General features: G+C 35.2%; 5 protein-coding genes and 1 non-coding gene across 14 annotated transcripts in view; 2 read left to right on the forward strand and 4 right to left on the reverse strand.

The window, feature by feature from the left end:
* Window positions 1-455: 455 nt before the first annotated feature.
* On the forward strand, window positions 456-3076 carry LOC107789874 (putative receptor-like protein kinase At1g11050). The gene has a single exon (XM_016611746.2). The coding sequence runs from the start codon at window positions 472-474 to the stop codon at window positions 2329-2331; it is 1860 nt and encodes a 619-aa protein (XP_016467232.2). The 5' UTR covers window positions 456-471; the 3' UTR covers window positions 2332-3076.
* Window positions 3077-6041: 2965 nt separating this feature from the next.
* LOC107789876 (uncharacterized) lies at window positions 6042-11285 on the reverse strand. Its single transcript, XM_016611748.2, has 5 exons — window positions 11146-11285; window positions 9053-9211; window positions 8432-8483; window positions 8026-8092; window positions 6042-6377 (listed from the first exon to the last, which is right to left on the reverse strand). Exons 2-5 carry the CDS (start codon window positions 9206-9208, stop codon window positions 6287-6289), a joined length of 366 nt encoding a protein of 121 aa, XP_016467234.1. The 5' UTR covers window positions 9209-9211; window positions 11146-11285; the 3' UTR covers window positions 6042-6286.
* Window positions 11286-12080: 795 nt separating this feature from the next.
* LOC107789877 (protein translocase subunit SECA2, chloroplastic) lies at window positions 12081-30682 on the reverse strand. 9 transcript variants are annotated; one of them, XR_012700092.1, is made up of 33 exons: window positions 30451-30682; window positions 30205-30339; window positions 30042-30111; window positions 29836-29900; window positions 29443-29563; window positions 29017-29108; window positions 28722-28787; window positions 28465-28529; window positions 28308-28395; window positions 27773-27838; window positions 27570-27685; window positions 27398-27488; window positions 25545-25628; window positions 25358-25450; window positions 25094-25189; window positions 24901-24986; window positions 20723-20801; window positions 20479-20592; window positions 20292-20387; window positions 20148-20211; window positions 19705-19994; window positions 18543-18598; window positions 17818-17935; window positions 17530-17610; window positions 17258-17337; window positions 14612-14666; window positions 14449-14518; window positions 14181-14370; window positions 13971-14094; window positions 13300-13374; window positions 13040-13211; window positions 12680-12832; window positions 12081-12595 (listed from the first exon to the last, which is right to left on the reverse strand). XR_012700092.1 is itself a non-coding variant. In XM_075232930.1 (32 exons), the coding sequence occupies exons 1-31, from the start codon at window positions 30649-30651 to the stop codon at window positions 13050-13052; spliced, it is 3189 nt and encodes a 1062-aa protein (XP_075089031.1). In that variant the 5' UTR covers window positions 30652-30682; the 3' UTR covers window positions 12081-12832; window positions 13040-13049. The 9 variants fall into 9 exon arrangements, 7 of the variants coding, with proteins under 7 accessions (XP_075089031.1, XP_075089030.1, XP_075089035.1 ...); XR_012700091.1 differs by having other exon boundaries at window positions 13025-13211; XM_075232930.1 differs by having other exon boundaries at window positions 12081-12832.
* A 28574-nt stretch (window positions 30683-59256) lies between these two features.
* Window positions 59257-64486, reverse strand: LOC107791759 (uncharacterized). The gene is made up of 7 exons (XM_016613894.2): window positions 62035-64486; window positions 61623-61678; window positions 60903-61175; window positions 60579-60815; window positions 60279-60398; window positions 59989-60117; window positions 59257-59881 (listed from the first exon to the last, which is right to left on the reverse strand). Exons 1-7 carry the CDS (start codon window positions 63776-63778, stop codon window positions 59858-59860), a joined length of 2583 nt encoding a protein of 860 aa, XP_016469380.1. The 5' UTR covers window positions 63779-64486; the 3' UTR covers window positions 59257-59857.
* Window positions 64487-70575: 6089 nt separating this feature from the next.
* Window positions 70576-70655, forward strand: TRNAL-UAG (transfer RNA leucine (anticodon UAG)). The gene has a single exon. It is a non-coding gene; the product is annotated as a tRNA-Leu (tRNA).
* Window positions 70656-70808: 153 nt separating this feature from the next.
* LOC107791758 (putative complex I intermediate-associated protein 30) overlaps window positions 70809-72089 on the reverse strand; it is a 10373-nt gene continuing 9092 nt past the window's right edge. Inside the window, exons 7-8 of the mRNA XM_016613893.2 lie at window positions 71553-71651; window positions 70809-71426 (exon numbers count right to left, since the gene is read on the reverse strand). Of these exons, the coding sequence (XP_016469379.1) occupies window positions 71238-71426; window positions 71553-71651 (288 nt within the window). The 3' untranslated portion in view covers window positions 70809-71237. The remainder of the gene's footprint in view (window positions 71427-71552; window positions 71652-72089) is intronic.

The following is a 72089-nucleotide window of genomic DNA, read 5'->3' on the forward strand; positions in this document are numbered from 1 at the left end:
AGATCAAGAAGTTGGCATTACGCATGAAAGTAACTATTAATACGAGTAACATTAAAATAAAATAAAAAAGAAAAAAAAAGAAAGAGAGAGAGAGTAAAGATTAAACGAGGGAATCAAATTAGTTATACTTAAAATAAAGAAAGCATACCTGAGTTGATATGCAAACATCGAAAAGACTAAAGTAATTAAAATTGCAAAGAGATATTAGTCAAACTTCCAGATCTAGTTATGTTATTTATTACGTAATTCGATCGGGCTTCCCCTTAATCTAGAACTAGAACAGAGAGAAGCACTAGTGACATTTTCTTGACTATGACCAAATCAAAATCAAGATTAAAAGTCCACCTAAAACTCTTTCACTTAAAACGTGCAAAATTGACCACATGAGCCAACCATTTTTGATCTCCTTTACTATATAACCCAAACTATAATTGGATAAAGGAACTCTTTGAGACAAATAAATATATAGCCATGAAACTCAACTCCAAATTTCTCTCTTACATGCTCTTCTTCATCTCATTTTCTTTTCCTTTCTCCTATGCTTTGAATTCTTCTTCATGTCCAATCAACTTTGATTACATAGAAACCTGTAAATGGGACACTTCTTTATGCACAGAAATGTCTTTAGAAAAGAGCTGTTGCCAAACTCTCCGTAGTCTCTTTGGAATAGGACTCGCTCAACACCTCAAAGAAACATCCATGTTTTATCTCCCAAACGAAAATGTTGTCGTTTCGTGCGTTTCAGACTTCAAAGCCAAGCTTTCTTCCATGTCCATTTCTCAATCTTTTGTCTCTCAATGCATGAATGAGACTAATGAATTCATCGTTAAGCCTTCGAGTTGTGGAGGGATTGTCACAATCAAAGATTGGATGGAAAAAGTTGGTCCGAATAGCCTACTTGACTCATCTTGTACTGGTGATCTTGGAGGGCTTACTAGGTGCAGTTTGTGTGTTGATGCTGGTTTGAAGATAAACAGTTATTTAGTATCATTGAATCCGAATTCGACTACGACTAATAGGTGCTTCTATTTCACTGTCCTTTATGCTGCTGCTATGGTTAATGAATTTGGACCTAAGGATCCAAGAACTGCTAGTTGTGTTCTTGCTTTGCCTTTGGCTAACAAGGCAAGGGGATCGCGCAATCTTAGTAGAGACACTCTGTTAAAATTGGTTTTCGGGTTTTTGGGTGCTTTCTTTGGGATTTTGGGTGCTATAAGTATTACTATTATTTACAAAAAATGGGATAAAAAGAGAACGCAAGATGCATTGCATCAAGGGTATGTGACTAGTGTTAGATCCCAAATTTTGCCTAACACTGGTGCTAAATGGTTTCAAGTAGGAGAGCTTGAACAAGCCACAAATGGATTCTCCCAAAGGAATATGATAGGCCAAGGAGGAAGTGGAACTGTCTATAAAGGGACCCTTTCTGATGGTACATTAATTGCTGTGAAGAAAATTATTGATATGGATTGTAAGGGTGATGAGGAGTTTATTAATGAAGCAGAGATTATAAGCAAGATTAGGCATAGAAATCTTCTTCCTTTAAGAGGTTTTTGTGTCACAAGTGATAATTTGAATGGCAAAGGGAGATATTTGGTGTATGATTTCATGCCAAATGGTAGCTTAGATGATCATCTATTCAATGCTGGAATGAAACGATTATCTTGGCCTCAACGAAAGAACATAATTATCGATGTGGCTAAAGGGCTTGCTTATTTGCATTATGGAATCAAACCTTCAATTTACCATCGCGATATAAAAGCCACGAATATACTCGTGGACATGGATATGAAGGCAAGAGTTGCAGATTTCGGATTAGCTAAGCAAAGCAAAGAAGGACAAACTCATCTTACAACAAGGGTGGCTGGCACATATGGATATCTAGCACCTGAATATGCGCTATATGGGCAGTTGACAGAGAAGAGCGATGTTTATAGCTTTGGCATCGTGATCCTCGAGATCATGAGTGGAAGGAGGGTTCTTGATGCGTCGAATTCTTCTGCATTGTTGATCACTGATTGGGCATGGACAATGGTCAAATCAAGAAATGCAGAAGGTGTTTTCGACGTGTCAATAAGGGAGGAAGGGCCAAAGAGAGTAATGGAGAGATTTGTTCATGTTGGTATACTTTGTGCTCATGTTATGGTAGCTCTAAGACCAACAATTGAAGATGCTTTGAAAATGCTTGAGGGTGACATTGACATTCCAAGATTACCTGATAGGCCACTGCCCCTTGGCTTTCAGTCATTTGAATCATATTCCTTACATAGTTATAGATTCAGAGATAGTTCAATTAGCAGCAGCAGTAACAGCTTATCAATACATACATAGAAAACTTATTTTTGACCGTATTGCTACCATGTGACCAGGAGGTCACGGTTCAAGCCGTGGAAACAGCCTCTTGCAGAAATGTAGTATAATGTTGCATACAATACACCTTTATGATCCGTCCCTTTCTCGGACCATACGCATAGGGGAGCTTAGTGCACCGGCCTGTCCTTTATTGACGCAAGGAAAGTTCAATTGTAAGGGCTTTTGAAAGGTCAGAAAAATTGCACATATGCCAGACACAAGTTAAAAAATCAATTTTGCCCTTTTCTTGTCTTGGTCTTATTTTGACCTTTTCTTCCCCTCAATCCTCTTGTTTACTAGAATTATTTTCTTGTAAAAATTTGTACACAAATTAAAGCTAGAAAGGATTTGGTGGGCATTCTTTTGTGGGTTTCGTCTGCAAATAAGGTATTTAATCAGCGTTTGTGAAATTGAGAACAAAATTCCAACTTAAACTTGGAACTACCAGTTTTGTCCGCCGAACAATAATAACCACCCAGTATTATCCCACAAGTGGGGTATGAGGATGATAGGTGTACGCAACTTTACCCTTACCCTGGAGGGCAGAGAGACTGTTTCCGATATACCCTCCGCCAAATATTATCAATATTAGCCAAACGCTACCCATATTAGCCAATTAGCTATTTGTAGCAACAACAAAAAAGATAAATTTTTGCTTTCTTTTGAGTCAGTGTTATTGGAATATATTGGGTATATCTTAAGGAGTTTGAATCTTAGTTTTGGAATGATTTGACGGAGTTTTGGGGTGGTTTGATTGTTTGAATTGATAATTCGAAGTAGAAACTATGGAAAAAGATGAAGTGTATCACACTTTATATCATTTGTGTATCACATATGTATTGTATTTGTATCAAATGTGTATAATATGTATATCCATGTATACTTGTGTGTGAAATACATGTGTAGTAGAAGAATTTTTTAAACTCGATTTTAACTATGAATTTTGATACCAAACCAGTCCGAATCACCTCAAATCTTGTAAATTTCCTTATCTATATATTTTCAACGAATTCCAACGATACACATTGAAACAAATCTTTTTTTGCCTAATTTATTTTAATATTGTATATCTTGATAATGAATACGGACTCCAAACTAGTCTAGTTCATCTTCAAACTTCCTTACATTTTGTATATTGTTTAATCTATATGATTTCAACGAACCGCAGCAATAGCCATGTTACACCCTACACATAAAATAAAGTTGGAAAGTGTGGGTCAAGGTTTGAAGCTAGGAGGTACACGTTTCGTAAGCATGTGACAAGTGTCCCATCGGGCACTGTGATCGCGGAGGGACGACCCATTTTGCATGTAGACCCGACGGAGTCTCCTATGCACCCTCAGTCATATATATATCATGTACTTGATCAAGAAACTTTCTTCTCTACATTTATCAGCGTATCATTTTCGTTCTTTAGAATAGACACCTCCATTTTAAGATTTATGTCCAACTTTGGGGTTTCTTGCTCTCCTTTCATATATGTTATCCCTGGTAATAAAATTTCTTTAATTACCAATAAATTGAAGTTTTGTGAAATAGATGGTTGTAGATGATTGCAAAGAATAAATTTCATTTTAACTTTGGCTTAAAGCACTAATTACAATGGGTGTAGGCAACGCATAATCCATCCTTTGAAGAATAGAGACCAAGAAATAGAACACATAAACTCCATCTAACTTCATTAGAATGTATATTTGGATAGATTAAATTTGGATAGAACATATTAATAGATCTAATTTTTTTTATTTTTTAACCCGTTTAAATTTGAATTTTTTTTATTAATTACTATACGGGGGGGAGGGGGGGGGGAATGGGAGAGGAGATTACAAGTCGGGAAAAAAGCTACCGTGAAGTTGAGGTCAGACAAGTTTAGATGGTAATTTATGTATTTTTCCTTTAAGTTTCTTTACTTTAATTCAACTTACAGGGCTGCTTATCGGGCGAATCAGGGCTGCTTATCGGGCGAATCAGTTGGACATTTACACTTAACAATTTGACTTATCAGTTATCAATTTTTAAATGTGCTGGACATTTACACTTAACAATTTGACTTATCAATTATCAATTTTTAAATGTGCTAATCTACTAGTCAACTGATAAAATATCAGTTTATTCGATATCAGTTTAGAGGTTATCAGCCGGTTATCGATCAAATAAATATTACAAGCAGGTGAAGACTAGTCCAGTCATCACTTATGAAACAAAAACAAAGATCAAAGACTAGCTTTTTAATGTCACAAATCTATTGGTTGAGTTTTAACTTAGGCCAGGTTGATGTACATTCTTCCCCTTGCATATAAAGCAAAGAAGTTAAACACCAGAAAATTATCTGAAAGCCAAAAGACCAACGTATTCATATTTTCAACCATGCAAAGGTCAACAAGAGAGCTAAACAAGAGGAAACATCTTCAATCAACCATCTAATTTTACAACCAAAATTCACAGATGAACATGAGTTTTCTATCATGGTTGCTGCTTTTAAAAAAATATCATAACAAGTGATACAACTCAAGAATTTCAATATGCATAGAAGTAGATTACTTGAGTTTGGGATTTCTAAAAGATACTCTGAAATATATGTGTAATAATTCTTAATGATTAAACCGATAATAAAAATACTACCTCGTATCGATAAACTGTTAACTACTAAATTTTAATATGTTCACTAATAGTAATAACCCGTGTCATAAATTTTTATTGTGTTTAAGGAGTTTGTTTGGACGTGAATATTTTTTACAATGAGAAAAGGGATTGGATTTCGTTACCCAAAAGTGTAGGAAGGGGGGGGTGGAATGTATTTCTTAGTTGGTCGAAGTTCAGAACATGTCTTTGACTAGTCCAGCTATAATGAACAACATGTTGATTCTTCTCCAGCTGCGACACCAGTCACCCCATGTGCAACCTTTGGCGGTGGCAAATCAAATGTTGGTGCTGGGGCGTACATTCACCGGAACTCTACACAAAGATCTCGCACACGCCATTTAATTTAGTTTCTCTTTTAAGCGAAGAACAGCACTTGTATTCTACTCATAAAAATGAAACTCTAGACCTACAATTTTTTCTTTTTTGTTAGAATAATGTGGGATCCGGTATGGGCGAGGCAAAAAGGGGCCCAATGCGATGTTACTTCCCTCTATTTCATTTTTTTTATAGGATCGACTCTCTTACATATTAGTCTATCGGAAACAACCTCCCTATCTTTATAAGGTAGTGGTAAGGTCTACGCACACACTACCCTCCCCAGACTCCTTTTATGGGAATACAGTGGGTTCGTTGTTGTTGTTGTTCTCTTACAGACCAAAAAAACAAGTTATAGGGTAAATGTGTAGAATAGTATTGAGTAAATGTTTGATCATTTAAAAGTTGCGTGAAGCTTAAAAGTGTTTTGATGTTTGATTTGTATGAATGGTAAAAGCATGACGAAACTTTAATATAATAGTAAAAGTTGCCAAGTTTTGAAACATTTAAAAGAGTTGACATAAATTTAGAAAGTGAGGGAGTAACGAATTGCTTTATTTTATAAAGCTATATGTGTTTTATAACAGATTTGCATTTTGCTTAATGTAATTGAGGGCCAGTTGCTCTCTTTTTCTTCATTCAATGTATTCTCTTTCAATTGCGTGTGAGGTTTCTTTATCATTGAGTGAGACTGAAATTGGATACCGTGTAAACACCACTACATTGGGGAATTTCACCACAAAACTCATCATGTCAACTTTTAAGTTGCTCAACAAAACTACTAAAATAATCAAGTCCAGTAAACCTACAAATTACCAAGATTGCAGTGAATAGAAAATCCTCATGATTTCGTTTAAAGTATTATTCTGCAAGTTCTCGTATAATTTGTCTCACTTCTTATAACATAATAACTATGAAAAGTGCAACCGTAAGCAAATGGCTCCAACCATCCAGGTCTTGGAGGCCAAAAATTACATTAGTACCTTTTGCCTCTAGATTCACTTCTAGAGACCATCAACCCTGAGAGTTTGTTCACCTCATAAAGCAATGCGGCTGAGAACAAGAAGCTGCATTAAGATCCAAAAACACCCAATCAGACCACGCAGTCAGTCCTGTATACATGTTCATGACAAGATGTGACATAACGAACCAATCAATGATCCAAATTCGCCACACCAAAATATTTGGCTCGTTAAAGTTACTACTCTAACAAAAATATATATATATTAAGAGTAATAAACTGACAATAACATGTTCACAATTTATTACTGACTTTCCTATTAGATGCAAGAGTCTGCTTGGTGATTCTCTACCATCTTTTATAACCAATCAAGTAGGCAAGCAGTAGAACCTGAGCTCTCCCTCTTAGAACAAATCTAAAGAAACAAAACTGCAAGATGCTTTGGTACACGGTTTATCAAGGAACCACTTACCCATGCTAAGCAGAGGCGGATGTAGTGTGTTAGTTATGGGTTCAATTGAACCCATAACTTTCGACGCGGAGTAGAAATTTATGTGTAAAAATTCATTAAAATTGCAAAAATAATAGATTTGAACCCATAACTTTAAAAATATAATGGGTTCAATGTTAAAAATCTTAAAAGTTGAACCCATAGAGTTTAAATCATGGATCCGCCTCTGATGCTAAGGAGGGATAGAGGGAAAAAAAGGAAAAAGAAAGAACCAATGGACAGACAGTGCAGCAGCAATTGACAGATCTATATGCAATGATAACATTCTTCTTTAATTCTTCAACAGGAAACTCAGGTTTTGATAATATAAAATGCGAACAACTGCCTTGAACCAGCAGAGGGTTTTGCTCAAGTTTTTAAACATAATGCAAATTTCTGTTTCCTTGTTAGGACTAAGCCGATAGGATTTGATTCCTTCCTTGTACTTTCTTGATTCCTCATTAAGAAAAGAGGTTTGTTTCCAGCTAATTAAAACAAATTGATAAGTACTTTCACAGCTAAGTTATTTACAGGAAGACAAGTAAGGTCAAAGTTCTCCAACCTTCCACCTCATTTTATATGAGTTTCTTTGGTTTGGGAGAAAAGCTTGGGGCTTGTTCGCCAGTATTTAAGCACGATTTGAAATTGCATATGCAATTAGAGATGGCAAGATGGGTAATCGGCTAAATAAATACTCCCTCCGCCCCAATTTATGTGGCAGTATTTGACTCGGCACAAAGTTTAAGAAAGAAAGGAAGACTTTTGAAACTCGTGGTCCAAAACAAGCCATAGATATTTGTGGTTGTAAATCATCTTATTAAGGGTTAAAGTAGGAAATTTAAAGTTAAACTGTTTCTAAATAAGGAAGTATACCATTCTTTTTGGGATAGACAAAAAAGGAAACTATGACACGTAAAATGGGACAGAGGGAGTAGTTGTGCATGTGGAATTGAATGACTAGCTTAACAACCCACTTATTACCCATATATTACGGTGATGGAATGCCAATTGATAGATTGGACATTTGTTCAGAAAGGAAGTCAAGCTTGACTCCGCTCATTAACCAATATACAAGCCTAAATTCTTTTGGATCAGCTGTTGATGAGAATGGCAGTCTGACATATGAAAGAAGAGAAGAGTAAAGAGAAAGGAAGGTGGAGATGATAGGTTAGCATCAAAACAGCAATACTGTAAGATCATTGAGGAATAGTAAACATAAATCTCTTTAATAGTGGTAACTAGATGGTAGCTTTTAGTTCATTACCATGTCGTGATGCAGACTCGATGAACAGTGCTAGCAGCAATAAGAGCAACTACCTCTGCAAGTATAACTGCAATGAAACAGACAAATAGAACAGATTAAAAAATTAATTCACCCATACAGCTGCTGTATCTCTTTACTAATGCAGGATATATGCTCCAGAAAACTTAGCATTAATCAGTTAACAAGTGACTTATACATATGGGATTGAATATTAAAATAAAGATGCTAAGGAAAATGTACAATAACTCCAATTCTACATCTAAGAAACTAAAATCTATTTTTACTTGAGCTTAGAATATCAAAGCACATGACAGCATAAGCAAGATGGATGTCAGAAAGTTATTTAGATCTTTAACAGAATTGATCGAAATATGACAATGGATAATTCAAAACATATCCCACTCACCAGCACCCCATCCACTCCTTACACCACATGTTTCTTGATAGTTTCCAATGAACTGCAGAGTAACACCAAGTCAAGCTCAATATCAGAATAGCTTGGTATAAACTGTTCTAGCAAAGCAACATGTGATACTTCAGTATGTGCAGCCATAAAATGCATGACAATCATGAGACTATGTAAAAAACGGTGAAGACTACGGTGGATCTAACAGCAAAATGATACAACAGGAAAGTGAATTGATCTCTAAAACGAAGATTTCTTCCACAAGATGTCAGGGAGGAAAGGTTACTTCTTAATTTCTTCCCTTCAAGTTTGGTCTCCCAACAGCTGAAAACAGAGAGCACATTGAAAATGTGTGCCATCAAGCTCACAGTCACAGTTTAGTATAAAGCTTGTATTTATATTCATAGCTTGTATCTGGTTAACTTGCTGGTGGAGAAAAAAGTAAGCTCCACATACATTTGCAAATGAATAGAACAATTTATACAAGAAGAGCACACATCAAAATGCATACAGCTATATTGTAGAGGAATACAGACATCGTAAATTTTAAGAATTTGATAGACTGGTAATAGTTTAATTGATAACACAGCACTTCTTAATACGAGGAGTAATTTTTCTCACCGTTAGCAGCAAAATGAAGATGAGAGAACTAGTGAACCCTCCAAGAATGGTATACAATTCTGAAGATGCTAATTTCCCTCTATACACTTCTTGCAAAGAGAGTGTTGCGATGAACAGAAGAAAAGAATACAGCATCGAACTACCAGGTCCAGCCATGGACTTCAGGTGCACAAAAGAAAAAAACAATCAGACTGATGAATTGTTTGAAGGAAACACGTCAAAAGAAAAGAAAGAGGTAAGGGTAGCAGTGCTGTAGGAATCCAAAAATAAGCTCCAATTCATTTTTAACTTTCAAGGTATTATCAGGAAAGATTGACATCATGCGAGCTAGAAGCAACCTTAGAGAAAAGCATTGAATAGCACGACTCATTACATTAAACGATTAAAAATATAACAGACAACAATGTACATTAATCCTTATGTTTAAACTAACTTTTATGCTATGTTGCGCGGACTCTCCAAAATGCTACCACACCCGTGTCGGATCCTCCAAAAGTACACTACTTTTGGAGGATCCGGCACGCACCCAGAGATATTTTCTGAGAATCCGAGCAACACGGCTTTTATGGAATTAGTATACTAAGGAAATAGTCAACACAGGAGATGAACTGGTACTGGGTTATGTTCTCCACCCACAAGCAATGTCGTTGAAGTGCATATAATATATTGAAGCTGGGTGATATATTTGATTATCAGTAATTGGGTGATAATATTTGATTATCAGTAATTGAAAAGCTGTATACTGTTAAATACAAAAATGCACGGGAAAAACCACTTAGATGAAAAAGCTCTATCCCGCATTTGCATTTCCTTCACATCCAGCATTTTTGTCGATCATAAGCTTAGCACATTAATGACTACTTTGTGTACTCTCTTTGATTCTTAGTATGTGAGTAGAAGATAAAAGTTCACTAATTACTACACAAAATTAGTTTAGCGAGTAACCTGTAAACTATTATTCAACGTGAATAATTCTGATCAACAGAACATATACTAAAAAGAACAGTTACCGATCAAAATAACAAAAGAGCATTTTGAATGGTTTCTAACAAATTGAAGCATCCCTCTCCTCAGAATTATATTTCTTTAGTTTTAACAATGATTGCGGTCTGGGCTAATGTGCACACACTTCGACAAAACCATCAGGTACTTGCACCTCCCACCAACACAAGTTTCGAATAACTCTGCCTATCAAAGCTTAGGTAGATGGAAAGAATTTACTCAGTGTCGCCTCTGCTGGGATTCGAACCTTTGTTAAAGACATAAAACTTTTTGTCACTTCAACTCTTCGCTAGGTCATCCCCTCGGGGTTACCATCTCTTCACAATTCCGCTTAATTTTAGCCATATTAAATACCAAAGTAGAAAAAATTTCTAACATTGTCACTGATCAAGAAACAAAGTTCCAGCAAAAGGTGAAAACTGAAAAGCATAGAAAGGTGCCAACATTGTTGCAGCTTTAGTGAAGAAAGTGCGGCTAAACACCAAGCATAAAGTAACCCAACTTCAGGGCTTAAGGCGAACCTCAAGCAAGCCTATAACAAAGCTGATTTGTCCACATTAGAGATACCCATATCATTTGCCACCAACCATTTTGTAACAAAACCATGTTAAAACCAGTTTTATGACATTAACTATCTCTGCCCCGTTCACATTTCAGCAATGCATTATACTGTATCATTGATCTTTAAACTTACTCTCTAAATGAACACAAATTTAACAACCAAAAAACTAGCCAAAACTGCTTCTAGGAAACAGAAACGACCATTTTCATAAACATCTTCACTACACTAAGATATAAGAATTATAAAGAACATCACTTTATCCAGTTTAGAGATAACCACTTTGTTTCCACAAAATCTTTTTCCCAAAACAGCATGACAAAGCACTAACTTCTTGAAATAAACCCTTACATGATCCAATTCAATGCTTGAACCCAGATACCAAACAACAATTACAAAGAGCTAGTAAAATTAAAAAGAAAGCCAGTTTTTCCTTTTCCTAGGTACATTGTAATACCTAATTAATTCAAAAATCATCCTGTAAAACTATAAAAAGGAACTGTAAGAGGATAAAGGGGTTTTGAGAGCTCACCAGAATGTAATTTGAGACTTGGGTTGTGAAACGAAGAGAGCACGCACAAAGTCGGATCGAGATTCGACCGGTTTAAGGAGAGGAGATTGGTAAGTGGAACTGAGCGATTTGTTGGGGGTGAATAAAAGGAAAAGAAGCAGCTCAACGGCGTCGTAAAGTGCTATAATTGTGAATAAATGAGGTACTCCGAAAATAAATTACATAAACTTTGGGTGAATTACTGAATTTTTTCTTAGTTTTGTACCATTTATGCCAAATACTTGAAGTGTAAATCTCTATTAAGTTTATAAGTTTAGGATATTATACAAACTTAATTCAACCTCAACTTATTTGGGACTTAAGCAATTGTTATTGCATACAAACTTAATTCAACAATTCTTAAATTATTCGTTATTGCTTATTTCTCGTATATTTGATTTCTTTTATCCCTAGTCTCTACCTTCAAATAAATATTACTTACATAGATTTTTAATTTAACTGATATAAATAAGTGAAACTAACCTGGATTATCATAACGCTAAATTCAATTGAGGGGAGGAGCATCATTTCCTCTTTTCCCCTTTTCTTTTGAATTTAGTTGTCTTTTTTTATGTTACAGTTTATCTCAAAAGTCAACCTCGATTACACCTGGAACTATTCATATTTAAACTTCTTATTATCTAACTTTATCTTCAAACATGTAGATCGTATTTTAATTCACTCTAAAAATAAGTGAATTTAGAAGGGGGGGGGGTCCCTTTTCTATTTTCCACTGAGTTTTGTTTGTATTTTAGCTGAAAGATCATTCATACGCTAAATAATTAGGTGGATACTGTCTCTTAATATGCTCATTCTCGCCAATAAAAATCGAGTATGCAATTTTTTCCAGGTTAAAGTGACATTGTAACAACAGATAACTGTATTCTGAGCCTATTTTCGTAAACTAGACAGTAAGGTAAATAACCTATTATAATATGTTAAAATACAATAATAGTGTAAATGTTATTTACAATGTCTTGTGTATATAAGTTAAGTCATTACATTATTCCAATGTTACAAACATCTTCTGCGGCATATTTGAAGAGTAAGACCTGTCTCACTAATCATTTGTACTCAAATAAACAAAGAGGTTGAGCTCCAGGATCAACATCCAGCATTTCTACATTTCAGATAAGCAACTCGAGCAATTAAAGCCCTGCGACTTATTGTTGCAATGACTCAGAATGATGCATAGTGTGACCATTTGTGATGGCTCATCCCTACTGCCTTCGGACGAACTGAAAGGCCTCTCTCTTCAACTCCCTCTACCCAATACAATTTTAGCAAAGCCAACGCTGTGCCAAAAAAATGAATCTCCGTAGTTTTTTATTCTGAATCTCCGTGGTCACATTTCTACAGTCCTAGCCTGTGCAGGTTGCTCAACATCCCTTATCTAAGCCGACTGATGTCATGTACTCAGGTGGTCCTCAAACTATTCAAGGTGCAAATTCAGATTATCCCTACTTCAAAAGACACAGTAACTTGAGACAAGGTTCGGGTATCACACAAATGCTACCTTAGCTACTTAGAAGAGTTGACAGTCATATCAGCACATCAGCTTATGCCTCCACAAATCATGCCATTTGTACATCTTAGGTTGAGCTGAGCTGGAATAAGACGCGAAAATTCATCCCTCGGACTGGGAGGTGAATAATGAGAATCCAAGATCCTGTAGAGAAGTCATAACGCACATACCAATTAGCAACACAACCAACAATAAGCATGTCAACTCAGAAAACTAATTCTTGCCATCCCCGTTCTCCCAACCAGCTTTGCAGAAAAATAAGAGTATAGTAACAACAATATGAGGAGTGTCCCAGCCAAGCCGAGGAGCAAAGGGAGAGAAAACATGATAACCTACAATGAATAGAAACACCTGGACATAATTAAACATATAACTCGTGACTCTCCATTGGAGATGACCAATAGCACAGGAGGGACTCCACGGTAAGCCTCCTAGTTGCACTAAGCATTGAGATGAAAAATCTGCAACCATCGATCTTATACTCCTCGAGTGGATTTCTGTGCCCAAAACTCCTTACATTCACCTGTTCCAGAAACCCAGAGGGAGAATCAATATACGACTTCCAATCAAAGGAAAGCATAGTTTTTCAAACAGATAGGCAAATACCATACCGCTGAACTTAGTCGGTTCATGTTTATAAGATGATCCCTCCAGAAGCAATCCAATGTTTTCAGAAGTACTGCCCTCTAAATCCAAATAACATAAGGAATCAATTAAGAAAATAAGATTCTTTTTGAACTTAATGCATATGCACAAACTACACACCCAAACCCTCTATCATAATCTAATCCTATATGAAAGGTAATTATTATGCAATAAAAGATGGCATAAAATGATATCATAACCTAGTAAAAAGCAAAAGGATTTCAGGTCACTGGTATGGTCTTATTTAAATTTTAAACATTGAAAGGATTTAAATATCACCAACACCAAAGTTTGCTTCCTTTTTCCTCTTTTTCCCGATGATGACCGAGAAATCCCAGCGGGCTAGTGGAGCAAGGTTCAAAATTCGGTGGATAGTGGGGCCACCCCTTACCCTTCTCTACTTAAATACCAGGCAAAGCCTCCGGTAGGGTTCGAACCTGTGACGTGCGCTAAAACCACACATCACGGGTTGCACTCTTACCACTAGCCCTGGGGGCATTCCTTTTTCCTCTTTCTTTTAATGAAAAAGAACATACAATTGGATAATGACAAATCTGGCGTGCAAACTTGATATGATGGCATACCAATGATGAGGAATGCGCTTAGTAGCATGAGCAAATTGAAGAAAAACGATTACCTCTATTTCCTTCACGTACACAGCATCATATCCAGATTCTTGTATTACATCTAAATAGCTGGCAATGAGGAAATCTCCCAGGTACTTTCGAAGGAAATTAACCATCTCTCTGTACTTCCCATACCTAGCACAGAAATCAGACATATATAATTAGAAGATTGAAATAAAGAAGTTTAAATCATTGAACTCATTGATGTAGATTGTCCATACTTCATTGAGTCATCGGAGCATATAGCCAACCAGCGTCTGAAAGAAGAGGTCTTTCCACGTACACCTCTAAAAGAATTTGGAGTTGAAGGCAAATTTGGAAGGGAAAAGTTGTCAATGGATACTGATTTCACCTTCTGAAGTTGTACAAGAGAATCTACTAATGCTTCCTCAGTAATCCCAGCAAATGAATCTACACATAATTTCACTGTCAACTTTATGATGCAAACTTGCAAAATTCATTACTGGTTATACCATAATCCACTCTTACCATTCAATATCTCGCCTGCTACGTCTTTGAACTCCTTTAAGATTTTGTCCAAGCACCAGTTACTTGGGTGCTATGACATTTAGCAAAATAACATCAGTGAGAAAAAGAAAAACAATGCAACGCATCATAAAACTTGTCTACTTCAGAGAAGAAATCTAGCTACCTTTTGCGGATTAACATTCTTAAAGATAACATCATCCACCACTGCTTGCATGTATCTACATAGAATTGTAATGGTGGTGAGAAAATCTTGATCCTCGAAAGTATATGGGCTTAGCTGAAAAAACTTAATCCAGAACAACATGTGCACATGCAAAGAAATGAGTTTGCATCATGAATAAAACGATCTCTTATTAAAAGCCAAGTACACTGGTCACAGTGGACTAACAGAGGGATATAGGCTAGAACATATGATGTTTTCAACCGCTTCACCGTGTACAGATCCCAGAAATAATGGTCAAAAAATAAACCCACAGTATAAACCCACATTATAAAGACAAACTGCCAGAACCATCTGAAGCAGGATCCGAGACTGATTTTACTGGGACCTTTTGAACCAATCAAAGTAGTCGATGCATCATATTCACATAAATAATGTTTCAAGATACTGAGGAATTTCACCTCAAAATAGCAGAGTACATTTGGATAGTATATTGCATACACCAAGTTAAACATGGAATTAAAAGTCAAAAATGACTGAGGGAAGAGGATTTCATTTTATTACGTGGCTTTTCACTTTGTAAAAGAATTATAACTAAAATTAGTTTTGGATAACCAACTCTGAAAGGACAAGTGATTAAAATCCCTGAGCAATATCAAAGAGCATTTATCCTTCAGATGAGAGTGAAATTGTTACCAGCATAAAGTAGTTATGATGCACAGGAAAGCAGGGTGGGCCATGCTGGATCCCATGACCAATATCTAACTTACTTTGCAGGTCACTTAAGGAAAATATTGTGCTTGATTATATAACAGAATTAATCAGAAAAGAGATGAGAGGAATCTAGAATATTGGGGAAAAAGAAACCAGAAAACAAAATATTAGAAAGGAGAAAAAAGAGCTCCTGAAGATAGAAATTTTGAAGTTACTTTAGATTTTTATAAAGTATTTATTCAACAATATCTTCAGCGATAAACGAACTGACGCAAGGTAAAAAAAATAGAATATTAAAATAAATAAGAAGAGAAAAAGGGGAATAAATAACTAATCACATCTCTGTCCACATTTACATTGTATTATTTCAGTTTTCAGCAAGGCCGAATACAAGGGAGCAAGAGGTGCCCTGGCTCAAACAAATTTCCCAAGTATTTATTTTGGAACAAATCGTTCACTGCTGGGGAAGCCACGTAATGTTAACTGATGACAGAAACGCGGGTTAAATACTGTAAATTGGTTCAAAAACATCTCCGCTGGTTCAAATCCCGCTCGGCCCAATAATTTCCCAGTCTGCCGTGAGATGATATAACTTATTTGAGCTTCAAAAATACCCGGTTCGCAAAAGTAAACAGCAAACTAACCAAAATACCAAGGAAAAAAAAAAGATAAAACTGACAAAAAGCATCTTAATGACTTCATTCTGCAACCACAACATCTCAAGGAGTGTTATAGCATCATTGGTCAAATCATAAGATGCACTAGCATGAAAGTTTTAACGTGTAAAAAGATTGAAAAGAGTACAAGCTTCAAAAAGTCACATTATTGTTTTTCAAATAACTCTTTAACAAGATAGGGAAGATGACACGACAGATTGGCTACTTCCTCAAATTTCATGCAAATTCTGTCTTAACTCTTCCTTTTTCTCAAGACAGAATTTTAATAATTTTGTGCTGAGTAGAGTTGGGTCCATGAATCTAATATCCCATACTAAGCTTTAGGATCGTCAAATCACCGAGCCCACAAAATATCTGGCTGAGAAAGTCGGGCTATGAAATATATAAAAGAAAAAATGCTGCTAGTTGTACCCTGTTCCATACCTTCACTGAAGGGTATAAGTCATTGTGCAACACAAGTCTCTTATCAGCATCAAACAGGTCATGCTTTTATTTTACTTCAAATTCTAGCATAAAGTATTGATCCTTGATTTCCTAGAGATACTATCTAACTTATAAGACGAGGAATATCTTCACAACATTTGCTATACTTCTGCTGGTTCGCATTAACTAAAAAGACTTCATCTTGTTATTTGCTTATCAGCATTTTACAAAAGTATACTCCCTCTGTCACATAGTATCAGAAAAAAATGCCACATAGTATGCTGACTTGGTCAAAGCTATTTTGAATTTTGTAATGTCTCATAACAAAATGACAAAGTAATAAAATACATTAGAAGTAATTTTCTCCCTTCTAATTTGATAGACCTGGATCCGAGAAGAAAATCAGAGGAAGAGTTAAAAATCTCAAAAATGAGAAAACATGTGAAGCCATATGTTGACTTTTGCAATTTAGGATGATAAAATAGATACTGAAGTTGTAGTGCAGTGCAGAAAGTACTCTTTGTGTAACATTTTATTGCAGAGAAATGTGTTAAATTATTTATTTTGGAAAGAGGATATCATTTTAGAGCACAGAAAAAGATAACGCAAAACCTCTTTTGGATGGAGGGAGTATATTATCCGAGTCTTATAACTTTCCAATTACAGCATACTGTGTGGAGCAAAAGATTCGTGACGTTTCAAAAAGAAACTGACAAAAATAATGGGATGGTATTCTAAATATGAAAACTCAGATACTTTTCATGACTGCAGATAGATGAGTTCGAACACAGATATTGATTCCGGCATTCAAATGACTGAGAATCAAGGGGCTCACTTGAAAATGTGCTCTGAACAACTCTCAAAATCTCCAGTTAAAATTAATTGCCGAAGATCGTAAACATGCTTTCTTTGAACCTGCGAAGGAGAAAAAGTAAAGCATATAATACAGCAAGAACGTGATCACGCAAAATCATTATTAAAAAATGAATTAGTAGACTTAATAGTAAAATGCACATATTCTTGAGTCAAAAGTAGGGGACAATATCCTAAAACGAGAAACGAAGACATCAAAACAGCAGAAGCTGAATCAGTACATGAGCTACATACCTCAAGGACTTCATCGAATTCTACTAGGCTCTTTCGTATTCCAAAAAAGTATTTCTCAGCATTGATTTGTAAACCCAAAAGCTGACAGTAAAGTAATGTTCCAACAATCATCGTTAGAAGCATGTCAGAGAAAGAAAAAAGAAGGAAGATATATCTTTGAAAAACAGAAATAACACTGAAACCAAACATATCAAAGCCACACTTATCCATATAAAGAACAAAACGGGAAAGACCCCAGCATACTAAATTACAGAGACAGAAACAAAGCAAACAGAGATTATTCAGCACCTGTTTAACTATTCCATGACCTTCTATTGGGATATCTTCATCATTTGTAATCCTGGATATAAGTTTCACTGCCCACTCAGTGTCAAAGTTAAATTTTTGAAACATCTCATCCTGCAAGCTGTAATAAATAAAAGTAGCTAGGATCAGCAATGGCATTTAAAGGATAACAGGTTAGTCACAGAATGTAGTAATCTTTTCACGAAAAGCTGAAATACACTTTTCAAACTTATACAAGAATTTTGATATTTCACCAAAACCAAGAATATTTTCAGCACACTAGAGGCGAGTAACGCCAAGAGTACAATTTAGAGTTTAGATAACTGCAGAAAAATATAATGCACATACACCATGTGCAATATGGAGAACTTTACCCTGAATTAGGAATCAAGAACACTGTGAAGGAGCTTTGCCTTTTTTACCTAAATTAATAAAGGCATAGAAAATTATGCTATTTTGGTGTTCTTTTATATGCAATAGTGCTTATAACTCACATAGCTGAACCAGCAACTGTTTATTTCAGAAACATACATATAGACATGTGTATGTACACGCGTGCGCACGCGCACACACATATATGTAAGTATCTTCTTACAAACAGAACAAAGATATAGTTAAGTTCTTCTTCTTCTTTTTTTATAAGGAAATCAGAAAGGATGGTTAAGTTATATTTTCTTCACGATCAAAGTATTGCAGAGGAAGGATTAAACTTAAATCTAGCATCTTACCTCACCATAAATCGTGTTGATCCAGGATCACCCTGCCTGCCAGCTCTACCACGAAGCTACAAGGCACAACTTATAGATCAATACCCAAAAGTTAAATCACAGAAACGAATTTGAAGAACATGCCATTATGAGTTGCATCACCCATTTTTACATTAAGCTGGTTCTACAGGTAATGATCCAAAAAGATAGAAATAAGTTCCTGGATGTCTACAGTAAAAGTTAGCTATTATGAAAGTTCAAGGTGGTACGAAACAAAATAAACTAAGAAAGTTTTCCCAACTTCACCAGCTAAATAAGGTGCAGTACTGCAGTAGAATACTTGCTAGACAAGGTATGAATTGTTTGACAGTGCATTTGTGCACATTAAGACAACTTTAAACTAGAAAGCTCCAGTACCAAATTCTAAGGTGCATATCATGCTGTAGTGGCATCAGTTACATAATTATCAAGGAGACAAAAGAAGACCGAATGAAGCAAGTAACACAATAGGGAGCTTTGTTTTGTAGGCAGACTACAGACATAGAATCAAATATTAAGCACCTACTGACCTTGGTGAATGACGCGCCTATATTTAGAAGGAAAGGAAGAGTCAAGAAAAAGCTTCTGCCATTTGCAGACAGAAGTTATATAAATGTAACTTCGTCCAAAAGGTCATAAAATTGCCCACTTCCAACACATGCGGAATTAACAAGACCATGAAAGACACAAAAAGTCTCTATGGAACTCGCACAGTAACTACAACGATAAGATTAGGCGGTCAAGCAAAATAACTGCTATACTCATAAGAATACGAAGTTGTCTAAGCATTCTTTCATTTTTCTGCAACATGAATAAGCATTTCAAGAGGCCAAAGGTTTACATTATTTTATTCTTATACTTTCTTGATACAAGTGCCAATTCAGTTTTTCCTCTTTGAAAGTCCTACAAAATTAAGAGCCCGTTTGGATTGGCTTAAAAAAAGTAGCTTTTCAACAGAAATAGCTTTTAAGCCAAAACGCAGTAAGTTGGGGTTGCCCAACTTATTGCTTTTAGCTTGTTTTAAGTAGTTTTTAACTTATTTTAAGCACTTTTTGACTTTGCCAAACACTGAAAAAAGCTAAAAGGAGCTTAAAAGCTTATTTGACCAGCCTAAAAGCCAATCCAAACACCCTCTAAAACTTACCTGGTTATCAATTCTCCTGGACTCATGCAGAGAAGTTCCAATGACGTGAAGACCCCCCAGCCTTTTCACTTCTAACCCTTCATTCAAACAGTGAGACACGCAGTCCTCAAGAACTGATACATAAGTTAGAGCAATGGATGGACCAAGAGGATAAAATTCTGACTGCTCATCAGCCTGCTTCTGTAGCTCTTTTATCTCCACTGACTGACTCAGCTCAATGGATTCAGCTATCATTGACTTTGCCTCTTGATATGACCATTTCTTGCTCTCATTTTTGCTAACGTACTTAGCTAACCAATACAACAAACAGAAATCCACAAAGAGAAAGCAATCAGATAAAAAATGTCAGTACATCAATATCAAGATGCTAAAGCTATAATCCATTGGGAGCTATCAGTTAAACTGATTTAGACTTGAGATACTAGTTGATTAAAATTACTAACCCATCAGAGCCGCTTTAGCCAGCAAAGCCAATGATGACGGTCCAACTTTTATCTTTGACATAACCTACAAACGGAAATACTATCAGCAGAGGGGGAGACCAGTACTTGCTTCTCTATCTAATTGGGACAGAGTGCCAAAAGAACCTTTTGAGAATTGGATTCTCCATCAACATCAACTTCAGGAACATCTTGTGTCAGAAATGGAAGTATGCTATCCTCCAAAATTTCGTTCGCAAGCATCTTTATCATGTAAAAGCCATGAAAGTCATTCCAAATGCTAGGGCCTTAATATTAATGAGTAAAATGTTAAAGCACATGGATGTTAACTTGCCTTTGGATTCCCTCCCAGGATTATATCAGTACCCCTTCCTGCCATGTTAGTAGATATGGTGATTGCATATTTTCTCCCTGCTTGTGCAACAATATCAGCCTCCTTAGCAGCATACTGCAAGAATCACGAAAATATCAATCAAAAGCCAGCAAAATAAAATCACATGTAAAGATGTGGAAGCAGGATAATACCAAACCAAACTGAAATTTTGAGTTAAAGTAGAGCTCAAGAGTTCTGTACAAACCTTGGGACGAGCATTGAGGACATTGTGTGGAATTTTTCTTTCCTTCAGCAAGTCAGACAAGTATTCAGAATTTTCAACACTGCATTAGAATTAATATTAGTCAAAATATTGCATTAGAGACATTAGTTGTCAGCAAAGGTAATGTGAACAGAAATGAAATTCAAATTTAGATGGCTAACGGAGACCTAACAAATACAAAACTTTTTACAGTCCTACAGCATTCCAGTTCAGAGAAATTTCATAGGCTACTAGAGAGAGATCCGCAAGCAGTCATATCTTAAATCGACAACAACAACAACAATAATCCTAGTGTAATCCCACAAGTGGGGTATGGGGAGGGTAGTGTGTACAGAGACCTTACCCCTTGTGAAAGTAGAGAGGCCGTTTCTGAGGGACCCTCGACGCAAGCAGTCATATCTTGAAATTAAAATTAAGCAGATACTAGTTTCTCTAGAAAGATGATGGCATATACGTGTCAAAAAGAACTAACAGGTGAAGTTAATAACACCATTATTGCTTAATATCAGAACTTGTCGAGTAAACATCATTTGTAGTACCTGGTACGGAAACAGACAGACCTGAGAGAGTATGCTGCTTTTTAGCAAATTTAACAGAAGAATTTTCACCAACAAAAACTTACTATATATACCCCCCCCCCCCCACCCAAAAAAAAAAAGAAAAAAAAATCATAAAATAGAGAAAAAGAGGACATTTAAAAAAGAAATTGATATTCAGTTTCTATAGTTGCTATATGCATCCTTCTTTGTCAGGCTTTCCCCGTTTCCTTTATTTTCCCCCCCCCCCCTTTTTTTCTTGCCGCTTGATTAAATATTCTGTCCTTTATTGGTCTTTGCTCCTGCTGATAGTCTAATGATGCTCACTGATTATTTTCCCTCTGTTATGCTTGTACACAGGAATAAGACAAATCAATCGCTCTCTCAAGTAGCATGTAGCAGGTACTTGTCTCTTGACTCCAGTTTTCACATTGAAATCAGATTGTCCTTTTCATCTGATAACATTAAAAAGGGAATATCTGTCAAAAGAGTCTAGGTGTGGTTCTTTCCTAGGTACAAATGCCCATACGAGAGTATTTACATCATCCATCATATACGGAAAATTTTACAATTAAAGTTTTTACCATATTATTATAGAAACAATTATAACCTAAAAATGCTTCACTAAGTAGCTCCACAAAAGAATATACATGTACATAGAGATATATGTGTGTGTGTCTCTGGGTACAGTGCTGTAATCAATGATTGTAGCATATGCGAAAGTCAATACGTAGGATAACAGTTTCATAACTTTAAAACAGTAAATCAAGCCTAAAAATGCTTCACAGAGTAGCTCCACAAAAGAATATATATGTACACACCAACATGGCTTGTGGTGGGCTATGTTGCTCGGACTCTCCGAAAATGTTGCCGGGTGCATGTCAGATCCTCCAAAAGTAATGTATTTTTGGAGGATCCAACACGGGTGCGGCAGCATTTTGGAGAGTCCGCGCGACATATGTGGTGGGATGGACAGAATCCCTCCACTCTTAACCAGAGATCTCGGGTTCGAGCCCTGGGTATGAAAAAAATTCTGTTAAGGAGCGCTTTCTCCTTAAATGGGCCTTACGCGGCGCGAATCCGGATATAGTCGGGCTCCAATGCGGGTACCGGACACCAGGTGAGAAATAAAAAAAAGCACAATAAATAACTTATCAATTACTATAACGACCTCAGGTCAAAGAAAACGGTTACAAGCACAAAGGCCTTTAGCGAAATATCGTTTGTCTTTTTTACCCTTTTAAATAGTTTTTACAATAGATAAAATAGTAATTTAGTTTTTATTCCTAATATTTAGGAATTTGAAATCAACTAAAATTTTCTCTTATTAAATCTTTACTTATTTTGAATTAAAATTATTGTCTTAATTATATTTGAACTACTATCCTTTTGTGTATGAACTATGTATTATGTAAGACTTTTGTGTATGTACATGTATATTCTCAGGAGAGACTTTCTCTGGGAAGGAAACAGCAGCTCCCACAAATACCATCTCGTCAAGTGGTCCAAAGTCACACAATCAAAAAGCAATGGAGGGCTGGGTATTAAAGACTTGGCCTCACACAACAAAAGTCTGCTCATGAAATGGCTATGGAGGTTCGGTACAGATGAGTCCAGCCTTTGGAAAGAAGTAATTCTTGCTAAACATGGTAGAAGGGACAACGGGAGAACAAATACATCTACGTCATCTCAAGGGGTTGGCCCCTGGCAGCACATCAGCAAGTTAGGAAATGAATTCTTTGAGCAAGTATCTTTCAGGGCTGGGAATGGTTTGAACATTAGTTTCTGGAAGGATAAATGGTTAAACAATATTCCACTCATGGAGATCTACCCAAATTTATTCCAAATTGCCCAAGATAAGAATTCCTCTATTGCTCAAAACAGATGTGGAAACAGTTGGAATGTATTATTCAGAAGATATGTTCAAGATTGGGAGTTAGATAGTGTATTAGAATTACTAGCTAGTTTGGAGAGGTGCACCATTGATGAAACCAAAGCTGACATACTAAGTTGGGGAGACAACAAACTTTTCACTATGAAGGAATGCTACCAGCTTTTAAGTTCTCAGAATCAGAAAATTGATTCCTGGCCTTGGAAGCAAATCTGGAAGACCAAAATGCCTACAAAGGTCATCTGCTTCAGCTGGATTGCTCTTAAGGAGGCATGTTTAACACAAGACAATCTCAACAGACGGGGTTTTAAATTGGTAAATAGATGCTATATGTGTCAAAGCAGCTCCGAGTCAGTCAGCCATCTGTTTTTGCATTGTAGAGTGGCCAACGAACTATGGAATATGTTCTATTCTCTCTTTGGCATTCAATGGGTCATGCCACAGCATGTTGGTGAAGCATATGCAAGCTGGAGCCTATGGAGAGTTGTAAAGAGCATCAAGAAAATCTTGGTGATGATCCCTGCAGTTATTTTTTGGTGCTTATGGAATGAAAGGAATCATAGATGTTTTGATGGAATCTCAACTCCAACTCACTCTCTTAAAGCTAGATGTCTGATTAACCTTTTTTGCGACTAACTTAACTCCTGTAATTAGCTTTGATCAATTTTTTGATTTTGCTAGTTCCCTGATGTTTTGATGTAAAGGGACTAACAAACTAGTATTTTTATGCTCTAGTGCTTTTGTTCTTTTGTAACTTTGCATCTTCTTGATGCCTTTTATTAATGAAACACCTTATTTCATCAAAAAAAAAAAAAAAAGTTTCTCACGGCAATTTCTATATAAAAAATGTCTAGACATTCATTCTTCTCATAGGGAACTTATTCTTATAAGGGAAAACTTCAATAGATTGTAACTATGAAAAGTAAGAGATCTGTACTTAATTAAATATTTTTTAATTATTGAATGTAATTTTATAATATTGTTCAAAAATTAATTAAGAGAAATTATTGTTCGAATAGGAATGGAGTTAAAAAATTATCTATATTTTCTAAGTTATTTTAACAATACAAAGTCCCAATGTGAAAAAAAAAAATTAAAATCTTTGAATTAACAAAATAGAAAAAGAATCTAATTCAATTCTTTTTCAAAATCTTCATGTAAGTAAAATTATTTTTTAAGTTGATAAAACTCCTAAGGTACGTAAATTTATTTTCGCAAGAAGAGCACTAGCGGTGAAAGAAATTAAAAAATAAGGCAAAATTAGCTATGTCATAGTATTATTTGTTGCTTATTTTTGGTATTAGGTAACAAAAAACAATAATTTTTATCATATATTCCTACACAGGTCATCAAAAATCACAATAAAGTATATAAGGATTTTTACAGGGCAGTATTATTTATTTATGGAACTAGCCAAATTGGATCAACGTTTATCAATTTTAGGAACTTATATTTTCTTTTAATTTTTGTTCAATAGCTCAAACACATTATTTAATAATAATTACTTAATTTTTTAAGATCTTATATTCCCTTATATAGTGTATACGCGTACCCTAAGACTAGTATATATATATAGACACACACACAGATATATGTATATATGTTTGTCTGCATGCATATTTTCATAAGAAGTGCGTAATCAATCATTGTAGCATATGAGAGAGTCAGTACTTAGGGTAAAAGTTTCACAACTTTAAAGCAGTAAATCAAACCAAAAACATTAATGGAAGTACCTTGTGGTCCCCACTAAAACCGGACGACCCAATCGGAACATAAACTCAACTTCTTCACGAACATACTCCCATTTTCCTCGTGCAGTCTGAAGGCATAACAATAGAAAGCATGGAAAATTGAAATTAGAAATTTGTTACATATTCCTTTTCCTAAAACCTCACCAAACTTACTTAAGTATGATAAACATCTTACTGCAAAAGCTTGAATTGGTAAATCTTTACGAATGTTAGGCAAATTTGTGGGTACTTCAATTACTGGAATTTGAAACATCTTCAAGAACTCTTTTTCCTGCAGTGCACACGTATATAGGTGACAAGTATCCTAAGCATTGAAATTCAGAACTAAAACATAAACTATACCTGAAACAGTAAAAGTGACCCCACCTCAGTTTTTGCTAAGCATTGAAATTCAGTACTAAAACATAAACTATATTTGAAACTGTAAAAGTGACCCCACCTCAGTTTTTGCAGTCCCAGTCATCCCTGAGAGCCTTGGATAAAGCTTAAATAGCGACTGATATGTAATTTGTGCCACGACAACAGAATCAGCCTAACAAATGAATAGAGCGTGGACTTTTAATAAAGTTAAAATAATACTTAAGAAACAGTCAGAAAGGAGCAGTCAACAGTGGGAGATAGTATACCTGGATTTTAAGGCCTTCTTTAGCCTCCACGGCCTGATGGATTCCCTCAGACCATCGCCTTTTCTCTTCCACTCTTCCAGTCAACTGTAAAGTAATACCAAGAAACGAAATCAACGTCTGACATGCAACAAAAATATGTCCAAAGCTCCTCAAAATATAATCATTTTCACGGATCAGAATTTAGTCAAACTATAAGATAGCTTTAAGACCTAAAACACATGGAAGGAAATTGTCTGGAGAGACCTACAATCTCTTAGAATCCATGCAGACCTACCAAAAAGTAGGTGATAACAATTAGTTGGGATTATGTTTTACATGTTAGTACGTTCACTTCAGGTCCAATTAGCTAGGAGAATTTAGACTCGGCAAAGATTTGAGTAGAAAATATATAGAACTTCTAGTGCTAACAGTAAATATTTCCTTTTGTCAAATTTTATTTTATACAATATTGTACTGAGATGAGCCTAAACGGAACGACATGGTCAATGAGGATTCATATAACCGACCCTAACTTACTTGGGAGTACTACTGTACTAGTAAGAGTTGCACGAGAGTAGCTTTCACGCAGAATAGTAGGATATATAGTTACCACAACTAACCATCACCTAGCAAACTGCAAACTGCAAACTGGCTTGGCAGTGTGGAAATGATAGAGAAGCCGCCGAGCCCAGCAGCGTGAGCTTGTGACCCAAGTGGGGCATTAAAGTGATGGTCAAAATACAATTTAAAGGCGGCTTAATTATAAATAAATAAAAAGATAGAGAAGCCACTCCGAAAGCTAAATTTAGAAATTTGAACTACAACAATATTTAATTTAGAAGTCGTTTTCGTTTCTGAATTCCACTCAACTTAGGGAAAATGTAATTCCAATATTGGTAATTGGCTACTTTCGTCCCTCCAAGTCCATTTTAACTTAAGAAATTACTGTTCTTTTCATCAAGGTTTCTGAAATTATATTGATATATAATATAAAGAAAGCAACCTTACACGATTACACTTTAGGTTAGGTGGTGAACTGAAAACTTGTTTCTGTTCCATGATCAGAGTGATCCGTGGCATTGGGTAACAGTGGTAGGAACTCAGGACTCAGGAGAATAATTCGTCTCTGATTTCCCAGTTCCTTCCTCTATCACTTAGAGACAGGTTTGTCACGCTGCTATAGCTAGTTAACCTGTCGTTCTGGTTTTTGACTGCTTCAAAGCACACATCCTAACCAAAAAATATTTCAATTTCTTGTAATTTGGGAAGTTCCAAACCTCCAATGGATAATTATCAGCTTCCTCTCAGAATACAACATGATTGCTTAGCTCTGTATGAAATGAGTAAAAAATCTCTCTCGTTGAAAGTTTTCTATTCTACCCAGCAAATTCTGCCCTAAAGTAGTTAGACAACACAAAGCCTCAAACCCAAACTAGTTAGGATCGGGAATATGATCCTCAATATCCATTGGCCCCATTTGGACTAACTGCAGTCCGATACTCAATATATCTGCCTAAATCGTCAGATCTATGAGAAGTGAAACCCTCAAAAATCCTACTGTCGACAGTTTCTCAATAACCCCAACTTGCTTGTATTGCTTGGGATTGGTGCATACTTGTAACAGAATTATTAACCCCTGGTCGAACGACAATCTTTACAAGAAAAATGCAGATAAGCATGTGATTATCATAAAACTGGCCATGCCATTATTCCTTCATGGTTAAAAAAACCCTAACAATTCTATCTTAAGGGTTAAACTGAATAGAACAAGGGAAAGAAAGTCGATGAAAAAAATGGCAATAAAATCATCAGTGACAACAAAAGAGACCAAGAATACAATCAAACTTTATGAGGGAGACTTCTACCGCAAGTACCTCATTGATTATAAGGGCCTTTCCATTTCTAACAATGTATTGGACATCACGCTTGTAAAACTCCTTGGCTTTTAAACCGTTAATTACGAATCTGCAGTGGTTGATGTAATAGTTAAAACAAAACTACGTTATACAACAAAGAAACGAACAGAACAACAAGGTAAATGTTTACCTGGCCCATGGATCATTCTCATCCCATAAGTCACAAGTTTCTAGGGCCATCTCAGCAAGTGCAATTCCCTCCTCAGTTAACTCCACAGAATTATCCTTAAGCTCTATGCTATAATGCTGAGATTACAAGTAAAGATCATTTAATGTGTAATGTCGCCACCGAGCTCAAGTTTTAAAGGGATAACTCAGAAACTTGAAACTCACAAGACCCTTAATAAGCAGCTCAGCTACTCTAGCAGCAACAGGGTAACGAGCAGCGTCTTTATTAGCCTGAGATAGAAGGCAAAAACAAATAAATCAAAGACAAACTCCACCCAAGGGTGTGGCTTAGTGGTCAATGAGTCGGGTCGAAAACCATGAGGTCTTATGTTCAAATCCCAGCATAGGCAAAAACACTAATGATTTCTTCCCACCTGTCCAAGACTTGGTGGACAAAGTTAATCATGGGAGATAGCAGGTATCCCATGGAATTTGTCGAGGTGCACGCAAGCTAGCCCGGACACCATGGTTATAAAAATATAAAAATAAAACTTAAAGGAAGAGTGCATTCAAAAATTCGAGAAGAGTAATAAAAGACAAACAAAAATAAAGAAGCAAACATGAACAGGAAACCGAAAATAATGACACACAGCCACCCAAAATTCATGCAGTTAATACTTTCCAGTAACATAAAGAAAATTCATTTATTTTGGATAATCAATAGTACTTTGTGAGAAGATAAGAAAACAATGAGGCATACCTCACCACTTATCAGCAATGGATTTCGTCCTTCATCGATGAGGACAGAATCAACTTCATCAACTATAGCAAAATGGAAGGGCTTTGGCCTGTTTGTACAAGGTAAATTTGAACCATCACACAGATCAACAAGAAAGAGAGAAAAGGTTAATGCGTACCATCTCATCACAAGTTGCTCATGGCTAGTGGCAAGATTATCTCGAAGATAGTCAAAACCAAGTTCCTGGGCCATTGGAAATAAGAAAAGGGAAAAGTGGAGAAAGGGAGGCAGGAGACATGCAGTCGTTAGGTCAGCTAAATCAATCATCAAAGGATGTCAGAAAGCTTTCAAGTGTTAAGCAACAAAGAGAAATGGAGAAGTATATATGACATAATATATATGCAAGTGAACAGCATGAAACTCACTACAACTTACTGAATTATTTGTGTATGTTATATCACAACTGTAATTAGATCTCCTCTCCTTGCTCTTCATCCCTCTCTGTTCATAGAAAGAATTACTAGAGTTGATTTATAACAGTGTGTCTAAAATCTTTATATAAAAGAAACGGTTGGTCTCTAGAATTAAAAAAGACCAAAGCCTTGAATTACACATAATTCTTGGAAAAACTGCTTGCAAAATAAAATTTTGGAAACCATATATCCTAGATACAGAAAAGAAAAGAAAAACATAACGCTGAAATAAAAGACAGTTGATTAAAGAAAATTACTTGGATAAGGCCAACAGAAAGACCTAGAAAACGGTGAACACGTCCCATCCACTCAGCATCACGTTGGGCTAAGTAATCATTCACTGTTACCACTGTCAACGAAGATGCCAAAAGAAAAATTAGTAAACGCCAACAATTCTTATTTTAGATTTGCAATCATGCTAATATTTGCCAGTTCTAATTAATTAGTGTATGTTTGAGGTAAAACCCCGCAGATAAATTCATGTCCTGAGTTGTTGATATTGAAGATTACTCAACAATCATCCATGAACACCATCCATAGTCCTGAAGATAAAGCAGGCAAAAGTGCCTTCTGAGAGAGTAGAAATGGATGGGGAAATATTTATATGTATGTGTGTGTATGATAAGTAGATAGACTGATTGACTCATACATATATACATACAAACACACTCAACACAGCATACCATGAACACCCTCTCCGGTTAAGGCATTAAGATATGCTGCCAACGTGGACACCAAGGTTTTCCCTTCACCAGTCTTCATCTCTGCAATAGCCCCATCATGGAGAACTGATCCTCCAATAATCTAAGGTTTCCAATTAAATCATTATTGATCAATTAACATATGTAATATCTAGTTATTAGCAGAGGTAGTTTATTGTTGTATCTGTATGATTATATCAAACATCCATGTATAATATCATTACACATGACCACTCTCTGACAAGAACATCAAGATGATCTTTTGATGAAAATTAACAAAAAAGTACAAAAATATATTAGCTGTGAAATAAAGCAAATCAACATCCTTCAGAAGATGTTATGTTCATATAATCAAAATGGTCAAGAATTATACACCTGAACATCGAAATGGCGCATTCCCAGCTTCCTTTTTGCAGCTTCACGAACAACTGCAAATGCCTCTAGAGATAGAAATTGCAACGAACATGATCAAAAACAAGAACTTTAATTCTTTTGGCTTAAAGATTCACTGTTTACCTTATCAAAAAAAAGATTCAATCTTTAATAGCAAAAAAGAAAAAAGCATATAAAAGTTGTCAGACCAGCTTGAATATGAGCTAGTGTCTCTCCTCCTCTCAAACGGCGACGAAACTCCACAGTTTTTGCACTCAACTATCAAAACAAAATACCAATAAAATTAAGAGGAAAAGACAAACTAAACTAGATTAACAAAAATGACAGTTGATTGTTGAGACAAAAACCAACCTGCTCACCAGAAAGATTCTGAATAAGGGGCTCAAAGGAATTAACAGAATTGACGAGGCTGTAATAATCTTTTACAACCCAATTATTCAAGCTAGTTAAACCACTCCAAGATTTTCTCACTCCGTTCACTGTTTCCTTTTTAAACAAACAAAACAGAAAAAAAATTAAGAATATCACGCGAACAGAATTTTGAATTGAATGAAAGAATTCAAAGAATCGTAAAGAAGAGTATCATAAGTGCTGTACCATAAGAGAAGCAGAGACTACTGAAGAGAGAGTGAGACGGCGGCGAGTTTTGGAAGAAGGAGAAGGAAAAACAAGTAAAGGATATGTAGGGGACTTGGTGAAGAAGAGAGGAGTGAGTAGTAGAGGAGGGTGGTTCTTGCGGCGGTGCGGCCGGAATTGCAGCGGCAACACTGCGGTGGTGGAAGCTGCTGCTGCTGCCATTGTTGCACTGCTTTTGTTTCGGCTCTAGACTTGGGTGCGTGAATGCATATTTAAACCAATCGAACCGTAAACTTATATTTATTTTTAGGTTTCTTTTAATTAAAATAGATTGTAATGTTAAGTTAGTGTTTCCATATTGATTTGGTTGAAAAAATGAATTTTTGAAAATTGAGATAACAAATGATAATCTATATCTATCTATATTATTATAAAAGCATAAATACAATGTCGATTTATAAAAATAAATTATAATATTAAGCATAATATGTCATAATAAAAGGACATAACTGAAATTCTAGATATTAGCCTTATAATCCTATTAATTTTAGGACATAATACTAAGTTATGAATCCTACATGATTTTAACTTAATTTGATAATTCAACTCATACAAATCTCGTAAACAGCTCCAACTTAAATCCAGGAATGCCAAATAATCAGTGGTGAAGGTCTTGAAGCAAGCCAACAAAGGTTTAATAAAATCAATTTTATCATCTTTGTATTTGTAATACATTACCACTCTATAATGTTCAATACCAAAAAAAATAAAAGTAATATTAAATGGATTGTATAAAGATCTAAAAGGGAAATATCATATCAATCTTTTACTCTTTGAAAATAAAATTTATGGTGGATAAAATTATAATTAAGATTAAATATTCAAAACAAGAGATGAACTAATATTAAGATCTGAATCAACATAGTATAAATTATTTTTTTATGTTAAAATCAAATAATTAAATCTTTTAATTAATTATTTAGCAAGAGAATCCAATTCAATTATTTTTTAAATTTATCATATGAGTAAAATTCTTATTCAAGTTAAAAACATCTTAGGGTACATAAATTTATTTCATAAAAAGAGCATTAGAACACAAAATAAAAAAGGTTAATATATTATTAAGAATCAAAATGTTATACAAGTGTCTGAGGAAGCACAATCAAAGCTAAATACTAAACAAGAACAAGCTTTCAAGACTATATTATAAAGAGTCAACTCTGCTATAACGGGATTATTCTTTGTAGATGCCTCCGATAGAATCGAAATAATATTTTTACGTCATGCATTACTTGAAAATATCATATCAAGAGGCATGACACTATTAGCAATAATAGCAAGTAGTGTACCAACAATGATTTTATTGTGAAGCCACCCAGTTTACATTTAATATACCACTTCAAACAACTTAAATAAACATTATAAATATATCAAAGCAAAGCAATGTGCTAAATTTATAAGGAAAAAAAAATTGATAATATAGGATGAAGCACTTATGGCTAAGTGTCAAACGGAATTCTAGAGATATATTGGATATTAATGAACAGTTTGGCGAAAAATTAATTATTTGGGTGGTAATTTATGTCAAGTACTACCATTTGTTCCAATATCGACAAAAGCAAAGACTGTAAAAGCTAGCTTGCCAAAGTTATACTTCTAGCCTCAAATAAAAAAGATTAACTGACAAGAAATATAAAGTATGAACAAATCCAGTATTCAGTGTCTTCTTGCTTCGGGTCGGAAACAAATAAGAGCATCAAATAAAAGATGGTTAGGTTCTTCCTGGACACTTGGTTATAAATCCTAAAGGTAATCATATGCATTTAATAAGAGAATATTTCTATTATTAAATTAAAACGCAAGTTGTGCAAATCGCATGATAGAATTAGAAAAATATCTTAGTTAGCAGAAATCAATGAATACGTTGATCAACTATAAAAGGTTGATTGCAAAATTTTATAGCAAAAAAACAAAATATTTTTCTGTTTTTGACTCAGCAGAAAATGATACCGATAATTACCACCAAGAAGAATACTTAAGTACTTTAATATCTAACGGCCTTCTACTATACATGTTTATTGTCAAGTTCATTATTTCTTACGTATGTTAGTGTCACTGTATATATAATAGACTAAGTTGATCTTCCATTGTATATAGGTCGATTTTGAAGAAAAATATATCTGTCATGCTACTGAAAACTTAAAGGCGCCGAATAGCTTATGTAATAGCACACATATGGTATATAGAAGTTTGAACAATAACGTCATACATGCAAAATTATGATACTGGTCAATGTGCTTCTAAGTATATTCTTATCCCTCAATTCAACTTTCGTCTTCTGAAACTAAGGAATATTCTTTTAAATTTGTGTGAAAATAATTTTAGTATGTTTATATTTTGCAAATATAACAAATAAAGCACAAGAATAAACATCCTAAATATTGGACTATATTTACGATAATATATTTTCTTCCACGAATAACTGTATATTGTACTTTCAAGAGGGATATCAAGATCGACAACAAGAGTTCTGGTTAAGGCAGAGCAACCAAAATATTAGGAGGAAATATACACACAAAAATATTGTCCACAAAGAAGTGTTCGTTAAGATACCATCACATTAAATATTTTTAAATTATAATACATAACTATCTAATTAACATGACAAAACTGATCATTTGTGTAAGTTTTGATGATGTCCTTTTATTTTAAATTCATGTATTATGCTAATGTAATAATATATTTCGGTATTTAGATGATTGTTGTATTATTATACATAAAAAATTTCTTATTAATTAAATTTTATTGTTCCTTCATATATATAAATGTTTAAATCATTATGTGTCATTATTAAAGTGCAACGCATGTTCATAGATACTAGTTATTATAAAAGTACGAATAATTTATGATAAATGTTTTACGACTAAAATATTTTCGAAATATCAACTGACTTTTATGCCCTTAAAAATTTAAAGTCTTTCTTTTATTATATAATTCCATATTGGATAAAAGTGTAAAATAAGAATTTCTCTCGTACTAGAATTTTGAAATTACCATCACTAGATACGGTTACTATATATACCTAATTTGTAATTGATTGTAATTAAGTGTTGACTTTAATCTTCTGTAAATAAAACTTTTTCCTTACAAAGTTTATATTTGATTTGCATAATTGGTGTTTGATATCATAAGTTTCTGCTAGCGATGGATGCCAAAGCCAATCCGCAGGAAATATTTCATCTAAACTATATTTTTATTTTATATTTATAGCTACTGTTATTGAATTAGGCTTTTGTTGTTATTTTTTATTGATATTTTTTGTTTATCGTGTGCCCGTGAGAAATTCAATTCACTTACTTTTCGCCTTTTCTTCCTCTTAAATTTGATGAGAAGGTTTTAGATGCCAGCAGAAAGTTCGATAAATCAAAATAACAGATCATACAAAATAGATTGAGAGATTATCCGCTACAACACTTGGTTAAATTGCACAAACATTGACATCTAAGGTAATGAAAGAATTTATTTATTTTTTCCTTTATGTATTTGGCATCATTGGTTACTATTGTTTTTAGGCGGTTCTTTGCTTCGTCTAATTGATACATGGGCATAAAAATACCTTTGTAGAAGATGGATTCCTGGATAATCACATTCGATGCACCAAAATTATATATTGTATAACATATAACATGAAAAAGATCTAAATCTAAAGGAGGAGGCTTGTCGTACCTATAAATTGTGCTTATGTAGAAAACATTGATAATTAGCAAACTTCTTAACGTTGGGTTGGAATACTTTTTATTAAGACGATAATTGTATCCTCTTGATTTTGACTTACATAACTAAATAGTATTAGTAGGAGATGCATTATTGATCACGTCCAACTACGCCTTATAAAAAGGACTAAGCGGTCGCTGCAAATATATAATTCGGTTCAGTCCGGAATCGAATCCCACAAGGAACTAACCTATTTACTACAACTTTTAACACTGCTAATGAATAGCCCAAACAATTTTCGGATACAAGATTTTTAATAGATAATGAGTAGAATTAAGTTAACTAATGAGAAACAATAATAAAACTAGCAATAATCAAGAATGGAGTTGAATTCAAAGGTAAAATGGTCTAAGGTTATTGATTTCCCCAATTGTCAGATTAATTCCTGACACGCTCGCTATATTCTCACCGTAATACTCTATAAGAATATGAGTTCTGGGTTACCGCAATTATCTCTCGATCAATTACGATAATTTACTAGCAGCATTCTCTCGAACTGCTCCAGTTGACAATTTATGCAACTCAGAATTATCCCATCAAAGATTCGTTATCTCTAACCCTGCTTTTAAATTCAAGTAATTAATTTCTTAACTTACCCGAAAGTGGTGTTGTTCAACAACAATCTAGCCTAGTGTTCTTTCTCAAGCAACACAAGGTAACTAGACACGATTAATCAATGACCCTTTCAATTAATCACAGGAAAACACATAGTTGAACAATTATAGAATAAGAAACGGCTTAATTATATCAAAACGTAATCAAGATTTTATCCAATAATTGGTTCCATCAACCCTAGATTAAATATTTAGCTACTCATGGTAAAACAAGATAAAACCATAAAATCATTCATAATTCACAAAATAATGATAACAAGAAGAAGAATGAAAAACTCTGCTTGATCTTCTCACACTTGTTCTTGCCTCCAATTGAGTCTAAAAACAAGCTTAACCTTCACTTGGGCGAGTTTATACAGGGTTAGGATAAGTTTCCCACACTTTACACTTTAGCCCTTAAACTTTCTTGGCCTTCTCCAGATCGACCGCAGTCCGACCGTGGTCATTTTAGACTTTTTGTTTTTCGCCTTTCTTTCACCACGTTCCAACCGCGGTCGCGGTGGACTATTGCCCAATTTTTCTTCGCCTTTTCTTGCTCGTTTTCATCCAGGCTCTTCTCGATTGGTCTTGAATCTACATATTTGACCCCAAAATACTCTATATCCTCCTCCTAACTCAGAGTAGCTCCTGTAAAGCATAAAAACCTCAATTAGAGCATTTTGTTATCATTTAGCACTTAAAGCATCAATAAAGTATGGTTAATTTAGAGTATAAATAGCATCTACATCGCATAATATAGGCTACTATCAACACCTCACACTTAAACTGTTGCTAGTCCTCTAGCAACAAAACCACACTCTATGGCCTAATCATCACTGGGTCACTTCCCTACTCCTTATACAAAGAATACTTCACATAGGTAGACTACCTTAGCGTAACATCCTAACCTCAAGAGTGGACTCTTTTTCTAGCCACGTAATGTCCTTAACCGGCTTTCATACTCTCAGTCAGAGGTCCAGACTTACATTTCCTTCATGAATCACGTGCCTGCTCACCACAAAAGTGACTTGTGTCATGGTCATTATAATTCACACACCAAGGAGTTCAAATACGTAATATTTCACTCACCCTCAAAAATAAATTCTTATGCTACAAACAACGCACCATAGGCTTGCTCATAGTGTAATACTCGACTAATCGAGTTCATTTGGTCTAGAATCAAGTCGGCCTTTATTAGGTTGTAATGTTGGTTGTGGGACAGGTAGGATACACATGGGTATAGTGACCACACCTCCCTAAGAACTTCAATACATTTTTCTATTTTAAGCCCATACTTTTGTCAAACCTTCATTCCACCTTTACATCATTGAGTTAAACCCCCTACTTCTTTAAGCACACTTTCTCTTTTAAGAGTCACCACCATTTTGAGACTTATTCTTTTAAAAATTGTTCAGCTCAGTTTTTTTATATCACTATCTTCTTAGTTCCACTCAAAAGGCCAACCAACCACCCCACACTTTAACTTTTCCATATTCAGTACAATTCAAGTGCTTCTAAGAGGTGATAGGGTTAAAAAAAATAGACAATTCAAAACTTGGGTAAGGCTTGTACTGTGGTTGCCAAAAAAACAGGATTACAGGCTCAAAATAGGTAAACTAGGATATATACAATCAGGTGGTTGAAAACAATATAGATAGGTTCAACAAAAAAACACCTATATCACTTTCCGGACCAATTAGGACTACTATTTCGCTTCGTACACATACAAGGCAAGTTCTAGGCATTGAGTATTAGCATAGAATACACAAAGCCTCACTCACACATGGCGCATGACTCAATTCAGTTAGGACCATCAGACAGTCTGCTCAAGGTGCTTAAGCCAACTCAAGAACACACAATTTAAGGCTCTATTGCTAGAGTCAACTAATGAGCCTAAGTATCACACTAAAGCAATCTCTACTCAAGGTACCATGGAGTTAAGGGATCCTATTTCTATTCTTTCCTCGCCCAAAATTCCTAAACTAAAAGAAAAGAAGAAAAACAAACTAACTCCACCCGGTTTAAATGGAAACCCTTGGAAAAGAACTGTGGTTTAAAGAAAAACCAAGGGGGAGTTGATACACTACCTAACAGAAGAATTTTTTTTGTTCGACTTAAGCCCGTCAAGAGACCCGTCGAGAGGTGTCCGTCTTCGGGCCAAGTCGAAGTTAATTAACAGCAACCAAAAACACCAAACAAATTTATTCAATTGTACAACAACAACAACCATCCCCCGCCCCATACTTTTTGGCATATCCCCATGTCAAGGAAATTAAAGTAGAGTAAGGTAAGGGGACTTACCTGGTGCTCAGTACTGATCGGGGACGGTGCCAGGATCGAGGTGACACGCTCGTCCTAGCTCCCGGAGCCAGTCCATGATCTTTTTCTCTGACCTAGCATTTTGAGTAGCCAAAGTATCAACTCTAGCACTCACGTCACTGACCGAAGTGCGTAGGCCAGCCATATCCTGTTCCAAGGCAGTCATCCGGGTACTCCGGCGAGCTTGTGATGGGCCCACCTCATCAGCAATCTGCCCCGATGGAGCGACATCATGCATAGCTCCCTCATCATCATCATCGGCATCATCATCATCATCATCCGCCACAGCCTACTCTTTTTCAACTGTGATTTTGCTAGCCTTGAATGGGGCTTTTAATGGCAACTTCCCATCTACTATGGGATTTTCAGGAACTCCTGAAGCACAACACATCTTGGTGACTAGGGAAGGGAAGTAGAACCCTTTGAGTATTTTCGGCGAGCGAATGAATATTTCATCCTGAATGAGCCGTGCCACATCAAAATCGTGGTGGGTTACAAAATAATAAATCGCTGCTGCTCTTGGCCCATTAACATCTGTAGTGTTGCTGGATGGCAGCAAACGGCTGTTGATGATTGTTAGCCAATACTTAGCTTCCCAAGTAAGAGATTGTGAGTTTAGGGTCACTCTCGGCTTTATGTATATTGGATCTCGGTCAGCCACACAGATTGTTTCAACAATTGGTTGCCACCAGACAGGTGGGCGTTGATAATCTTAGTAATAATCCATCTCTCTAGTGAAGACCGACAACCTGTACACTCGGCGGATGGCCTCAAGAGACGCATCCACCAGGGTATTTCGTACCGTGACAACCCTATCAACATGGTCCGGGTAATTCGCATAAAATTCCCTTACCATCAGTACAATGCCCTATTCCGGTTTATTAAAGAAGATGTCCAGCTGATGCCTCCTCAATTCTTCATAGATACTTGGGCATTAAACTCGCATGGCATGCCTGTCAATGTGTACTTCAGGCACCGGCTTCTTGGATGTCTTTGCATTAAACCTATCTTGCGCCGCTTTGGAGACAAACCGAGTGCGATCAAACTGGCTCGAACTAGCCTGATCTCGAGCTCTGGATGAACCTCCTAGCCCACTAGCGGAGGAGCCTGTGGCACGTCTTTTCCTTGATTGATGCGTTGTACCTGACAAAACAAGGGCTACTATTAGTGAGGGACTGAGTTATGTGAACCCTGGGTAGTTACTCAGACTTCACCACCAACATGGTCACATTAGCCATTACAACTCAATTGGGGCAATTTCACAAGCACCTGGTGTGCATGGAACTATGATTTAACACACTTATCCCATGGAAGTACAAACTCTCCCCCCAAATCAACCACAATCACTTCACAATTCCACCCTACCACAATTAACTTCATACAACAATGTCATGCCCTTCGCTATTACAGTCTACACATTACCCCCTAAAAAGAAGAAAAGAAGACAAAAAATTTAACTATAGATACTACAACAACTCAAACATTAAAATTGCAAAAGAGAATGGGAGAAGAAGAGAGAAAGAAATCATGACATACCTAGTTCTTGTAGAGTTGGAGTGTAATGGAGGTTGGAGAGGAGGGAGTCGGAAGGGGGGGGGGAGAGAAATGGGTTTGTGAGAGATGTGAAGAAGAAGAAGGGGCGTGGGTTAGGGATTTAGAGTAAGAATGAGGAGTGGGGGAAGTGGGGGAGGGGGGGTTAGGTTTAGAAGAGAAAAAAAAATAAAAATAAAAATAAAAAAAATAACAAAGTTAATTAGAACTTACCTGGGCGGGCAGAATAGTCGTAATTCACTGCACCGACCCGCGTCCCGACCGCGATCGCGGTGAAAAAAAGAAAAACAAAACAGAATAGTCGTGATTCATCGCGCCTGTGTCACAATCCCATCGTGGTCGCGGTGGCCAAAAAACAGAATATGTCTAAAATGTCGCGCCCGGGCCGCGGTCACGGTCACGGGCTTCCGAAAATTCTTACCTTTTTGGAGTTGGTTCTTGACCCCGACTTCTTCCAATATGCACCAATCTTGCCCTATACACTAATAAAAGGGTTAGTATCGTACACATCAAGTACAACATCAAAACAAAAAGGGAAACAAAAGAAAACATAGTTTTCCTCTCATGCAACGCCTGATTTAATGTTGCGGCACGACGCAGGCTTTGATTATCACTCCTCATTCGCGTACTGGGGCTCTTCCAAAGTTATTACCACTCTATCACATTTTTCGTCGGCTATGCCAAGGTAATGTTTTAGCCTTTGCCCATTCACCGTGAACTTATTTGTCCCATCTTCTGATTCAATCTCCGCAGCTCCACTTAAGAACATTTGCAATACTCTGAAAGGTCCTGACCATCGGGACTTCAACTTACCCGAAAACAATCTTAATCTCGAGTTGTGTAACAACACTAGATCTTCAGGTTTGAAGTTTCGATCTAAGATGTGCTTATCATGCATTAGTTTCATCCTTTCCTTGTATAGTCTAGCACTCTCAAATGCCTGGAACCTAAATTCCTCGAGCTCATGCAGCCCGGTGATTCTGCTAGTGCGTGTGGTCTCCATATCCAAATTCAACTGCCCCAATGCCTAAAGTGCTTTATGTTCTAGCTCTACCGAAAGGTGGCATGTCTTTCCAAACACCAATTTGTACGGTGACATACCAATTAGACTTTTGAATGTTGTGCGGTACGCCCATAATGCATCATCCAGCTTCTTCGCCCAATCGGTCCTTGTTGCATTCACTGTTTTTGTAAGGACACTTTTAATCTCCCTATTTGACAGTTCAACTTGCTCGATCGACTGTGGGTGATAAGGTGAGTCTAATTTGTGGCGAACACCATACTTTTCCAACAGGCGTGCGAATGCTCTATTACAAAAATGGGTTCCACCATCACTGATTATAGCTCTCGGGGTGCCAAAACGTGTGAAGATGTTTTTCTTTAGGAAACATGTTGCCCCTTTTGCATCATTGGTCGGGAGAGCCACTACTTTGACCCACTTGGAGACATAGTCAACCGCTACCAATATATATTTGTTACCGTATGAGCTGACAAACAGCCCCATAAAGTCGATCCCCCACATGTCAAAAACCTTCACATCTTTGTAGTCATTGGTATCTTGATAATAGGCTAAATCTAGGTAATTTGGCGATTGTTTATGCTTCCACTTGATTATATTCCTATATCATAATATGGTTAATTGATGAAAAAGAGGCTCTAATTGTAAATTGTATACATTTCAGGTTGAGGAGCCCATGTGATGCTTTAAAAGTGTGATTGGAACCAATCTGGAGCAAGAAAGACTCCTCGGGGCTGAGTATGCTTGAAGACGAGGAAAAGAAACGATGAAACAGAAAACTGGACATACGCGCCCAGGTGCGCGCCCGTGCTACTTTTAGCGTCCAAGACATAATCCTCAGCCAACTAGCGCAGTTAGATGCGTGTCTAGCTGCACGCGCTAGTCCAAATTTCGGGAAGAATTTTTTAGGGGCAAAATTGGAAATCTGGAGGAAAACCCACTTAACCTATATAAAGTCAAGCTCACCCAAGGAAGTTTTATGAAGGTTTTCATAGTCTAGTACAAGAAATAGAGAGGCAAGAGGCAAGGAGGAGATTTGACCATCAAGTTCTTCTTTTCTTCTCTTTGTTTTGCTATTTGTGATGAAACTGAACCTATTTGTGATGAACACTAGTATGAGTGGCTAAAACCTATTGTTCTGGGGTCATGGGTGAAACATGAATGTTGTTGTTTGAAGTTTAATTTGACAAAGCTGGTTTATCTTATTGGGTTGTTTATTTAATTCTGCTTTTAATTATTTTGTTGAGTAGCTAACAGTGAAATACTATCTACGAATCTTTAGATGAACTCGAAAGTGGGAACTTTAGATTGCATATAGAATTAAATAGAGCAAGTTCTTGAACCCGGGCCTCGGGGAACAGATTAGCAATTGGGATAGACATATACCCAATTGCCTTGTTTGGTTGAAATATGGGAATTGTAAATGCATTTTTGTTAATTTTAATTCCATAGACATATAGGCATTGAGTTAACTTGAATAGGCGAGTAAGAACTCGACAGATTCTTATGAGTAATATCAACCCTGTCAATCAATAACCCAGATAAATTGATTAGTCATTTTAAGCCAAGAACACAACACAATTGTTAATTAGCACGTGACCCTGGAATATCCTCTCCTACTGTTTGTTACTCGAAATTGTTATTTGTTTGGTTAATTGCTCTAGTTAGATTATTGCTTGGTAGTTAGGTAGTAAAACAATTACATCTCTATTTTGTGGAAAACCTCTTGAATAGACAAATTAATTTGAGTTTGAAGTAGTCAATAGTTAATCATAATTCTTCGTGGGAACGATACTCTACTCACTACTCTATTACTTGACGATCACATGCACTTGCATGAGTGTTTTTGGTCGCAACATATCTCGTGACGATGAGAAATGTTGCATGTCCTTTGGCATTCATCGCAACTTTTGACCCAAGTGTGGGCATCCTTGAAAAGGTTGGCCAATACAAACCCGATTCCAACACCTTAGCCGCTGTCCGAATTCCTCAAAAGTGTCCACCATATGGTGAAGCATGGCAAGCCTGCAAAATAGCATCTTGATCTTTCTCGGGGATACACCTCCGGATCATGTTATCTACACATATTTTAAATAGTAGAGGTTCATCCCAATAATAATACCGACAATCGCGAAATAACTTTTTCTTTTGAATTGAAGAGAGTTCATAAGGTACAATACCGCTTGCTAAATAATTAGCAATATCAGCATACCATGGAGCCTCCTCCATTATCATAGCAAGTAACTTTTCATTTGGGAATGTCTCTGTGATATATTCAACCTCCATTCTCTTTTTTGCTCCTTCCAACCTCGAGAGGTGATCTGCCACTTGATTGTCCGTCCCCTTTCTGTCACGAATTTCTGGATCGAATTCTTGTAGCAATAAAACTCAGCGAATCAAGCGTGGATTTGACTCCTTCTTTGCTATCAAGTACCTAATTGTTGCATGGTCAGTATAAACAATAACTTTTGAGCCAATTAAGTACAACCTGAATTTGTCGAAGGCAAACACTACAGCGAGCATTTCCTTTTTTGCGACAGTGTAATTAAGTTGTGCACTACTAAACGTCCTGCTTGCAAAGTAAATAGGGTGCATCATCTTGTCTTTTCATTGCCCTAAGACTGCTCTAATAGCATAGTCACTTGCATTGCATATGAGCTCGAACGGTTGCTCCTAGTTGGGTGCAACAATGATGGATGCAGTCACCAATCTATTCTTCAGCTCCTCAAATGCTAACCTGCAATCATTAGAAAACACAAAGGGCTAATCCTTTTCAAGGAGTTTACATAAAGGGTTAGCAATCTTAGAGAAATCTTTTATGAATCGCCTATAGAACCCGACGTGCCCAAGAAAACTTCTCACTGCCTTGACCGAAGTAGGCGTTGGCAGCTTCTCAATTACGGCAACCTTAGCATGGTCAACCTTGATTCCTTTACTGGACACTCGATGCCCCAACACTATTCCTTCTTGTACCATAAAATGGCATTTCTCCCAATTCAGCACAAGATTTATCTCCACACATCTTTTGAGCACTCTTCTTATGTTGTGAAGACAATCTTCGAATGAATCCCCCACCACGGAGAAATCATCCATAAACACCTCCATAATATCCTCAACCATGTCAGTAAAAATGGCTAGCATGCACCGCTGGAATGTAGCAGATGTATTGCAAAGTCCAAAGGGCATTCTCCGAAAGGCAAAGATGCCATACGGACAAGTGAAAGACGTTTTCTCTCTATCTTCCAGGGCTATTGAGATCTAGTTATACCCCGAGTATCCGTTCAAGAAACAAAAGTGGGAGTGCCCAGGTAACCTGTCTACCATCTGGTCAATGAAAGGCAAGGGGAAATGGTCCTTCCGAGTGGTTGTGTTCAGTTTCCGGTAATCCATGCAAATTCGCCATCCCGTGACCGTACGAGTCGAGATAAACTCATTATTCTCATTTTGTACGATCGTCATTCCTCTTTTTTCGGCACACACTGAACATGGTTGACCCAATTGTTGTCAGAGATGGGGAAGATGTACCCGTATCTAATCATTTGATCACTTTCTTCTTCACCACCTCTTTCATATTGGGGTTCAGCCTTTGTTGATGTTCTCTGGAAGGTTTATGCCCTTCTTCCAGGAGAATCTTGTGCATACAAAAAGCTGGGTTGATACCCTTTATGTCTGTCATGGTCCAACCAATGACAGTCTTATATTCCTGTAGCACGTGTAAGAGTTGCTCTACCTGCACAGCTAGCAAAACAGATGATATCATAACAAGTAAAGTAGAATTAGGCCCTAAGAAAGCATACCTGTGGTGAGCTGGAAGCGGTTTTAGGTCCAACTGTAGTGGTTCCTCTATCGATGGTTTCGCAGGCGATGTTGTTCTTTCTTCTAAGTGTAAAGGCTCGAACAGGGGTTCCCTTGCCCAGAACCCTTGACCTTCAAGAGCCATGACCCACTGTTCCAACTCCTCACCATCCATATTTTCCAGATTCATCAAGCAAGCTTCTAGCAAATCCTTGACATTAATAGTCTCATTCTCCTCTTGTTGTGTCACATCTACGACCTCCACTAATGAGCAATTTGCAAATTCGCTGGGTCTCCTCATAGATTGCTGAACATTGAATATGATTTCTTCATTGTTCAACCTCATTTTCAATCCCCAGTATCACAATCAATCAATGCTCTCACAGTGGCTAGAAACGGCCTGCCCAAAATGATTGGTATCTCTTCATCCACTTGACAGTCAATAATGACGAAGTCTACAGGGAATAAAAATTTCCCCACTTGAACAAGCACATCATCAAGAATTCCAGTCGGTCTTTTCACTGTGCGACCAGCCAGTTGCAATAACGTTGAGGTCAGTTTAGCTCTGCCAATGCCCAATTTTGTGTAGATTGCCAAGGGCATCAAGTTTATGCTAGCTCTCAAATCACACAATGCTTTAGCGAAAGCATAACTCCCAATGGTGCATGGGATAGTGAAACTACCTGGATCAGACACCTTTTGAGCCATAGTTCTTGTCACTACCGCGCTGCAGGTCTGCGTTAGAGTTACAGTGGACAGGCCCTGGAAGTCAAATTTTCGCGACATCAAGTCCTTCATTATTTTTGCATACCCTGGCATTTCCCTTAAAACATCCATCAGTGGAATATTTAGTTGAATTTGTTTGAACATTTCCATGAATTTCATGTATTGATCATCTTTCTTTTGCTTTGCCAACCTCTGAGGGAATGGTGCAGGAATCAAACTCTGCCTACTGCTTTGCGTCTTTTCTTTGCTGGAAGCTTTTTCTACTACCTGTTCTAGGAGTTGTTCACCTTCCTTCTCCTTACCCTTGTCAACATGTGCTTGCTTGCTTACAACCTCGGTGAGCTCTGCCGACTCATCGATCTCTAATGTAACTGGAGCAGCTGGAGTAGTTGGCATTGTCTCTCTCCTGGATTGAGCAACTTCTTGCTCCCTGTCTAAATCTCTCCCATTCCTGAGACTCACTGCCATGAGATGATTCTGGTTCTGCTCCTTTGGATTAACGTTTGTATCTGTATGCAATGTTCCTTGTGGGCGATTGTTCAAGGCCATAGATAACTGTCCCAGTTGAGTTTCAATGCCTTTGATTGTTGAATCATGTGCAACTAACTTCTCTTGCATCTTTCCATTTGTCTCAATGAGTTGTTGCAGCATACCCCTGATTTCGATCATGTTACTATCATGCTGCTGATGAGGTGGTTGGTAGGTTAATTGTTGTTGGTGTTGCTGATTATAGCCCTGTTGCCTTTGATAAGTCATGGCTTGGCCTTGTGGTCGTGCTCCTCCTGGATTGGGGTTGTGATATGGTTGGTTCGGTTTGTACGGTTGGTTTGCTGTTGGTCCCCATTGCTGCCCACCTTGCCTCTGACCTCCAAAATTATTGACATAATTCATGTCTTCTCTGAATCCCTAGTTGTCATTCTCTCCACTCTACGAGCACACATATGACTGATTTATGCAAGGAGTGCACAAGCCTCCATTTGTGATATCCACAATGTGCACCTGTTTCGTACCCATCTCATCAATTTTCTTTGTCAGCAAGCTCATCTAGGTCATAAGAGTGTCTATGTTTTCTGCATGTGTGTTATTGGGGTCAAGAGCGACAGAATACACTATTGGAGTGAGTGTTGTGTCTCTCGTCATCCAGCCTGAATGCACTCTATGAAAGTTTTGCTCAAGAATGCACCCCCGATAGAAGTATCTACATTGGCCTTCAGACTGTCAGCCAAACCCATATAGAATCTCTGTCCCAGCATCTGATTTGGAATGCCATGGTGAGGGCACTTCACCAACATGCCCTTAAGCATCTCCCAGGTCTCTTGCAAAGTCTCAGTCGATTTCTGCTTGAATTGCAATATCTCATCAATCTGCCTCGCAGTTTTGTTGGGTGGATAAAACTTGTTTAAGAACTGCTTGACTAGTTCCTCCCAAGTAGCAATGAAGTTTATTGGGAGCGAATTAAGCCAAGTTTGAGCCTTCCATGTTACTAAGAATGGGAAAAATAATAATTTGATTGCCTCAGGAGTCACATTCGACTGTCTTTGAGTGACACATATTGATAGGAAGTTCTTCAGACGTTGTTGTGGGTCTTCGATGTATGACCCGTAGAACAGCCTTTTATTCTGCAATAGGTGCAACATGTTGTTGGTAACCTGGAATGTCTCCGCTTGTATCTGAGGAACCGCAATTGTTGTGGCCAGGTTGTCCGCAGTTGGTTGCGCCCAATCATAAAGAGCAGCTTCTGTCATAAGAGGTGCTACCACTCTAATGTTTGGGTCATCTCGATCATTCTTGTTGTTCCCATTGACAGGATCTACGTCACCCATTTCAATTTCAATTTGTTCGTTTTGTTGCAACTGTTTTCTCTTCCTGTTAGCCCAGTTCAATGTCCGGAATGCTTTCTCGGGATCTGAGAGTCCTTCAAAGAGTTCACCAGTTCTCGAAGAGCTTCTAGGCATGCACCTGAGTTACATAAGAGTTCAACCGTGAGAATTTCAATGGAAATATTTTTAACACCACGTAAAATTTATCTAAACTAATAATCCTAGCAATTCTTCAAAGCTGCAATAAATAACACCATTAGTTCCCCGGCAACGACGCCAAAATTTGATCACGCCCAACTACGCCTTGTAAAAAGGACTAAGCGGTCGCTGCAAATATATAATCCGGTTCAGTCCGGAGTCGAATCTCACAGGGAACTAACCTATTTACTACAACTTTTAACACTGCTAATGAATAGCCCAAATAATCCCCGGATGCAAGAGTTTAATAGATAATGAGTAGAATTAAGTTAACTAATGAGAAACAATAATAAAACTAGCAATAATCAAGAATGGAGTTGAATTCAAAGGTAAAATGGTCTAGGGTTATTGATTTCCCCAATTGTCAGATTAATTCCTGACATGTTCACTATAATCTCGCCGTAATACTCTATAAGAATATGAGTTCTGGGTTACCGCAATTATCTCTCTATCAATTACGATAATTTACTAGCAGTATTCTCTCGAACTGCTCTAGTTGACAATTTGTGCAACTCAGAATTATCCCATCAAAACTTCGTTATCTCTAACCCCGCTTTTAAATTCAAGTAATTTATTTCTTAACTTACCCGAAAGTGGTGGTGTTCAACAATAATCTAACCTAGTGTTCTTTCTCAAGCAACACAAGGTAACTAGACACGATTAATCAAGAGTCCTTTCAATTAATCATAGGAAAACACATAGTTGAACAGTTATAGAATAAGAAATGGCTTAATTATATCAAAACGTAATCAAGATTTCATCCAACAATTGGTTCCATCAACCCTAGATTAAATGTTTAGCTACTCATGGTAAAACAAGATAAAACCATAAAATCATTCATAATTCACAAAATAATGATAACAAGAAGAAGAATGAAAAACTCTAATGGTGTCTTGATCTTCTCACACTTGTTCTTGCCTCCAATTGAGTCTAAAAACATGCTTAACCTTCACTTGGGCGAATTTATTGAATTTATATAGGGTTAGGATAAGTTTCCCATGCTTTACACTTTAGCCCTTAAACTTTCTTGGCCTTCTCTAGATCGACTGCGGTCGCGGGCCAACCACGGTCCGACCGCGGTCATTTTAGACTTTCTGTTTTTCGTCTTTCTTTCACCGCGTTCCAGCCGCGGCCCTATCGTGGTCGCGGTAGATTGTTGCCTAATTTTTCTTCGCCTTTTTTTGCTCGTTTTCATCCGAGCTCTTCTCGATTGGTCTTGTATCTACATGTTTGATCCCAAAACACTCTATATCCTCCTACTAACTCGGAGTAGCTCCTGCAAAGCATAAAAACCTCAATTAGAGCATTTTATTATAATTTAACACTTAAAACAATAAAGTATGGTCTAGAGCATAAATAGCATTTACATCGCATAATATAGGCTACTATCAAGTACAATCTTTTTAGGTTAATCATTCACGTGTAGAATATAATTGATCAAGGGAGAATATTGACACAGAAAATTTGTGAGTTCTATCTATTTAATTGTCCTGGCATTCTTTGAAATTGAATAAGATAAGATTTAACTTATTTTCCTTTTCAAAAGTGCTAACCTAATAATTCATACAAGTCCATACTGAAAATAATTATTGCCGCCATCTCTACTCCTTTCGGAGACTTTTCTTGTATGAATTAGCTAAAAGAATGGTATTTTTTATATCCTCATATGATGCATGAAATGATCAACTCTTTTTTTGTAACAAGAATTAATCGTGTTTAATTTATCGTTTTTTCTATTTTCAGTTTTAAAACTTTACGTGCGAGGCACGTAATTATGTCTTAAACGTTAATGCCTAAAAATGTAAAAGCAATTCAAATATTGCAAAGTCCCAGTCAACATGACATTCTTAGAGTCAAATTTGTAAAGAAAAATTCGTTCATTCATTGTTTGAATGGAAATCAAATTCTATAATTATCATCTATAGTTCTATACTATAAATATTATAAAATAGAAAAGTTGATTGTGGAACCAATACAAGTCAAATATTGGACATTTTTCAATTCTCTATAGAACCGAGTCTAAAAATCACCACAAATATTAATGTTTACGCCTCAGGTTATTAAAGTTAATTTTCTTTTTTGTCTTCAGCAAATTATACACTACTTGAATCTTGATTAAATTGTATGTGGTCTAACATGCCTTTAACTTTTTATTTTTCATCCTTTAAATCTTTCTGGAATAAAGTAATCCGAATAAATACTTTAAATATTTTCTTCTTCTTTTTTCTGGTATGTTCTTATTGAATGTGTGTCTGCGTCGGTCATGATTAGATTTTGCCATTTTGGAGACATGGATTTTTTTGTGAAATTTCTGAGTTCTAAATATATTAGATGTAGGGGTGTACAAAGGAAACCGACAAACCACACCAACCCGATAATCCGAGTCAAACCGAAAAAAAAAACTCGACTATGGTTTGGTGTTGGAAAAAAAAATCCGACCTTAATTGGTTTGGTTTTAACTAAAGAAAGTCAACCGAAACCAAACCAACCCGACATTACATATATAGAAATTTTAGATATATTTAATATATAAATATACTTATTGTGATGTAATTTATAAATATTTCTTAAAATTTTTCATAATTTTATCTTTTAAGGTATTATTTCAAGGTTGGACTTAGAACGTACTTTTGAATGTTCCAGTAAGTTTTATAGCCATTAATATTAGTAAATTAAATAATGCTGACAAAAGCCCAAACCAAAATCAAATCAATAGTAATGCTAATAAAAGACATTCAATTCAATACTACAAACGAGAATGTATTGAATATCTATTTTTTGTTTTGCAATAATTTAGATAAAAATGCATAACTTTTTTTTAGCGTTTAGTCATGTAATTAATACTCCCTAATTAGTCTACTTATTTTAGCATGACTTAGTACTTTTAGATTATGTTTATTTTTATTATGGCTTTTTAATTAGCAATATTTATATTACATAATTTTATTGTTTTTATTGTTGAATATTTTAGGATGATGCCATGACACATCTCATATTTTATATTATTTTCTTATAAAATACTTTATATAGTTGTATCTTATTAGGATTAAAGAAATATTTTGAGCACAATTTATACCTTTCCAAAACTAAACAATTCATTCGAAGAAACAAACTTGATATTGGATACATTGGTAATATTAGGATCTAGCAAACAATTAAGAGTTTATGTTTATGGGTTCTTTTTCGTGGTAGGATACTAATTTTGATTGCTAATTATAAGATTCTCAAATTGAATAGGAATCCTAAGTTCTTTTTAAACATTTTGTGCTTTGTATTATTATAGTAAACGTATCGTACGGCAGCCCCCGTGGAGCAAACTAATCTCAAATTGTAATGCAAATTTACACGTAAAACTTTTATCCACGCTATGAATATTTAGTACGTACATAAATTTTTCTCAAGATTATTTAATTTGCCAGGATCAATAGTCGATGCAATGTCCAGAGGAGGTGAAGTTTGACTTTTACCTAAGTCAATTTGTTTAATTTGTTATTTTTTACCAATTTATGGCACATGAGCATGTACTAGAAATAAACCAATCAAAGAAATTTTTTGTTAAACTTCGATATATAGGGACTTGGACGAACTTGTTTTAGGAAACTTAATATAGACTAACATCAATCGATTTTCTTTGATAAATTTGTAAAGGAATCAATTACTCATACTGAAGTAAAAATAAATAAATTAAAGAGCACAACCTCACAATTTTGTTATCATGTAAAATAAATCTTTATGTTAACTATATTAGCTAAGAAAAGCCGTCACAAAAATTATCAAATTATCAGTATCTAAATTATCTTTGGATACTGATTTGTTTGTCCCAATAGGACGATTAATATAAACGCTTCTTCAATTTTCTTTGCAAAGTACACGTTTTTCATTCTAATAATTTCGTAGTGATTTTCAATATTTATATGTTCTTACTAATGATTACAATTTATCATGTTATTCTCTTTTATTATTATTTTTGCTTTTTTATTATTATTATTATTATTATTATTATTATTATTATTTTTGCTTCTTCTTTTTTTCCAGCATAATGATTTTGATATCCCATGTAGTCTAAGATATTCGCTAAGACAAAGAAACATAAGATTAGAAATGTTTTTATATAGCTTATTCTGCTAAAGACCCCGGGAAGAAAACCTACATTAATTTGTTTTATTCCAAAATGTCAGGATCCGGAAACTATAAAACAAATTAGACCTATAAACTTATGTAACACTGCCTACAAAATCATTACAAAGATTATAGTTAATAGAATTAACCTCTACTCCCAAAGGTCATACATCCCACACAAACTAGCTTCCTAAAAGGGAGAAGAGCCTCTGATAATGCAATCATTGTGAACGAAGTAATGACCTACTTTAAGAGAACTAAAGGGAAGAAAGGAAAAATATTAATTAAAATAGATCTGGAAAAAACCTCCGACAAAATGGAATGGTCCTTCGTAAGGTTCTCACTAATCTCTTAATTTCCCCAAAGATCTGATAGACCTAATAATGTCTTGTATCTCTACCACTTCAACTTCAATCCTGATAAACGGGTCTAGTACGGATTTTTTTAGACCCACAAGGGGGATTAGGCAAGGGGACCCCCTATCCCCATACCTGTTCATAATCTGCATGGAAATGCTATCTAGGCTTATACACCATGAAATTGATTGCTGCAGATGGACCCCCATAAAAATGTCTAACAAAGGACACAACTGTCTCACCTGTTCTTTGCAGACGATCTAATCTTAATGGCAGAAGCCAACCAAAAAAAGCTGTAATTCAATAATAGACACCCTTAATAAATTCTGCAACTATTCGGGTCAATCTATTAATTTCCAAAAGTCAAGAGTTATATTTTCCAAAAATACCTCCTCCAGAAACAAGGAGTGTTTCAGTCAATGTTTGTCCATGAGACCCTCGAATGAAGTAGGGAAATACCTAGGATTCCCAATCCTGAACTCAAACCCATCCAAAAAAGATTCCAACATATTATTGATAGCCTTAACAGTAGACTACAGGGATGGAAAGTAAATCTCCTGACTATAGTAGGAAGAACTACCCTAATAAAATTCACCCTTGCAGCAATCCCTAATCATGACATGCAAATTTACAGCCTCCGAAAGCTACCCTTAAAATTATTGACACTATCCAAAGAAACTTCCCGTGGGGGAGTACCTCTGAAAAAAAAAGAAAATGCCATCTTATTAATTGGAACACAGTAACTAGGGATAAGAAGGAAGGAGGCCTGGTGCTATACAGAGCCAAATGGAAAAACCAATCATTCAATGCAACTCTTGCATAGAGATTTGCAAGGGAAAAATAATTTTTATGGGTAAAAGTCCTATAGAGTAGATATAGCATCAATAGGGACTCCTCCAGGTGGAAATACATAGAGAAAAAAGGAGGAACCCACACCTGAAAAAATATCTATATTGGAGGAGAAATCTGTATCCATTAACCTTTGGCGTAATACCTGATTATAGACTCAGGCCCCCTTCGATCCCTCATACATGGGCCCCTACTTCTCAATGAAATAAATCTCCCCCTTTACCATCCTAGAAGAAGGATCTTTCAACATCAATACCCTCTCCTTTGAGCTACTAGAAAACATTTGCAAGAAATTTTTTAGTACTTATGTAAAACAAAGCGAGCCGGCAGTCGACAAATTTACTTGGGAAAAAGGACCTAATGGATCCTTCTCTACTAAGGCTGCCTGAAAATTGTTAAAACTCAGTCGAAAGAGGAAGGAATCTGGACAGACTTTTCTTGGCTATGGAAGCTAGACACTCTGTCTGTGGATCGTTTTACTATGGCACAATTTGGGGACATCTCTCGTTCTGAGACTGTGAGGGTAGTCACACGTTTGGTTTATATTTATTTGTATGAACGTGTTAAGCATTTCAATTCATTGGCGTATTTTTTAAAAGAAATATTGTGCCTATCAATCTCATTTGAGTCCATCATAATATGTTGTTCTTTCTCTATTGGATTTTTGCCTTGTGTATGTCTAACCTATATTCTTTCGTTAAATATTATAATTACATGTCGTGACTATACGTTTTGGATACTTGTTCTGTTATTAAGTTTTATTACGTTGTTTAAGTAATTTTACAATTTTTAGCATAAATTTCAAAATATTTTGTTCCGGTGTTCTTAGATTATTATCACATTTTTATCACTGAGTTGGTTTGAAGTATATATTTTTTATTTTAAGGAATTGACTATTGAAATTCATAGATATCCAATAACAAGTAATTTTAGAATATTTATGCAATTGAGTGTTTAATACTTTTGGTAAGATATTTCGTGCATCACACGAACATAGAGACTAGTTATTATAAAAGCACGAATATTAGACGCTAAATGTTGAACGACAACAATATCCCCAAAATATTGGTTGACTTTTATGCCCTATAAAATTAAAATATGTCTTCAAAACGATAATTTCATATAGGATAAAATTGTAAAACTAGACTACAACGAATTTGCATAGAATCCTAATTGCTAGGCCTAAAGTGAATTGCATAAACTTCCTAACTCCATTGGAATCTAATTTTTCGATTATGCCCAATTGTTTTGGAGTGCCAATTCCAGATAGAAGAATATTTATTTTTTACACTCTCGATATTTTGATTTTAATTAATTGGACTCTTATGCCCATTAAAACTAAATTATTCTTTCAAACAATTGATTTTATTGTTGATAAAATTGTGATTTCAATAATTTATTTTGTTGACTTCAACTGCACATGAACTTTGAGTTCTACGGGAATATTTAGGACTTCAATATTATTTAGGAATGAAAACGTCGAAATCAAATTAATCACGTAAGTTTACTCACACAAAGAGTTCTAATGATTAAAAGAGCCTTTACCGAATTCTAGGCAAAAAGAGTTTACTCACATAATTTTCTTTTGTTTGATTAATATATTAGCGTACAATATTTATTGTATTTGTATATTATTATATACAATAACATTTTTGTCTGGTGAAGTTACCCCACTATTCTTTCTCATTGACCGTAACTTTAAAATATTTTTTTTCTTTTAATTAATAATATTATGAATATGCTTTTAATAAATCTTGAGCATATGTAAAATTTTGGCAAAAGTCCATCTCTGTAATAAATAAATTTTCTTCTTTAAAGGTATTAGATAATTACGAGTAACAAATTAGAGATAGATACTTATTATATGAGATAGAAATAGCTGATTGATAAAATTACACTTGAGTGAGGTAAATACCTGATGAATATGGTGTTCGCAAACACATACTGATTTGTTACTTTAAGTTGTTAATTGGACCTTTTCTCAGAAACAACTAATCTACTTTGACAAAAGCATATATATTTTGTCAGCATTAATATTTTTTTCTTTATTGTTATAAATGGCTTAGTTTTAAATATTTTTAGGACCCATTTATTAGTTATACTAAATATTATGAAATTCAATAATGTTAAATATTATTGAACTTCATAATATTCATGGACCTAAATTGTATCATACATATTCAGCAATACGTAGTTTTAGAATATTTACGCAATGCATTTTCTAATATTCGAAACAAGATATTTCATGCGACGCACGAATATAGAGACTAGTATCTATATTATATTAAAAGCACGAAGGCCCTTAGCGAAATATCGTTCGCCTTTTTTACCCTTTAAAAATAGAGTTTACATTAGACAAATTAGTCATTTTATTATTTTCATAATTTTTAAGGCCTTAGAATCAACTAAAATTATGTTTGTTTATTTATTTTGTTAGTTAAAGTAATGAAAGAAGTTCTCGAATTTTTGGCATTTGAAGTTTAAGTTTATATAGCACTTATTTACTTGCCATTTATATTTAGCATGTTAACCAAGTAAACTAATCAACTAAAAATATGTTTATTTTTTTTTTGTTAGTTAAAGTATGAAAGAAGTCCTCGAATTTTTGGTATTTGAAGTTTAAGTTTATTGGGCACTTATTTACTTGCCATTTATATTTAGCATATTAACCAAGTAAACTATCAATTGGTTTAGTCTTCGGTTACAATCCGGTACCTTATTGAATTGATACAATAATTAATGATTCACATACCAGTGATTAATTCCTTGTTACTTAGTGCATTCTACTTTTTTGCCCGGTAATTTACAAAAATAGGTAGGCTATATTAGTATGAAATATACTGAAAATAGAAAAAGATTTTTAACTAACACAGACTCTTTAATGCCAAGATTCAAAAGGATTCTAAGAAAATTCTGAAACAACCCAAATCCAAGTAATTCTACGAGTTTTTATCTCAAATATATAAACACGTGGTGGAACTCAAATATGATCGTTTAGAGGATATTAAAATTTCAAGTCATATAGTCATACATCAAGCGCCCAGTAGATGAATTTATTCACCTCTAGGATCTTTTTTTTTTTGCTTAAAATCCATCGGTATTTTTCTTTTCTATTTAATTTGTATCTTCTTTGCACTTTTGAATATCTTTTATCTATTGTGGTCATACGTTTACCGTCACCGTAAGTTCATTGCTTCAAGTGTTTTCTTATTTTGTCTGTAACCTGCTTTGTGTGATATGTTCTTTGTACGTTGTTTGATTTTGTGATTTTTCCTTAAACTGAAACAGGTTAAATTTTTTTCTATATAATTACCATTATTTGTGTTGCTACTAAATTGTCGACAGCACCCAAAAAAATGATGGTGAGACCAACTTTTCAAGTCGCTAATTTGGAGTTGGTTTTTTCTTCTTCTTATAGGATACAACTAAGCTATCTTGGAAATTAGGGAGAACAGAAAGATAAAATAATGAAGATTGTCTGGCATCTGCCATATCTTTTGATTTGTTTGCACAAACATCATAATATAATATGTTGAATTTAATTTCGAAAATTTTTTCAATCACATTGAGCCATTAATGTATAACTTCTTCATGTTTAACTCAATATACGTTGTTACCTTTATAGGACTAAATCCAGGAAGCAGTATTCATGTGGTCAGATTACATGATCAATATTTATCACAAAAGAAATAGAATACTACCGTACAAAAAAAAAAAAAAAAACTAAAAGAATTTTTTTTAAAAAAAAAGTAAAAGAAAAGCAGTTTGTAAAATCCACGTTAGTCTTCCCAAGAAGTTAGTATTTCTTCTTTAGTTTTATAATTTAGTTCAATTTGTTTTACAAGTTGATATTATTAGTAGTTACTTTTATTTTATTGTGATGTATCTAAATTGATAATGAATCATTGTCCTTCACTTATTAAAGCAAAGCTCTCCGCAAATAAATAATTAAGATGTTTTTCTTATTTCTTTTTCTTCTAACAATTTTGTAGGCACATCAAATATTTTATATATGCATATGAAGCAGTGAATATCAACATAAAGAATAAGATTAATGGTTCACCTTTTACATGCTTTCCTGATCTCATATAGTGAGACTTGAATACCATCTCATAGGACGTAATTTATATACTATACTATATTAAAAGTACGAAGGCCCTTAGCGAAATGTCGTTCGCTATTTTTTTCCTCTGTAAGTGCATTTTAAGCTAGATGAAACTGTAAATATTAATAATGTATTTTTGTGGAAGAAAAAATGAAATTGTTTATGACCAAAAAAAAGGAAAAAGAAGAAGAGAATAAGTGAAATACGACTTCTTCAATTAATATCCATAACAAAAGGTGATTTTAGTAGGTTAAAAAAAGAAAAGAAGAAATAAAAGGAGGATAAGTAGGAAACATTTAATATCTCTACTAAAGAAAATCAAAAATTTGGTGGGTTCAAAAGGAAAAAATTAAGAGAATAAGTAGGAGATTTACTATAAATGAATATCCCTATTAACAAGCATTAGAAACGTTACCAATTTTCAATGACACTAGGGTTTAGTTTCTCTCAGTTAAAGATTTCATTATTACTCTAAGAGTCAATTTTTTTTGCCTTTTACCTTGTTGTCTTTCGTCGTTGATTTCTGTTTTAACTTGAAAAGACTCTTGCTTTGAATTCTCTTTTATGTCCTTTTTGTTTTGCCATATGACAAGTTTGATATTTTCATAAGGGTTGCTAAAGTCTTAACCGATTGATTGTGATTCAAACTCCTTTATTGCCTATTAATGCTTTTGCTTTTATTTACCGTCTTCTTTTATGTTCTTAACTTGGTATTATCTAATATTTGTGTTTTCTTCCTCCAAGTTTTAGGTTGCCGATTCTAAATCTCATAAGCTTTTGGATCTTTTTAACGAACACAACAAAGTATATCGAGTATATTGAAGTAACTTGTTTTTTCCCTCACCAAACGAGATATGAATTACGCCTTAGCATGTGAGTCCCTTAATATTTTTCATTTTACAGAATATTATTGTAACATTTGGCAGTTTTTCTTAGTTTAGTTTGTTGTTACTTTTGTTTTTGATGCTTTTATAGGATTTTGGAAGAATTATTTTTCGCCTAAGTCTTTTTCTTTTTACCATTCAATTCAATTTTTTAAGATAAAAGATTATGTTGGTTAATGCTTTGGGTTAAAAGAGGATTTAAGTTTGAAAAAATATCTAAACACTAAAGTAGTCATATTATTTTATATTTATATACTGACATCACTATTACACATTATTCATATCATTTTATATTTATATATTATTTTATTAATACACGCAAAGTTCACGTGCAACGCACGTACACTAAAGCTAGTTATATTAAAAGCACGAAGGCCCTTAACAAAATGTCATTCGTCTTTTTTGTCCCTTAAAACTAGATTTCATATTGAACAAAATTGTAATTTAATAATTATGTTCCTAATATTTAGGAATTTAAAATCATCTAAAATTTTGATTATTAAATTTTTTCTTACTAGAACTATATAAAAACTCCTATATTTAGGAATTTAAAACTAATTAAGTTTCACCTTATATAAATATTCTCCTTATTTGAAAACAACTAAAATTAATTTTAGTTCATTGCATAAACAAGAAACGTACAAATATATATATTTGCACTTTTTAAAAAGTTGATACCTGTTTTTTTTTTTTTTTTTTTAATATTGAAACTAACTCCCATCAATATTTATTAGTTTTGGGGAGTCAAAGTTCCCACCATCCCTGCTAAATAAATTAACGTAAATATGCTATTAAATATTTTTTCAAAAGCACCATCAACTCAGTCATTCGAAGATAGTACACAATTTAATAGAGTAAAAGCGGAGCTATGATTTTCTAAAATATAATCAGAAAAATAAACAAAAAAGAGAAAGGAAAAACATGCTTAAAGCACGTTCATTTTACACTTAACTCAGACAATATCACCATGACTTTGTCATATGCCTTTGTAATTATAATTTTTTTGAGAAGCATAATTCTCATAACACAAAATTTATATGCAATTTATGTCGCAACCATGTCGATTAGTACTGATTTATCTATATTTGTATAATGATCTTTTTTTTAATATATATATTTTATGTTAAATAGAATTATCATTTAATCTTGTTTAACTATAAATCGTTCGATATTATATTTGAACAATTTTAATTTTCCACTCAAATACTAATATTTTCCTCTTCTTCGGATTTTTTGCATAATATTTGAAAATTATACTCAACAATTATAACAAAATAATAATAATAATAATAATAATAATAATAATAATAATAATAATAATAATATAATTAAAAATCTAAAGAGAGAGAGAGAGAGTTATCTCTAATAATTAAAGATAATTCCAAAATCACAATAAGACATCTTTTTTTATATTGAGCTAGCTAAATAGAGTTAACATTTATCATTTTCAGGAACTTATATTTGTTTTTATTTGATCACTCAAACATATTATTTAGTAATACTTATGTAATTTTTAATGATTATTTTTATTAATATGGGTACACGAGCAAAGCACGTACCCTAAAGCTAGTAATTTTTAAAAGTTGAAATTATGTTTGAATATGCATTTCACTTGAAAAGAATTTGAAATTTTGTAAGTAGAAAAATTCAAAATTGTTTTTGGAATTTGAAGATTTTGTTAAATCTAAAAATAAACAGATATTTGAAAATAAAATTTGTAAAAAAAAACTTCCAAATTTTATGACCAAGTGGAAGATACTATAATATCTTTTGTTGCTGATCAACATAAAATAAAAGGTTTAAAGATTAATACTTTTAAGTATAGAAAGATTTCGAATTTTTTATAACAAACTAAGAAGGAAAGAGTGTAATACAGGAAGTATAAAAGGTTCTAGTATTGTTTTGTTACAGCTTGTTTGGATGGTTGTTACATATCGTTTCATAATGTATCGTATTGTATTATATTGTACTGTATCATTTGATGAATATAATGTTTGGATAGATTATACCATTTGCCGTTGTTTGTTGATATCACGCACCATCTATATGAAGAATAAACTTGCAATATTATAAAGAAAAATTATGATACGGGATAAAATTGTTATATAAAAAGGTATGGTAAATGATAAAATAAAATTATTTAATAATAATGAAAGGTGAGATGAGAGAAAGAGACAAGGTAACAACGCGACCACACCAAATCGATAATTACATAAAGTGGCACATTTTGTCATTACGTAACGACAGATTTAACGATACGATACAATAAAATTTAAATAACAATCAAAACAGTATTTAAAGTAACAATACGATACAATACAATAGCACAACCATCCAAACAAGCTTTTTGATTTTAGAGTTGATCCTGAATTTGGCTTTGAGCATAGCCTAGTTTATATTTGAAAGTCAAATTTGAAGGAATATAAAGCAATAACGTAATAGGTGTATTAGAACCCTTAAATTATCAATTCTTTTGCATTTTCCTTGTTGTTAGATTACTCTGATGTTACAATTTATGAATTATGAGATAGAAACTAACTGAAGAGATAAATTAGTTGGTTATAGGGTGTGTCTTATTCGGTTTAAACCGAAAGGAATTATCGAACCAACATCTTTTTTTCTTTTTTCTTTTTGACAGATGAAGTTCTATCAAAGAACTGTGGTATTTTTATTTGGATTCTCTGTTTAAAAGATAAAAGAAACTGCTAAAATAGATATTAGTATATCTTTTACACGCATGCAGTGAATTTTGTGATTTGTTTATACATATATATATCAGTTGAAAACTATACATTAATTAGATAAGCTGTAGTGTACACTCCTATCTAATTTGTCCTTCATATACATCTTTCTTCAGTCAAGAGTGCTAGTTGCTGCATCAGGCCATCAATCATTACGAAATCATCAAGCGGGCAGATTGTCATAATATACATTTATTTACAAAAGAAATGACAGTCTTTTTCTTGATATGGTAAACTGCCCAGGAATCAACATTGGTACATTTCCTTCTTTTATTATGACTCGAACCCCCAAACTCTTCGTTGAGGGGCGAAGTTTTCCTTCCACTAAGCTCCCTCTCACTTGTCCTAAAGAAATGACAGTCTTTTTCTTGATATGGTAAACTGCCCAGGAGGCAATATTGGTCCGTTTCCTTCTTTTATGACTCGAACCCCCCAAACTCTTCGTTGAGGGGCGAAGTTTTCCTTCCCCTAGGCTCCCTCACTTGTCCAAAAGAAAAATGACAGTGGCTACTTGGTACAATCAGTTGCTCCTCGAAAGAAATAATTGATAAAACTGTCAAAAAAAAGTGCCTTCAAGAATTCATCTAACTGCAGAATAGTATACCTGAAAACATTTGATAAGCTAAATCAGGACTTCATGCTTGTCAAAGAAGCATTTAAATATGTTCACAGATAGCTTGTCCAATATAAAGAGCTTCAGTGTGGCTGTACCTTGATAACTCCATCAGCTTGTCCCCCAAAAAGCTTTCCTTGCCAGTAGAATAGAGCCGTTACTACAGAATCACATGTAATAGATCCAAGTGGAATAGCAGACGATAGATCACCATCTCTGTATAGTTCCTATAAAGCAGCAGCTTAGGCTTATAAGCCACTACAATTTCAAGCACCATGAATTACAGTATAAAGATCAAGTGAAATCATCAACCAACTCCGATATGAGAGCCTTTGATGATACATGATTACAGCATACAAGCTGCTATTTTCACATGTTGTGTACATACCTTTACTTTTATCATCTTGTCCCAGCCGCCTGTAAACAACCATTTTCCCTTCTTGCAGGCAGAGAATATGGCGCCATCGTGTTCTTGTGCAGATTTCACCAGAATATCGTCAAACCAAATCTAATTGAATCAAAAAGCAGAAGGGTATCAAATAAAACATCAGCAAATTTTTCAATACACAATTACTACTAACTTGAATACTATTCCTTCTGTAGTATACATATATGGAGGTTGATGTTCATCAGTATCCTAACCTAATCAAAACAAGACTTTGTATCTGTGTTGGATTCACAACATTACCTTCGTCAAACCATTCTCATGAGCTGCAACGAGTACATTCTCATCAACAGCAAGACAAAAAACCGAGCAAACATTTCCTGGTGCTTCTTCCCCCAATACTGCCAACGGACAATGATCGCTAAGGCACCATAACCGTACAGTTCCGTCCCAACTACCACTGTAAAGAACCTCATCACATATTGCTAATGAAGATACAACTGATTTATGGCCATTCATAGTGCATGATAGACTGTAATCCTGGAAAGGAGATTGAGAAAGGGAAGCTGCGTTTCAGTTTCACTATCGAATAAACTAAATGACAATGAGAAAGTAACAGAAAATTGCCTGCAATGACCATGCTTTTATTGACTTGTCACCACTGCCAGTATATAGATATTGGCTTCCAGAGACAGCAAGGGCATGAATACCACTATAGCGCCAATCCTGTTGCTCCTGTAGTTTCTTTAATGGTTCTGCAGTTAATGGAGTGCTAGCTCGCCAAATGCAAATTGCCCCACCATTATCACCACTAATGCATAGTGGTTCTTCATAATCAACAAAAGCTACAGCCATAACTCTTTGCTCATGACCTTTGAATGAATGTACATGAGAATAGTCCTGTAAATTGTTGGGTAACTCAGGGAAGCTCCTGAAGAGATGGCAAAAGGGGGAAAATTTGATCTAGTACGCATGCAATATGCATGATGTCTCTGTCTTTTAGTGAAAGCCATGCCATAATATATTCTAATTGCAGATAAGGGAAAAAGATAAACCAAGATATATCATACTTTAAGATTCACCAAACTACTAGAGATATAAGTTGAGGCATTTTCATACAAAGCACAATTGAGACTTTAGCTCCAATTCCTAACAATATTTTGAGCCAAAAATTGAATGGACTATCTATAGGTCCACACTTGGGAAAATATTAGTGGAGCAAAGTATGAAATAAGACCAAAATCGATAGGTCATAAGCTAATTCCACAAAGGGGTCCAGCAAGGATATAGTTCAAACCCTGTTAACGATGGACCAAATTATACAAATAATAGCTTTAACAAGAGTACCTGCAAAGACCACACATTGACCATTTTGTCAAATGATGAGCTGAACAGAAAACCACCTGAAACAGAGGAAAAGAAAATGATGTTGACAAAAGCAAGCTCATCGGGAACAGGACAGAAAAAGGCACATAAAAATTTATAGAAGTAGTGAAACTGTCTATACTTTCTCTAAGCTTTATGCAGAGAAAAATCCACGCAAAACAATCATTAAAATCATCAAGTTGCAAAGAATTTGAACAGTGCAAAGGAGAAAACACATAAAACTAGTACCAAGAAGCTAGTATAAAAGTGCAACGAAGAGAACACGTAAAATAAGCTTGAAACGCATCAAGTACTTGAAAATGAATATCCAAGTTGCTCAAGAAAGATATATGTAGTGTTAAGATTTTCAAAGCGAAACAGGCAGCATTTGTACCTCCAATTACTAACCCTGTGATACAATTAAGATGTCCTTTAAGATCAATACATTTCACTTGACCCCCGGAGAGGCCCTCAACGACATCTTTATCAGCCCCTAATTTTTCAACACCATCAGCCTCCTCTTGGTTTGCATTTTCCACAACGCAAGTATCACTGGTGCACCTCGATGATTGGTTTCTAATCTTGTCGGCTGACTGACAAAGGTCTCCAAGAATTAGGCAATTACACATGTTTTCCTTTTCCATTTCCTGCTTTAAGTCTATTACCTCGTCAAGCTCAGATTTGATCACAAGAACCCTTAATGTTTTCCACAGTTCAGATGCAACTGGCCTATTTGCTGGATTATAATCCAAGCATGTAAACAGAATCTCCTTCACATTAATAAATTCTGACCCCATTCTACATTCAATTAGAATCATAATCTTTTGCCTCCATTCCATGTACCATCTAACATAATCAACACCTTTTTCATCTCTGACTGCAGTAACCAGATAACTCAAATAATTCTGCATCTCTTCAGCGAATGGTTTATCAACCAGAAATGAAATAATTACACAAGCTAATGACCAAATATCAGAACCGTATCCAACATGATGCTTTGAGCTGCCTAAATTTATCACAGTATCATCCAGTTTCAGTAACTCAAACAATAGCTCTGGACTAACAAAAACACAATCTTCCACTATTTTATTTATCAATTTTACCATCAAATCTTCGCTAACAGTGCCAACAATAATCTCTATAAGCGTCTTGTGAACTCTCCTTCCCGTTGCCAATACCTCACTAATATCAACATAAACATGACCAAACTCGTCAAAACCAAAACAAGAAAGACCTAAATAACCCGGAAGCAATCCTCCCAAATGCAAATTGTTCACCGCTTGACAAACATCCGAACCAACTATTACTAACCCAGCATTACTGACCTTATCGTCACCATTCTTCTCAAGAATTGCATTCTTTAACACACTCACCTTCCTTAGCAAACTCCCACTAAATGTCTCGGAAACCATGTACACGCAATGATTATCCATATTATACCAAAATCCGTAAACCTTACACATTACATGAAGACCTAAACTTGATTTGATAATTGACTCTAACTCATTCCTCTCCCCTTCACTCAATCCATATAATACACTCATAACTTTCACTTCATAGCTATATTCAAACTTCTTACAAGAACCCTTATTTAAGTCATCAAAATATCCAATTTCAAGAAGACTAACCTTTTCATTCTCTTTCAAAACACACCCCATACAAGAAATATTTTTCAAAACCTTCAAAACCTTCCCATAACAAACAAAACAAAACCCGTTATTATCATCATCAGAACCATTTGATTCAATGATTATACTATCCTCTGGTAAAACCCATGTTCTCCAAGTTGAGTAAAACTCATGAGACCATAAATGGGGTTTGATAAAAATAGGATCTTTATCATATTTTTCGGTTGAAACATGGTTATTGGGAGTCTTTGAAGTGTTGGGGGTGGAGAAGCGCAAGAGATCAATGTTTTTGGGGAGACAGGAAATGGGGTTGGGCAGTTTCACAAGCTGAGTACAAGATGGGCAGCGGATTGTACAAGGAAAGGGGTTTTGTAGCTGAGTCAAGCAGTCTTCGCAGGCGGAGTGGCCGCAGGCGATTACACGAGGGACGGTTGAAACGTCGCCGTATTGTTGCAGACAAACTGGGCACTCCGGCAGCTCAAGTGTTGACTCTGCTTCATCCTCTGCCATTTTATTTGAGTTTTTGGAAGCTTACGGCGCAGGGAGTGAAGAGTGAGACAGACAAGAATCACAACATACGCAGATAAAACTAGGAACAAGAGAAATTGTCGAGCAAAATGATTAAAACGATGAAGTAGCCAAAACTTATTAAAAGGTAACAAGAAATGGTAACAGAACTTGCTGACGTCTTCTTCTTGCTTTGGTGCCATTGCTCTTTTCTGAAAACATTAAAATAATTGTTTATTTATCTAATTGATTTTCCTTTCTTTATAAATCGAACTTGGATTTAATGTTTATTAAGAAATTGGTTTCTAAAGCGACTTTGTATAAAGGTGAAATTCTTTCGAAAAATAAAAGAGGGGATATTACTACTATCATAAGAGAAAGATGAATTTTTGTATCAATTTTAATTAATACTTGTGTGAAAACGTTGATCGATTTGTGTGAATCGACATATACAGCCATCGATAAGAGCTTGAGAAAAAAGATGGATTAACCACAAATTAGAGGAGTGAAGAATTACGAGTGGTCGAAGTGAAGACTGAAAATTGTCGTAACTGAAGTAATGAATGAATTGCTAGTTTCTGAGATGACATTCCTTTGCAGTTTGTCCAATTTGTTTGCGACTTCATATATTGTCTTTGTTTAGTCTGGAGCAGCGGATTTTGTATGTCTATCGATGAGCAAACTTGGATAGCTTTCATAGTTTTCTAGCACTAGTGTAGATTTTGAAAATTTTAAATAATTAAAAAAGAGCTCAGATAGATATAAATTTTGAAAATGTTCGTCCCTTCTTTTTACCCTTTTAACACTACATTTGCAGTTCAGTACAAGGCAAAATAGAACCAACTTGAACTAGAATCAACCTATTCGGAAAGAATTGAAATTTTAATTTCTGTGTGAACCTTAGCCTTAGGCATCGGAATGATGATCTCACTTGTTAATTTCCAAGAAAAATTAGTTTGAGAATTTTCAAATCATGGTTGTTCTTGATATTTACTTTGCATGATTTAGCAGGGATGCATTAACAAAAAGAAAAAAAAACAAATTGATTTAGCAGGAGTAGATTTTCTTGTTAACACTTGGCAGTTAAAGAATAAAAGAACCTAGCAAGAAGAGTCGGAAGCAAAGAAATGTAGCCGTTTGAGATCATTAAATTAATTGTACCCATTGATGACATGGAGGTCTGCGAAGCAACAACAAAAGCAGATGGTAACTCAACTTGTCCTGGCACTCGATTAAACCATTGCCAGAAAAATCATGAATGAGCAACAGCGGTATGGGTGGCTATAATACTGGGATACATAGAAAAAAGACATCTTTATTAGGCACGAAACATTCAGAAAGTTTCAAAACACAGGTAAATCGTACACTTGAGGAGCCAGCTAAAAATTAATGCAAGATAAGCAGGACCAGCAAACAAACACGGGTTTCAGTTAATAGACAGCTCTCAAAGTTTATCCAACATGAGGCATTTTATGCAACATAAATTTATCTTTGACAGTCTAGAAAAGGAAGTAAACAGAAAGAAAAAGGGCTCTCTCTGGCAACGTAGCCTCCATCAGAAGAAGACTGAGCATATACAGAATCAACTGCAAGAAAGAAGAAATAACAAATTAGATTTTAGTGACTTCACAAGCAAATATGAGTAGACAAATGACTTCAAAAACAAAACCCATGCGAACGGATAGAACTGACTTCAATGCCACCTAGCAACTCTACTAGTATCTTATACAGGAACTTAAATGAGGTGAATGCAATTTCTTTCACAAATTAGGAAGAGAGTAGAATAATAATTGGTGATGATGCAACACCCCATAATATCCACTAGGAATTATTCCCCTCCCAATCTACTGTTAACAGAACAATTCTTTCATGTCCAAAATATTGAAAAGAAGAATATTCTTTAATGTATCCAGATTGGTTCAGACCTTAACAACAGCAACACTATCCCTTAATAAGGTCATTTTAGCAAACATAAAATCATAATTTCCAATTACTGAAAGATGTCTGTAACATCACCAAATAACTCTTTACGCCTATTCCCTGAGAAAACAATCCAAGGAGAAAGAAATGGTACAAGCAACACTACAGTACACATCAAATATCAGATGATGTTCAAAGAAACATTAGTGTAACAGTTTGCACAGCGTGTACAAGAAGGGAGAAGAGGTAGCTATACAATCCACCCGATCTCTCGGAGTGGTTTAAGCCCTTGAAAAATTGATTAATAATATTAACAGCTAAATCAATTCATCAATTGTATTACCCATTCAGTCATATTCCTGAATCCTGAATGCATGGTACCTCCTTTTTTTAACCGGAAAATTTTCTGCTACTCAGACCACTACCCTCATTCAATACTTAACATCAGTTCTATAGCCTCCTCTCTATTATCCCAACATATCCCCCAACTTTCTACAACTTCCTTCAAAACTTTCATTTCTAGATACCAGAATATCATTACTTTTCCTATTTATTCTTTTCTACTATCCTGAAGGAATTAAGTCACAGTCCACTAAATAATCCTACACCTCAAACCCAGGATCACACTCTAGTATTTATCTCTGTTTTCTTGTCATACGGTGACAAGCTCACAAACCTAACAAGTCACAAGCCTTTTCTATAGAAGCACATTTTGAAAACATTCCTATTAAAACACAACTCTACTCTAAGCACCATAAACATTTCATCTTCTGTTTCCTCCCACCCATCGAACACAAAACCCTGTTTACTAGAAATGATATGAACAAAGGCTTAATCCCAGACTACGTCTAGCAAATTAGGGCTACTACAGAAACTAAGAAGCCCATAAAGCAAAGAACGTTGACCATTCAATTAACGAAGATACTAAAAACAAAAAAATAAGTACTGTGATTTAACGAAGCTGCCAAGCAAGTCAATCGTAATAGACCACTCGTCGATTCATAATCCAACAGTCAATGTCCTAGATCTACAAAATCAAATCTCAAGATATTAATACACTTACTTCTTGTGCCTCATCGCAAATTTAGAGTTCTTCCTATCCTCCTCTGCAAAATCAGCCATTACGTAGATCAGAATCAGATTCCAATAATAAAAAAAATAGAGATTGAAACATATATGTATAAATTAATGGTAATACAGTAGGTGCTCACCTGTGAAACCGAGGGAGAGCTTGGTGATGATAGCGCCGGTGACGGCGAAGCCGACGAGGAATGGCCAGTTACGGCTCCATTCACGGCGGAAGAAGACCGGCCACGGATCGAATTGCCTCATTTTCTCCGAGTTAGGTTTTTTTTCAGTGCTCTGTGCTTGAGAGTGTTGTGATTGTAAATGGAAAATGGGTCTGCTGTATGGATTGCCTGTAGGGAGGTGTACTTATTGGATGGGCCAAAGGCCGAAGCTAAGTATGGCCCAATGATGGATGGGCCAGGGGCATTTGCATTTATACCCGCTTTTTGTGTAACGTTTTAATTTGTGCTCGCTTTGTAAAAAAAATTGCAAGCGTACCCACTTTTTCGCATAACTTCAGCATACGGGACTGAAGTAGCAAAGGCACACAAAACTTCAGCATTCTAGTAGCCGAGCCTGAAGTTCAGCTCTAGAGCTGAAGTTTTGTTTTGTAACTGTCGAACTTGAGCTCTAGAGCTGAAGCTTTTGTTTGTAAACTTCACCTCTAGAGCTGAAGTTTTTGTTTGTAAGCTTCAGCTCTAGAGCTGAAGTTTTTGTGTTGTAACTGGGAAAGCAATCACTACTGTTTTTGGTGTTTCGCGGTTGATCAACTAGAAAGAAAAGAGAACTAAATAACTTCAGGTCTAGAGCTGAAGTTTTTGTTTTGTAACTGTCGAACTTCAGCTCTAGAGCTGAAGTTATTTTAGTTCTCTTTTCTTTCTAGTGTTTGTGTGTTCCAGTTCTTTTCTTTCTTCTTCAGCTTTTGCTTTTTTGTCTTTCGTTTTGTAATTTTAAACTCCAGTTATTTTTTGCTTACTGAATTATTAATACTCTTGAATTCAAATTTTATTTTAAATAAGTTCCCTTCTAAAACCTACCTGATAAAGATAAAGAACTATCAATATACAAGCGTATTCAGCATAAATTCTTATTATGAGTAGAACAACAACCTCAAAGGTATTATATTACAGAATACAGATGTACATTTAAAGCAAACATAAATTGTTTTAATGTGTGCTGAGCACCAAAAATAAATACGTAGTACATAAAAGGTAAAAGTTAGAAGGAGGAGGAGAAAGGGGAAGGAGGAGGAGAAAGGGGGCTGAGGTTATTTAAAAAGTGGGTACAAGTTAAAAGTTTTAAAAAAAATGGGTATAAGTTAAATGGGGGCGACCAAATAGGGTGCCCCGTGCAATTTTTACGATGGGCTACTGGACATGACACTAGGAACACAACTCGTATAAATAGCACGGGCTAACCAGTTTTCGGATTGGTCATTCAAAAATAGCCAGCATTTGTAAAGTTAGTGAAAAATAACCACTATTTTACCGCAACACAGAAAGTTCCAGCATAATATACTAGAGATTGGTGCACATGTGTATGTACTGAAAATTTGCTGGAAGTTCCTATATAGGTGCATCGATCTCCAGCACATTATGCTGGAACTTTCCGTGTTGCGGCAAAATAGTGGCTATTTTTCACTAACTACGCTGACTATTTTCAATGACCAGTCCCAAAACTGGCTAGCCCGTGCTATTTTCACTCTGAATCTTCGTACAACTAATAGCATATTTGGCCAAGCTTATCGGAAATTAAAAAAAGCACCTTTTTTATTAAATAAAAAAGTACCTATTTAGAAACTTGAGGTGTTTGATCAAGATTTTAGGAAAAAAATAAGTGCTTGTGAATAATCGCACAAAAAATAACGTTTTTTTCTTCAAAAAACACTTTTGAAACTTTTAGGAAGCACAATTGCTACTCTAATTCTGGGGTATACAAATATCAATAGAATCTTTAGTTATTAAAATCTTAAAAAAGAAATAATTGCATTTGTTTCTAAGACGAAATCAAGATTTAATATTTATGGGTTCTAAATTTGTCGCAACACTCATAGTTCGTCTTAATTACTGAATTCACAATTAAATATTATACATATTTAATAAATTTTCTAATATAAATACAAAGTCTAAGCAAAAGTTATTTAGTTCGATTGAACATGTACCTAATAGGCTAGCTTCACCCTTGTCTACTTTATTGTTCATTTACCACTTTATACTATGTTGGACACTTCGAGAACTCTTAGTGGTCGTTTAGTTATTGGTTAGAGTTATGCAGGTATTAGATATACATATATTAGTTATGCAAGAACAAGTAATGCAAGTATTAGTTATACATGAATTGATTACGTGAGGATTGTTTTTTTGAATATTTGGTTTGTTATATTAGAAATTGATATACATTATATAAATTTCAAAGTAAAATACTTATTTATTGATTTTGTCTTTAATAATAGATTGAGAAGAGGAAGAGCCTAGCAGTGATGCATCAATATCTACATGCTTGCTCTCCGAAAAGTTTGATACAGATCAATCTATTGAAGGAAGCCTTTATGTGTAAAGTGATAGGGGTAAATTTGCTATTTCAATATTTTATCCATGTATTACTAATGCATGTATTAGTTATTCCATCTTCTATTCCTTATAAAATAATACACGGACTGACTCATAACTTATACATATATTATTTATGTAGAATTGTAAAATAACAACCAAACATGATATATTAATTATGCTAAATTTTGTACAAAATAGCTAATGGCTACCAAACATTGTATAAGTTATATCGCCCCAATACATGAATAACTTTTATCCTGACCAACTAGCAAACGGCCTCTAAATAAATAAGTTCATTATTCAAGTTCTTGCGCTGTTGCGCATGTGACTATTACATAGTGTAGTCATCGTACATCACTTTTAGGAATCAATTTGAGTCCATGATTTTAAACCAAAATGATGCTATGAAGACGAGACGCGTATATAAGTTAGTATACATATCACCGAACTTCTTTTGGTTTGACTTGACAATATTGTCACACAATTACTTATTATGGTCAAACTGATCAACACCGTTCAAAATCGAATCGTATTTATTAACTGAACTACAATAATGACTTAATGACTTATTAATATCGAATTATTAGATTAATGGTTGTTGAATATATTAAAATTTTATAATTAATGATTTATCGAGCAGATTACTTAATTTTCTTATCAAATAAACCGTTAACCTTTTAAAAATTATTATATTTATATTTTTACCCATTATGAAGCAACTTCTTAGCAGCTTGAGCTTCAACGTCATTATGACTTGTTTTGGGGGTAGGAGTATGCGGATCTGGATAGTTTGATATCTTTCTGCTCAAATAAATCATTTAGCTTGGTAATTGAAGCAAATCTATATCCAGAATTTATGTTAACTGAATTTTATTAGTGGTTAGGGATCCTCTATTTATATTTTAGCTTGCTTATTGTATAAGAATTAAAGAAGAAGAAACTATCATTAACAATGAGAGCTTCATTAGCGTACTGGAGTGTGATTGTGATTGTGATTGGATCGTCTATCTATTGTTTAATGTCTTACTTATTTATGTAATTTTTATTGTCTATTTGATTAGCCGATAAATCGCTAATTCGATACCAATCCGTCCAATATTTTACTGGGTGGCTAACGGATAGTACATTTACAAATTGCTAACCGATAAGACAAACCGTTAAATATAAATATTTACCCAATTTATCCGATAAACAGAACTGATTAGGTTTCTCGGTTTTATCTCTGAATGGAAGATATTTAGGGAGTCCAGTTTACCATATGACGGTTTGGCCGAGTGGTCTAAGGCGCCAGATTTAGGCTCTGGTCCGAAAGGGCGTGGGTTCAAATCCCACAGCCGTCATTTTTAACTGTGCATTTTTTCTGATAAAAATCATATGGTATTGAGAAGGCATGCTGATTTAGCTATGAAATTGACAGATTTGGTGTCTATCTTGACATAAGGTATGTCTCTTTAGGCTGACATGATTTTGTATCGTAGATATCATTGTTATGCTAATAGGAATTTGCTTTGGTAGTTAACATTGTAAATTGAAATTAAATCTTGTAACAGTACAACCGATTCCAAGCCCATTGTTGAAATATTTGATTGCCAAACCTTGTAACAGACAAGGATATAATTATTAAACATATTAGTTGATAGGCTAGAGAAAAATTGAAGAGCCCCATTTATTACAAGAGAAAAATCTGATAATTTGAATTGGGTGTGTGGAGCCTGTAGTCACTGCATTTAAGCAAACTGCATCTTAAGGTTTCACTCCTTTCCTCAGCTCAATTCTCTCTTTTCCTCCGAGGTACATAGAAAAAGAACCTGTATCTTCTCCATCTCTGAATGGCATTTCCACAATCTTGCTCAACTGGTGAGCGTGGATGCCCCAAACATCCCAGCCTACTTTAATAATTCTTTAAGATGTTCCACTTTTGCTTACTGCATCCGCAAGGCTTTGATCCAATCAACTTCCACTTGGAAATTACCAGGCCCAGACTTCGCACCTGGAACTCCACCTTCTGCGTTGACAGATAGAGACATGCCAAGAATTCGAGCTGGATTCATCTCCAACTTTGCATTTATCATGTTCCCTCTCCAAGTAGGTACATAACGAGTAAGTGGGATCTGCACAGCCAATAAAGCAATCTACATGTCAATATGTCATTCTCTTTCCACAAAGTGAACAAGTATTTTAATTTAACCTTCTGCAATGAGATATAGCTAAAAGGATGAAAGAAATGAAGAACTTACTTTTGCAATATACCAGTTTTCTTTTGGCACAAAAATGAATGCTTGCCATGAATTATCTTCATCTTGTCCAGGAGTATTGACCCAATTCTCTGTGTATATCTGCAGTTAGATTTGAGTGAGATAAGATTATTCCACAGTTCATCCACATACGAATAATGCTGTATTTTGTCCCGGGCCCGGGCCTTAGTGGGCCTAACGGGCCGGGCCTCGCGGTCCCGGGCTCTGGCGGTCCCGGGCCTGGCGGTCCCGGTCTTTGTGGGCTCAATGGGTGGAACCGGCCCGTGACGGGCCTAAGCCCACATGGTCCTGTGCTTAACGTGCCGGGTTCGTGGGCTTCGCGGGCCTAGCGGGCTTTTTTTATTTTTTTTTAAAGACAATTTCTTGTAGTATCATGGCTATATTAAAAATATATATGTAGTATATATGTATATCTAATTATTAAAGTGCTTGACGAAAAAGAAAATAACAAAACAATAGTAAAACACTAAATTGTCATGCATAATATATTTTCTTGTAGTATATTATATTGTATCTTAT

Source organism: Nicotiana tabacum, chromosome 16 (assembly GCF_000715075.1).
Source record: "Nicotiana tabacum cultivar K326 chromosome 16, ASM71507v2, whole genome shotgun sequence".
Taxonomy (NCBI): domain Eukaryota; kingdom Viridiplantae; phylum Streptophyta; class Magnoliopsida; order Solanales; family Solanaceae; genus Nicotiana; species Nicotiana tabacum.

What these genes read in the sequence shown, in the direction of transcription:
- LOC107789874 (XM_016611746.2), top strand. Translation starts at nt 472, where the DNA reads ATGAAACTCAACTCCAAATTTCTCTCTTACATGCTCTTCTTCATCTCA.
- LOC107789876 (XM_016611748.2), bottom strand. Translation starts at nt 9,208, where the DNA reads ATGGCTGGACCTGGTAGTTCGATGCTGTATTCTTTTCTTCTGTTCATC. An exon ending in TCTTCATTTTGCTGCTAACG is followed by an intron (nt 8,484 to 9,052) that starts GTGAGAAAAATT and finishes GTTACTCTGCAG; the next exon opens with TTCATTGGAAACTATCAAGA. An exon ending in CGAGTCTGCATCACGACATG is followed by an intron (nt 6,378 to 8,025) that starts GTAATGAACTAA and finishes ATCTTAATGCAG; the next exon opens with CTTCTTGTTCTCAGCCGCAT.
- LOC107789877 (XM_075232930.1), bottom strand. Translation starts at nt 30,651, where the DNA reads ATGGCAGCAGCAGCAGCTTCCACCACCGCAGTGTTGCCGCTGCAATTC. An exon ending in CCAGGAGAATTGATAACCAG is followed by an intron (nt 18,599 to 19,704) that starts GTAAGTTTTAGA and finishes TGTGCCTTGTAG; the next exon opens with CTTCGTGGTAGAGCTGGCAG. An exon ending in AATTCGATGAAGTCCTTGAG is followed by an intron (nt 17,338 to 17,529) that starts GTATGTAGCTCA and finishes TCTCCTTCGCAG; the next exon opens with GTTCAAAGAAAGCATGTTTA.
- LOC107791759 (XM_016613894.2), bottom strand. Translation starts at nt 63,778, where the DNA reads ATGGCAGAGGATGAAGCAGAGTCAACACTTGAGCTGCCGGAGTGCCCA. An exon ending in TCAATGTGTGGTCTTTGCAG is followed by an intron (nt 61,176 to 61,622) that starts GTACTCTTGTTA and finishes AACAATTTACAG; the next exon opens with GACTATTCTCATGTACATTC. An exon ending in TAAAAGCATGGTCATTGCAG is followed by an intron (nt 60,816 to 60,902) that starts GCAATTTTCTGT and finishes TCTCCTTTCCAG; the next exon opens with GATTACAGTCTATCATGCAC.